The sequence below is a fragment of the Benincasa hispida genome, chromosome 12 (assembly GCF_027475165.1).
Source record: "Benincasa hispida cultivar pf3 chromosome 12, pf3_genome.v1.1, whole genome shotgun sequence".
Taxonomy (NCBI): Eukaryota; Viridiplantae; Streptophyta; class Magnoliopsida; order Cucurbitales; family Cucurbitaceae; genus Benincasa; species Benincasa hispida.
Window position 1 is genome coordinate 28,193,048 of NC_143489.1, and position 72,089 is coordinate 28,265,136.

At 31.8% G+C, this 72,089-nt stretch overlaps 3 protein-coding genes and 1 non-coding gene across 13 annotated transcripts; 2 read left to right on the top strand and 2 right to left on the bottom strand.

Annotated features, from left to right (window-relative positions):
* The first annotated feature begins 29,177 nt into the window (after positions 1–29,177).
* Positions 29,178–36,902, top strand: LOC120092998 (L-serine--phosphatidylethanolamine / L-serine--phosphatidylcholine phosphatidyltransferase). Of its 10 annotated transcripts, none has more exons than XM_039051287.2 (13): positions 29,178–29,719; positions 31,960–32,154; positions 33,181–33,246; positions 33,325–33,384; positions 33,844–33,934; positions 34,313–34,367; positions 34,470–34,549; positions 34,656–34,772; positions 34,893–34,977; positions 35,326–35,417; positions 35,849–36,102; positions 36,184–36,272; positions 36,395–36,902. In XM_039051287.2, exons 2-13 carry the CDS (start codon positions 31,985–31,987, stop codon positions 36,520–36,522), a joined length of 1,287 nt encoding a protein of 428 aa, XP_038907215.1. In that variant the 5' UTR covers positions 29,178–29,719; positions 31,960–31,984; the 3' UTR covers positions 36,523–36,902. The 10 variants fall into 10 exon arrangements, with proteins under 10 accessions (XP_038907215.1, XP_038907214.1, XP_090164722.1 ...); XM_039051286.2 differs by having other exon boundaries at positions 29,354–31,533; XM_090308596.1 differs by having other exon boundaries at positions 29,401–29,719; positions 31,960–32,174.
* Positions 36,903–37,071: 169 nt separating this feature from the next.
* Positions 37,072–39,713, bottom strand: LOC120093000 (palmitoyl-acyl carrier protein thioesterase, chloroplastic-like). Its single transcript, XM_039051291.2, has 6 exons — positions 38,992–39,713; positions 38,760–38,893; positions 38,223–38,336; positions 37,968–38,136; positions 37,812–37,880; positions 37,072–37,733 (listed from the first exon to the last, which is right to left on the bottom strand). The coding sequence occupies exons 1-6, from the start codon at positions 39,358–39,360 to the stop codon at positions 37,389–37,391; spliced, it is 1,200 nt and encodes a 399-aa protein (XP_038907219.1). The 5' UTR covers positions 39,361–39,713; the 3' UTR covers positions 37,072–37,388.
* Positions 39,714–42,461: 2,748 nt separating this feature from the next.
* On the bottom strand, positions 42,462–45,122 carry LOC120067830 (putative histone chaperone ASF1A). The gene is made up of 3 exons (XM_039019422.2): positions 44,737–45,122; positions 43,647–43,762; positions 42,462–43,090 (listed from the first exon to the last, which is right to left on the bottom strand). Exons 1-3 carry the CDS (start codon positions 44,843–44,845, stop codon positions 42,677–42,679), a joined length of 639 nt encoding a protein of 212 aa, XP_038875350.1. The 5' UTR covers positions 44,846–45,122; the 3' UTR covers positions 42,462–42,676.
* A 24,255-nt stretch (positions 45,123–69,377) lies between these two features.
* Positions 69,378–69,484, top strand: LOC120068728 (small nucleolar RNA R71). The gene has a single exon (XR_005479352.1). It is a non-coding gene; the product is annotated as a small nucleolar RNA R71 (small nucleolar RNA).
* Positions 69,485–72,089: the final 2,605 nt, after the last annotated feature.

Below are 72,089 nucleotides of genomic sequence, written 5' to 3' on the forward strand. Positions count from 1 at the left end.
GTACCTCAAAGTAGTGGGAGGAAAGTGTGCTTCCTGGCCATTATTGAGAATAATATGCAATCCCATATAGTTTATTTAAAAGCCTATTGTATACTGACATGTTTACAATGATTCTCTCGGCTAAAGTGTTTGAGAATCACCTAGTAGAACTAGGAATACCAGATAAATAACCTAGGACAAATGGGAGAAATATCGGGTATGGGATACCGAATGGTAAACCATGGGTATAAGATGCCTTAGTTTATTGTATTTCTCTATAAAACTTAGAAACTCAGTCTTATATATCAAATATATAAGTTACCACTGGAGTTTTAGTCCAAGTGGGAGTTTGTTTGGTTTTATGTCCTAAAACTCGTGGTTTGTAAATAATGGAACTTATTCTGAAAAATTCAATAAGGTGTTGTTGAATAGATGTTTTGTTTATGAGAAATCCAATAAACCTAAAAGTCCCTTGACTATTGGATGAGTACTTGAACTTTATGTGGAGACATAAAGGTGGATCAGGTTCGAGTAAATAGTCAAAATGATCTATAGTACATGAATAAGGTTGGGTAACACTATTGGATGTGGCTTGCTTTGTAGTTGTTACAAAGAGTTGTAAAGTGCTACAAACGAAGTGATCCTAATTTGTTCATGTTGGGACATAAGAAGTGGGGGTGTCCTTATGCAAAAGGGTTTGTACAAGATCAGACCACGAAATCAGTCACTCTTACTTTATAACGTCTTTACTATTTAAGACTAACTATTTCAAAGCGATGACCTAAGTAACTTGACCTTAATCCTGAGCTAACTATGAACTCCTATTTATTTGGAATTATCCTTAGATTTGCATAGATAAGGGTTGGCTCAACAGCGTCGACTCAATAACCTTCCATTTCAGGGGTAAAACCGAATAGATAGCTGGGGACATAGGGTACAAGATGGAATTCACTCTTACCCGCTTTTAGGAATAGTAGAAATGTTGTTCCCTTAAGTGATGATTCTGGATCTTGAACAAGGGGCCCTGCCCTCTCACGGGCCCAAGAGGGACTCGGTTTTGTTGATTGGATCATAAAACAATTGTTCATTAGGGGATCAGTGAGAACTTAAGGAACAAGAGGTGATTTCGGGGGTAAAACAGAGATTCGACCCAGCCACTATTATGAACAACCTATGAAGGGTTGACTTACTAATCATGGTTATATCGAGTGGACATAATATATCTAGAGTGAGGGGATTTCAACTATGGATTTTAGTGGAGTGATCCATTAGTTAATGAATGGGGGTTAGATCGGTCTAATGAGTTTAGCCGATTAATCTTGGATCGTTGGAGTTCATGATCTATAGGTCCACGAGGTCCCCTTACTAGCTCGAAAATGGATTAGCTCTAGAGTAGTGTGATAAGTTAATTTGAAACGTTCAAATTAGAATTAAACGAAATTGGAGAATTTATATTTAAATATGATTTAAATATATGAAAATGAAATTGTGTAAAATTAATTTAATATTGGGTATTAAATTAATTAGAATTATTTAAATTGTTTAAATAATTATTTATTAATTTTAATAGAAAATTAATTTATGAAATTAATTTGTAAAATTAATGAATTTTGATTTTAGAAATCAAATATGATTTAAAAATCAATCTTGAATTTTGGAAATAGAAAATACACAAAAGAAAAATTTGGGTTTTTCCAATTCCATCTTCAAGTAGCTCACTAACAACCCACCATCTTCAAGCTTCATTTACTCCAAGCATGAGCTGCATCTCATGCAGCTTTTCTCTTTGCATGATAGTCTGCAATATATTGAAGAGATTGGAGTGAATATGAGGCAATGCAATCGATAGAATTTAAACTGAAAATTCGTGTGAAGAAAGTGTTCTTCATTGGGTTGCTGCTGTGAGCATTCTCCAAGTTCCTTTTGATTCTAGCTTATTTTGAGTCCCACAACTCAATCTAGAGTACTAAGAGAATAGTAGGGAAGATCTTCTGGTGGTTTGCACAAAGACTTTGAGGAATTAGCTACTGGAAATCGAGTTTTCAAAGGTTCTTCAAAGGTATGTCTTTAGACCCATTAAATTCTACTTGAGCATGCTTTCAATTCTGCCAAAATTAATCAATTAGAATGCTTATCGATCCTCGTCACTTCCACTGCGTGCTGCTACCATCCAGTAGTTACAAAGAGAGATCAAAACATTTTGTGGTCCGGTCTTCTACAAACTCTTTGTACAAAATACCTCTACTTACATGTATCCACATGAACGATTTGGATCAAATCGTTTGTAACACTTACAACTCTTACACTTACAAAGTAGGTCTTATTCGCAATGTCACTAGGATAAGGCACCAAACTTTATCCATATATTGCAGACTTTTTAGGTTATTACTTGAACATGATCCACTTATATGTCCACCACATATTGTTCAAGCTACATAAAATAACCTTGGATCTTAGTTTATTGGATTGAGTTAATGTGTTCTAAATGTGGAATAAAATACTACTTATTTACAAATTATAAATTACAAGATCCACGAGATTTAGGACACTAAATCCAACAATATGTTGCTTCAGAAGCAACTTCTTGGTCAAAGATTTCATCTGTAGAGACTTTCCAACTTCAACCAAATACCAACGACAGTTTCTTGATTTGCAACCTTTATGATGACATCATCCGCCAAACGTAGCATGATAGTCGAATGAGTTTTCTCCTCCAGAGTCTTCCATTGTTCGTCATTCATGGGTGCCTTCTACGACTTATCAGTCAGTGGCATCCATAGCCTCTACTGCTTCAAAGATCACATCTTGATATGCATAGACCGAAACTATTCCTCTTGGTGAATTTGATGATTTTCATGTTTACGGTAGACATCTTTGTTTGTAGAATGGATGTGAAATTTCAAGCCCTAACGATTAGATTCTAATAGCAATTTGTTATAGAATCGACAAACAAAGAAATAGAAAATGTAAAATAGGAGAGAATGACACAGAGACTTACTTGGTTCACTAATAGTGTGTTAACTATGCCCACGAGCAGAGGGAGAACAAATTATTATTAGAGAGAATAATACGAATTACAGCAAAAGCGTTGACCAACTCTGGCCGCCACCTCGGTGATCGTCATAGACTAACCTGAAGCCACCACCTCGGTAACCGTTGTCGGCCCACCTCCTACTGCCACTGGCCAACTTCGACCACCATCGACCAACCTCAGACAGCCCCCTTCCCTCCACATTTGCAAAATTTTGACCACCAACTCTGTCAGCCAACCTCAGACTACCACCTCCGGCGATCACCCCAACATACCTTGAAAAACATTAATAGAAACACTCTTAGTATAGAACAAACTATAAAAATTTGTATATAAAAACACTTTTAAGAAAGAATTGCAATACATGTGCGGTTTTTTTTTTAATTTTAATGAGTTTTTATAAAAAAAATATTTAAATAAAAATAAGTTTTCGAAAGATATTTTTTTCTAAGTCATCCCATTAGACTACAATTGTATAGTTATATTTATTTAGGCTATATGTGTAGAAAATCCTAATTTAATTTAATAACATTTTTTTTGTTGGTCAATTTAACTAGCTCGAACACTTAAAATCATTTTCTAAACGTAGATGTTTAAAATTTTTAAAACAACTTAACGATCAAATAAAAGCTAAAACTCAAAATTTATGATTTTTTATTCCTCAATATAATTTGATAAAAATATAATTTTTATATATATATATATATATATATATATATATAATATATAATTTATATTTATTATAGTTTTTAATAATTGAATTTAATATTAAAATACTAATTTATTTCAATTTTAAGTTAGCTTATTATGGTAGAAAAAATGGATCATTTTTAAATTAGTTAAAGTGACAAAAATCTGAAATTTTATTTCAAAATCTAGTAAAATTAAAATATCAAATTATGAAAACAATAGATTAAATAAAATTATAATTTTAGTCAAAATCTTTTTAAAGAGTATTATTATCAACTTTTAAGTTTATTTTAAACTTAACTACATTAAAATAATAAGATGAAAAATTTTAACTAATCTAAAATCTAACTAATGACTAAGTACAAGAAAATATTTCACAAACTAAATATTTATAAATTTTTACTTCATTCTCTGACTATTAAAACACAGGTTTCTTAAACCCAACTTCTAAAACCTACACTCTAAACACAAATTTTTTTTAACCCAAACTACTTAAAATTCTCAGGCTTGAAATTCTAACCTACGTGTCAAACGTCTAGACTTTCTGAATCCCAACGAAATAACAACAACAATAATATCTCTCCTATTATTATTATTATTATTATTATTATTATTATTATTATTATAAAATCCTCAAAATTGGATGGTAGTGTCAGGGTCATTTTGTTTGTATAAGTTTGACAGATGGGCAAGCTTTTTGACAGCCCAATTAGAATTAAATATTTGATTGCACTGTTCTTGTTGGTTTATATATATAATTTTTAAAACTTCTTCAATTTCATGTTTGTTAGAATTAAAATTTAGTCCATATGTTACTGCCAGTTTATTGTTGATTTTTCATCCAATTTTTATTATCTATTAGTATTTGTAAATATAAATTTCGAAAACAATTCACATATTATATTTTCTTTAAAAAATTATTTTTGTTATTTAACAAATTTCGATAAAAATTAATTTCAATTGATTACATTTAAAATTTATTAAAATTATATAGACTCAAATGAATATTTAAAAGTGTAAGGATTAAAATTAAAAAAATTTCAAATGACAATGACCAAAATGGTATTCTAAACTATAATATATATTTCTAGCTACATCGAAATATACTTTTAACATGTCTATAAATTAAATACTTGAACGTGATAACTTCAAATGTTTTATTCAAATATTGATTGTTTGTATATATGAAAATAGTTTTGATAAGTTTTTTTAGAACATCTATTTTCATAAAATTGATCCCAAAATTTTTTGAAAAATTGCATTGGGTAGCAAAATATATGTGTGTATTTGCAATCTTGACTTTAATCTTTTAACTTTGTATCTATAGCTACATTCACACAACCATGACTTTAAATTCTCTTTTATGTTCTAAAAAACAACGAGAAATCCACTTGCTTTCATCATGATAAAGGAAAATTATATTTTATAGCATTTTAAGCATATTCTCAAAATTTTTGGCATTTTTTTTTTTCATATTTGCTAATATATCAAAAGTATTATTAAATTTTATTTCATTATTTTGAATAGATTTTCCGTTTTGTTCTATATATATGTGTAATTTCCACTAGCGAATTCTATCCTATTTCTCTATTACATCTCTTTTTTCATAGTTTTTCAATATTTTTTCCTTTAATTTCCTAACATATCGATTTTTTAATACATTCAAATGGTAGAGTACACCAGTCATCTATCAGACATAACTCAACAAGCATATTATATTTTTAACGTATACACTCATTAGTATATCAGATATCATAGCAAATACTTGAAGTAAAACTTGAGTGTATTAACGATGTATGTAACATGAATCAATATTTCAAATGCATCATCAATATATCTTAACAACAATCAATATACAATCAGTAACTTATTCTCAAGTAAAGCATGTATATTCCATTTTATAAGCATGATATTTCAAGTGTCAGTATATGAGATATAAGACAAATGGTGACCAGATGTGCGGTAGTGATGGAGGTAAGTGGCGGAGAGATGGACCGATGGTCGGTGACAAATAGTGTGAAGTTGGTGAAAGAGAGATGTTGGGGGAAAGAAAGATAGAGAGAGAGAAAAAAACGGCGATTGACAACCGACGACGTGCGGTGGTCGACGAAGGTAAGCAGTAGAGAGGTGGAGCGTTGGTCGGCGATAGATGGTGTGGAACAGTGCTAGTTGTTTGAAGAGAGAAGTTCAAGTTTTTTTTTTCTTTTTTTTTTAAAAAAAAAATTATAAGTGTATCATTTTAACTTAAGTGTATCAAGGGATATCAAGTGTATATCGATAATGTATATAAGGTATCAAATATATCAGGTGTATTAGATAAAGTGTTTATGCATCAAGTACTTCAAGTGTATTTAGTGCATCAGATGTATCAAATGTATAAGTGTATATCAAGTGTATCCATATATTTTTTACATTTTCTATTTTAAATCGTGGGATTGGACTTGTTTTTTTGTTTTTTTAATTTTTGAAAAACTAAAGATATGGACTACGGGTCTAATATTAAAAACTTATTTTGCCCCAAATTTTCAAATTCAATTTAAGCATACAACATGTTGGTTCATCTCCTTACCCTTTACTTTCTACATTTTTTTTGTTTGGTTTACTGTAAAAATAAAAAGAAAAATAACATCTTGGAAACAAAGTCAAATTTGACAGAATTTCTTCTCACTAAGAAAGGCAAAAAACAATCTCTTTAAATTTCCATTTTTGCCCATACTGTATAAATAGTTGAGAATAGTGTCTTCTTTTCAATTTATTGAAAAAGTTGGGCATTGTTTGACCAACTTTTTTTTAGTTGTAAATTGTTTACACTATTGAATCAATCTCTATCTTTTTCATCTTTTTGAGTTTGTTTTTCTCATTATTTTGAATGATCAATGATTGTCACTTTTATGTGTCTTGCATTTATGTGATTACGTTTATTTTGAGTCATAAGTACAGAAAAAAGGGGGAAAATTACGATTTCAGAAAATAAAAAGAAAAATTTACACGTTACTATTTGAAGACTTTGCGTACAATTAAAACCAATTTATTTGGACTAAACCGAACATAATTCAATTGACATCCAAGTGTGTTAGTAAAGGTGTTGACAATCAACATGCATAAATAATTAGGATCTTAAGCACTCTAACTATATTAATTTTAGATCTAAAGCATGCAAATTCAAAAACATATAAACAGGAATACAACCTTTGTAGAATCTCTTCTAAGTTTCAAATCCAATTAGAATCTCTTCTCCAATGGCTTGTAGACTATCATAAGATCTTCCTTATTATGACCTTAGATTGAATGATGGAATCCAAAATGAGAAAAAAACTTGATAGAAATTTCATATTGAAGTATATGATTTTTTCCAGAATTTTGAGAGAGTTTTTTTTTCCCATAAAAACTCTTCAAATAAGCAAGTTGCCTACAAAATTTCAACTGATTAATCCTCTATCTTTATAAAAGAACAACATTCATTCTCAATGCACATGAAATTGACACCCAAACCTCAATTATTAAGTGAGTTTTGAGATGTTAGATGATGGATAAGGTGGGAAAAACCCACGTAAACCAAAAATCCATTTTTAATTGATTTTCTCAAAATAAATTTAATTTTAAATTATTGAAATCATAATTTCAAATTAAAATATCAATTCAATAATTAATATAAAATTAATTCTAATAATTAATCTTAAATTAATTTTAAATAATTTAATTAGTTAACTTAATTTAATATCAAATATTAAATTAATGCAACACCTATTCCAAAAAACATGAATCCTTATTCATGTGATATTTAAATCATATTTAAATATTTTTACTTCTCCAATTCGTTTAATTCGATAATTAAACGTCTAATTATATCATATATAATTAATAATTTCCTCAATCCAAATTTGAACGTTTCAAATTCTCTCATCAGGACCTAATGGACCTACAGATCATAAGCTCCAACGATCCGAAATTAATTGGTTATACTCTTTTAACTGAAATAACCAACATTCATTAACTATCGGGTCACTCAACTAAAGTCCAGTAGTTGCATTTTCTTCACTGTAGATATATTTTTGTCCACTTGATTTAACCATGATCAGTAAGTTGATCATTCACAGGTTGTTCATATTTACAACTGGGTCATAATTATCATTTTGCCCCTATAATACATCTTGCTTCTTAAACCTCCACTGATTCACTGATGAACAATTAGTTTATGGTCCTACCAATAATCTGAGTTCCTCTCAGTCATAAAGAGGGCGGGACTCCTTGTTCAAGACTAGGAGTCAGTACTTAAGGGAATAACTTATCTATTATCTCTAAAGTGGGTAGGAGTGAATTCCATCTTGCAAGATTTTGTCTCCAACTATCTACCCCATCTTATCCCTAAAATGAGAAGCTTATGGAGCGGCAATGTTAAGCTACTCTTACCCATGCAGATTAAAGGATAATCTCAAATAAACAAGAGTTCATAATTAGCATAGGGTTGAGATCGAGTTACCTTAGATCATCAGATTGAAATAATCAGTTTTAACAATAAACGACGTTATAAAGAAAAGTGACTATGTCGTGGTCCGGTCTTATACAAGCATCTTTTGCTTAGGATGCCTTCACTCGCATGTCTCCACATGAACGATTTCGGGATCACATCGTTTGTATCAAATACAAAGCATATCACATCCATAGTATTCCCAGGATAAGGTACCCAACCATATCCTTATACTTATAATCCGTTTTAGCTATATACTTAAACTTGATTCTCTTTTATGTCTCTACATAAAGTTCAAGCATTCATGTTATAACCAGGGGTTCATTAGTATATTGGATTTAGGTTATCACAAGTGCAATTTTACATGTTTAATAACAACTTTATTGAATAAAACTCAATAACAATTTTATTACAAATAAAATAAGTTTAAATATTACAAACTGTGAGTTTTAGAACATACAATCCAACAGTTAGAAACTACGAGGCCCATGGTTCGAATTTTCCACCCCTAATTGTACAAATAATAATGATAGTAGTAATTTATTTAAAATGATAAATCTTGCATACATACTTTAACCCTTATGCAAATATTGTCCACGTGATATTATATAGATAGATAGTTTTAAAAAAAAAATCGCATATTAAATGTGTAATCTAAAAAGTGCAAGCATAGCTTGTATTGTCTCGTATTAAAAAATTACAATAACTCATATGAAATTAAACATTCTATTTTATGTTTTTCAGATTCATTTGTGTTTAATGGATAATATGAATTATATCTTTTAGATTATGTGATCCAAACATTTTATATTATGGAAACATCACTTTTATGTTTTCAATATATCTAGAATTTGAAATTTAAATTTAGAATATATAATTATATTTTTAAAAAATAAAAACATTTAAAAATATAGTATTTCATGTCATAAACTCAATTATTTTTAATTAAAATGTGTATTAGGTAATGTAATATGAATTATGTGATCTTATAAAATAATAATTGTACAAAATTTTTAAGATAAGATATGATCATTATTTAATAGTTTATATTCAACTGAATATTTAGTGGATAAGTACACTTAATTTTATGGTTTATAAATATATTATTAAACACATTTAAAATAATTATTTAAATTATAATTTAATTTCCCAATCTATTGCCCAAATACATATATTAAAACATAAAATTAAACTCGATTTTCATTTTTCTTTATTTTTAAATTTATGTTTTCAAATTTTCTAAGTCTCTTACTTATTAATATCTGAAATTTTAATGGATCAAATTATTAATTTAGAATTCTAATGGATTCCAAGGTATGCAAAATTGAAGAATAACAGTGATGCATTTTTTTCATAGTTTTCAACCAACCTTATATATAACACAAACCATTGTACTAAAAAGAGAGAGAGAGAAAAAAAAAACCATACCATTATAAAAGCAAATTGTTATGAAACTAGTAAAGAAAGTTTGACCCAACGATAATTGACATGACATTTTTATAAAGGTCGAAAATTTGATTTCTCATCATCCTTGCAATTGTTGCAAAAAAAAAAATGATCCGTTATAAAAATTAAATAATAATAATAATAATAATTTTGTAGCCACTACCAAAAAAAAATGATATAATGGAAAAGATATTATAGGTAAAGGAGATTTTGAATTATTTCAATATTTAGAAGTAATATTTCTCTTTTGAATTAATATTCAAAATTAGTGACCATTTTTTTTTTCTTATTTATTGAACCAAAATAGACAATCCCACATTGGATAATCAACATCAACCAACAGAAACTCCATTTCCACAGTGTTTGAAGTACCCTCTCATCTACTTTGTTACGTTGATATTTCCCTTTCAATGAACAAAACCTCTTAACCCTCCAAAATTATTGGCTACTAAGAGACAAGTGAAATTAATCTCAAAACCCCAAATTTGATGTGACAAAGATCTCACAAACGCATTGTTCAAGACAAATATTACACCTTAAACAAACATTGTCCCATAATGTATGTTTTTCGATGTCTTTAAGAATAATAGACGTGTTCAACATTTTCATTATATTTATTATACCCTAAAAACTATTTCAACTCGATCAAATTCTCCTTTTTCTCCAAAGGTAGTTATTAACTTTGTGTAATTGTTGAAAAGTTGTACCATATGTGTGTTCTATTTAGCAAGGTACCATGTATGTGGGGAAAAAAAAAGTTAATTTTGTAGCAACTTTCATGACAAATAAACAGCAAAAAGAATCTCAAATCTTATAAGTAAATGATTACTTAAGTCCCGTTTGATAACCATTTTGTTTTTTAAAATTAAGTCTATGAACACTACTTTTACTTCCAAATTTCTTCCTTTGTTATCTACTTTTCACCAACGGTTTAAAAAACCATACCAAATTTTGAGAACGAAAAAAATAACTTTCAAAATGTTGTTTTTGTTTTGGAATTTGGCTGAATTCAACCATTGTATTGAAGTAAAACGCAAATCATTGTAAAAAATGTGAATAAAATAGACTTAATTTTCAAAAACAAAAACAAAAAATCAAATGGTTTCTAAATGGAATAATAATAATTTATTTCTTCTTTTCTTCTTCCAATTCTAACTTTAGAATTTGTTTCAATTCAATTGAATCGTTATTTTTTTTTTCCCTAATGTTTAGAGTTATACAATCATAAAACAAATTAATTGTGCTTGTTCTCACATGAGCTCTAATTTTGAAGCTCCATTAATAAACAAATAGATCTTAATTTTCTTTTTAACAAAACCCTTACAAAAAAAAGTTTAAGTTAAACCGAGTATAACTCAATTGACATATAATATATATTGGCGATCAAGAGATCTGTGATTTAAATCTGTCCCCGAACTCTCATTGTATACTTAAAAATAAAAATAAAAAAAAAAAAAAAAAAAAAAAAAAAAAAAAAAAAGAAAGTTAGATAACGGTCTGAAACTGATGGACAAAATTTTTTGCATAATTTGTGTATATAAAACTACAAACGTACACATTTAAGTTCAAATGTAAATAAGGAGATAGTACCTTTCATTTATTCTTTCTTGTACAATTTATTAATAATGCAATTCTTTAAACCATTTAATAGAAGAAACTAAATAAAAGAATATTTTTTAGGTCAACAATTATTTTGAGATTGAACGATGGATCTTTTAAATAGCATTCATTGAAATGTGTTTGGATGGTCTACAAATTTACCATAAATAATTTGGAGCATATTATATAGTATGCTTGTTGGTGAAATTTAATACAATGAATTGGGATTTACTAGGGACTGCTTTTGGTGGTCCACACATTAATTATTTCCCTTTCTTTTCTTTTCTTTTCTTTTTTTTTTTTACTTAATATCTTACCTTCTTTTTCTTTTTTTTTTTTTCTTTTTTGGACTCTTTCTATTTTCTCTTTTTTTTTCTTCCGAATCTTAGATCTTGTGTTGACTTGCTTCCCTCAGCCATCCATGGCATTTTCTAAAAGTGGGATTATAGTGAATAAAAAATAGAAATAGGATCTTTTTCCTTTGGAGAGACATTTTATTTTAAAAAAATAAAAATAGAAATGTTATATTATTCATAAAATCTTTACTTTTATATTTAAAAATGTCCCTAAATTAACGTTTAACATATTCCGTTGATCTACTAGATATAAAATTGATGTTTTTATTATTAATACGGTAAACTCTCAATTATATGAAATAGATTTTTAAGATTTTTTTAATAAGTCAATGACTTATCAAAGTAATTTTGAAATTTTCAAAACTTAAATTTAGTTATCTATTTAATAATCTAGAAGATTTAGAAATTATTAGGCATAAATTTTAAAATTAGGCACAAATTTGAAATTAAAGTTTAAAGGTTAAAACTTGTAATTTAATCATGATAATATTTTATTTGAATGGGAACACAAAAATGACAGATGTCTACAAATATTTTCTTTTAGGTTTTAGTCTTTTTATGGTCCAACAACTTCACATTTTTTAGTTTATTTTGGACTTTACATTTTTCAATGTTGTGTGTATATATAAAGATTAATGACATTCATAATATATTCTTGATAGTTGACATTGCTTATGGTGAAATAACTCAACACACAACATATGTAATTAAATTTTTTTTTTGGTCTAATGATAATTTTATTAATACTAGATATGATATAAACGCTTGATATGTGATATATTCATAGTATTAAATTTTCATAGATATTTTCACTTTTCTATAGGTTTGATATCGACATAAATGGGTGAATCGATATTTATATTATATCACAGAAAAATCCACGAAATACAAAAAATAAGCATCAAAATACCGCTAATATAATTATAATATAAATAATAAACATATTTACTTATTTGAAAATACTAAAAGCTTTATTTACTAATTTAAATTTTTTATTTTTATAATTTTTTCAGAAATATCCATCGAAATCAATATTTTATCGACATTTCCATCAAAATTTTCATAAAATTAAGATCTTGATATTTTCGTCAACGTCAATATTTTAAGTCATGATTTTATCTAATTTCAAATACTTGTTTAAACGAGCATTCATAGAACGATATTTGAATGAATATTTTCTGTATATTGATTTTAGATTTAGATAGAGAATTTATTCAAAAGAATAATTAATCAATTTCCTAATCTATAGTATTAATTTATATATGCAGTATGCATAAATTAAGACTTAAATATGGCAACAGAATAACATAAATGATATTTGGTAATTAAGTTAATACAAAAATTAGAATTTAGAGGTTAAAATATAATGCTTGGAGATTTAATTATCAAAATAGAATATGCAGTTCAAAAGCTAAGAAACAAATTGTCGATATCTTTCCATATTCTAAAATATTTATGCAGAGTGATATTTTTCTTAATGAATCATTAGAGAAAAAGGAAAATTAAAAATAGTTTGTGGAATGCAATAAAATAAACTTTTTGAGATCAGCTAGCTTTTGATGACGTCATTTATTTATATAAAACTTTAGACTCAAGCATTTGGTTTTGGGGAAACTACAATTGGATTTGTGAAAAAAAAACGTGTGACAAACGAAACCTTCATCTTGGAATTATAAAGTTGTGGATTTAGCCTTTCAATGTTGCTTCCATAGATAGATTAATAGGGAAATATATACACTAAAATCGTTTTTTCCCCCTTAAAAAATAGTTTTTTAGGATAAACTATGCTTTCAATTTGATATGCATTTTTTCTTCAAAAAATGTTGGGGAGAATATTGTTTTTAGTCTCTAAGTTTTTTTATTTCAAAAGTCTCATTTAGTAATTATTTAGGCTTCGTTTAGTAATTATTTTGCTTTTTATTTTTATTTTTAAAAATTAAGCCTATATCATCCACATTTTTTTACCACGATTTGCATGTTTCTTTAAGGGCATGTTTGGGAGTGATTTTAAAATGGTCAAAATCACTTTTGTCATTTTTAAAATCACTCGAAAATATACTTTTAATCACTCAAAATTAATTTAGTTTTCAATTTTACACTTCTAAATGCAATTTTCATATCATCAAAATTAGTTTTGGAAGATTAAAAACATGTTTCACGGTGATTTTGAAAATGACAAAAGTGATTTTAGCCATTTTAAAATCATTCCTAAACATGCCTTAAGTATAATGGTTGAATTCTTAGCCAAATTTAAAAATCGAAAACAACTTTTTGAAAGCTATTTTGTTTAGTTCCCAAAATTTGGTTTGTTAAACCATTGATGAAAAGTAGATAACAAATGAAGAATTTTGAAGGTAAAAATAGTGTCCATAGGCTTAATTTTAAAAAACAAAATGGTTACCAAACGAGCCTTTAGATTTAGATTTTTGTTTTTGAAAATTAAGCCTATAAACACTATTTCTACCTACAAGTTTCTTCCTTTGTAATCTACTTGTTTTGAAAATTAAGCCTATAAACACTATTTCTACTTACAAGTTTCTTTCTTTGTAATTATCTACTTTTTTCTAATAGTTTAAAAACTAAACCAATATTTGAAAACTAAAAAAGTAGCTTTCAAAAACTTATTTTTGTTTTTGGATTTTGACTAAAAATTTAACTATTATACTTAAGAAAGATGCACGTCATTGTAAGAAATTAGAGAAAATAGGCTTAATTTAAAAAAACTGAAAACAAACGAAATGGTTACTTAATAGTGCCAAAATGTTACACATTTAATCCTTAAATTTTAAAATATTACAATTTTATTATTGAGATTTGAGTTTTATTTCAATTCGGTCCCTATGTTTCAAGATTTTACATTTTTAATTTCATTTTTCATTAAATACTCACTTTCGATCAATCAAGTCAATGCCTCTAAATTAATTTAAAATAATTATGAAATAAATTTTAAGTTTAATTTTAAACGTGATAAAAAATAGTGAAACTTAATTAATCATAATAATATTAATTATTTTTAACTTATTAACATACATTAAAACTAAAGACAAAAAAAAAGTGTATTTAATAATAATAATAATAAAAAAAAAAAAGAGGTTAAAAGTATAAATCTTAAAATCTAAGGACGAAATTGAAACAAAACTCAAATGTCAATGTTGAAATTGTAACATTTTGAAGCTTGGGACTAAATTGAAATCGAACTCAAAATCTAAGGACTAAATATGTAACATAACTTAAGGACCAAATAAAAACTATACCCAAAATTTAAGGATCAAAAAGTTTTTTTTTTCTAAAAATGTATAAAATTGTAGATTTAATATTGGTGCAATTGCTCAACCTACCATGTTGCATCACTTTTTATTAGTCAACTAGTGGTCAAATTAATATAGAATTATGTAAAAGCATTTTTTAAACCTTCAAAGATATTTGTATAGAATTACAACCTCAAAATTTGTCAGTTTATTACAAATATTATAATAAAATAGATGTTCATGCATAAATGTCTTAAAAAAAACCATGTGTCTTCGTGCATATCATCCATGTATCTTTATACATATTGGTCATGTGTCTTGAGATTATTCATGCTTAGTGTCCATGTAATACCACATTCAATTTATCAAATGGCCTATAAATAGTAACATTTGGTGGAATTTAAAAGGTATGCACACTGGTGAGAAAATTCAGTTCATATTTTCATTTTAATTTCCATATTTTCCTATCTACATAATTTTGTCATTTTTTTTATTTATTATTATATTATATTTTTTCGATTTTTGTGTTCCCGTTGTGCCTCGTTTGACTCCTCAATTTTAAACACATTATCAGCACGAGCTTCTGTTGTTTCCCCCACTTAAGGTAAGTCAATTTTTCCCTCTTTATTGTAATTAATAAAAAAATTGCATTTTTGGTATATATTAAATTTATAATATAAATACAATTTTTTGCAATAGTTACCATGACAAATCTTATAAAATTAGAATTCGCAATCATTGACATTAATGGTAACAATTATTTATCATGGGTGTTTAATGCCGAAATACATCTGGATGCTGCCTATGAACCTGAGAGAAACAATAAAAGAAGGAAATACAAAGACCAGTCAAGAAATAAAAAAGCATGATTTTCCTTAGTCATCATCTCCACGGGGGATTGAAAAAGAAATATCTAGCAATAAAAGATCCCCGTATCTTGTGAAAGAATTTGAAGGAAAGATATGATCATCAAAAAATTGTTATTCTTTCTAAAGCTCGTTATGAATGGATGCGTTTGAAGCTTCAGGATTTAAAATCAGTAAGTGATTACAACTCCACATTATTTAAAGTTGGTTCAAAATTGTTGTTATACGGAGAAAGAGTTATTGATGCAGATATGTTAGAGAAGACATTTTCTACATTTCATGTCTCGAATATACTCCTACAGCAGTAATATCGAGAGAAAAGTTTTAAACAGTATTATAAACTAATTTCATGTCTTCTCGTGGCTGAGCAAAATAATGAGTTATTGATAAAGAACCACGAATCTTGACCAATTGGAACAACATCATTCCATGAAGTGAATGCTATGAATTTTAATAATTGTAGTCGAGGTCGTATCCATGGTCAAGGAATAAATAATATTATTTTCATGGTGCTCGTTCTAATCATCCAAATTTCAAAAGAACCACGTGAAATGATGATCATAAAGAAAAAACTCCACAAGATAAGAATTCATGAAATATTGAACATAAATGCTTCCAATACGGAATGACTGGGCATTTGTCATGTTTCTGTTAAATGTCAAAATACTTAGTTGATCTCTATCAATCTTCACGGAAGAAGAAAGAGAAAAACGTGGAAGCAAATTTTGCCTATCAAGATAATGACATATTTAACTCATCCAATATGACAAATCTAGATGTGACGGACTTTTATTAATCTCCTAAAGACAAAATCGACACATTTAATGGACTGACGAGTGCTTCTTTTGATTTTGAAAATACCCAGGATTAATATTGTTTGTTTTTATTTATCTATCCTTTCATTTTTTTTTTAAATTTAAATTTTTATATTTCCATTTTTTGTTTATCTTATTGTAATTATCTTCTTCAAATGAAGAATCATGGATATTTTTCATGAAAAATTTATAGACTTGATCTATATTTAGCAGACTGTGCAACTACACATACAATTATTACAAGCAAATAATATTTTTTCAAATTGGCAATGTTAGAAGCAAATGTCAATACAATATCAAGTTCTGAAAATTTAACTGAATGTTTTGGAAAAGAAAATATTATTTTTCCTAGAGGAACAAAATTTAATAATTGACAATACATTGTTCTCTAGTCAATCAAAGAGAATTCCACTTAGTTTTAAAGATATACGTTGCAATCGTTATCATATTGAAACTAATAGAATGAATGAGATAGAGTATCTTTACATCATATCTACTGTCTCAAATAAAAAACATATACCAAAAAAGTTGCTTGCTTTATCTTTTAGATTTTATTATACTCATATACGAGTAATTGAGACATATACAACAATGAACCTGAAGTACATGAATCCAAACATATTTACAATTTGACATGACAGAATAGGTCATCCAGGGTCTATAATGATGAGAAGAATTATTGATAATTCACATGGACATCCATTGAAGAGCCAGAAGATTGTTCAATCTAATGAATTATCATGTGATGCTTGCTCTCAGTGCAAATTAATGATTAGGCCACCACTAGTTAAAGTGGGGATTAAATCACTTGTAGTTTTAGAACGAATTCACGATGATATATGTGAACTTATTAACCTACCAAGTGGACCATTTAAATATTTTATGGTATCAATAGACGTATCCAGTAGATGGTCGCACATGTGCATATTATCAAGTCGAAGTCTTGCTCAAATAATTAAGTTAAGAGCAAAATTTCCTGATTATACAATTAAGAACATTCTTCTTGATAATGCTAGTGAATTTACATCCAAAGCTTTTGATAATTAGTGTATGTCAATGGGATAAGTGTTGAACATCATGTAGTTCATGTTCATACATAAATGGTTTAGCATAATCATTTAGAAAACGTTTGCAATTAATTGCTAGACCAATGTTTATAAGCACACTTAATTATTAATTACTCAAATAATTAAGTTAAGAGCACAATTTTTTTATTATACAATTAAGACCATTCTTCTTGATCATGCTGGTGAATTTACATCAAAAGCTTTTGATAATTAGTATATGTCAATTGGGATAACTGTTGAACCTCATGTAGTTCATGTTCATACACAAAATGGTTTAGCGTAATCATTTTTAAAACGTTTTCAATTAATTGCTAGACCAATGCTTATGAGCACATTTAATTATTAATTACTCAAATAATTAAGTTAAGAGCACAAATTTTTTATTATACAATTAAGATCATTCTTCTTGATAATGTTGGTGCATTTACATCCAAAGCTTTTGATAATCAATGTATGTCAATTGGGATTAGTGTTGAACATCATGTAGTTCATGTTCATACACAAAATGGTTTAGTAGAATCATTTATGAAATGTTTGCAATTAATTGCTAAACCAATACTTATGAAAGCTAAGCTTCCTACATCTGTATGGGGTCATGCTATGTTTCATGTTGCGTCACTTATACGTACTAGGCCAGTAGCTTATCATAAGCACTTGTCATTACAATTAGCTTATGGCCATGAGCCAAATATTTTCCGTCTGAGAATTTTTTCATGTACGGTATTTGTTCTGATTGTTCCAGCATAATGTACTAAGATAGGTCCTCAAAGAAGGTTAGGAATATATGTTGGATATGATTCCCCATCAATCATTAAAGATCTTGACCCTTGACGAGTGATGTACTTACTACATGATTTGCTGATTGTCATTTTAATGAGACAAATTATCTAACATTAAGGGGAGAAATTAAGAAGTTGGAAAAAGAAATTACATGGAATGCATCGTTATGATCTCATTTAGATCTCCGGTACAAATCAATGTGAACTTGAAGTTTATAAAATAATTCATTTGTAAAATATAGCAAATCAATTACAAGATGCATTTATGATGCTAAGAAAGTAACTAAATCACATATACCAGCTACAAATATTTCATCGAAAATTGACATCCCAACACAGCAAGTTGTCATTAATGAGTCTGGGACATGCTAGAAGCGTGATAGACCAATGAGTTCCAAAGATAATTCGAAAAAAAAATATCAATATTAAAAAAGACATTGTTAATGATGTAAATACCCATGAAGAAATCCTTCACTTAATTAATGAGGAAAGTGAAATACTTAAAGATAATAATGAGATTTCAATAAACTATATCATGACAAGAAAAAGATGAAACCGAACTAATGTAGTTATTGACAACATTTTTTCATATAATGTTGCTCTTGATATTATATTTGAAAATAAAGATTCTGAACCAAAATCGGTTGAAGAATGTTGACGTAAAAAAGATTGGCTTCAGTGTAAGGAAACAATCAAGGCAGAATTAAACTCACTTTTAAAACGTCGGGTTCTTAGACCAATAGTCTGAATACTCGAAGGTGTCAAGCCTGTGGGATACAAATAGGTATTTGTGAGAAAAAGAAATGAAAATAATGAGATCATAAGATATAAAGCAAGAATGGTTGCACAAGATTTTTTCACAAAGACCTGACATTGATTATGAAGAGACATATTCTCTGATGGTGGATGCAACTGCACTAAGATATTTAATTGGTCTGACTATGTAAGAAAGTCTGGATATGCATCTTATGAATACAGTCATAACATATTTATATGGATCTCTTGATAATAATATTTATATGAGAACTCCTGAAGGCTTTAAAATACTTGAAACATATAAATCAAGTTCCTAGGAATTGTATTTAATAAAGTTACAGAGATCACTATATGGATTGAAACAATCAGGATGGATGTGGTACAATCACCTGAGTTGATATTTGTTGAAAAAATGATATCAAAATAATCTGACATGTCCGCGTGTTTTTATAAAGAAATCACCAGTAAAGATTTGCTATTATAACTGTGTATGTTGATGATTTAAATATAATTGAAACTCCTGAAAAGTTTTCAAAAATAATATAATATCTTAAGAAAAAAATTGAAATGAAAGATCTCGAAAAAACTTTGCCTTGACTTGCAAATTGAGCATTTAGTAAATAGGATATTTGTTCATCAGTCAACTTATACAGTAAAAATTTTGAAAAGGTTTTATATGGATAAAGCACATCCATTAAACATTCTAATGGAAGTCTTTTCACTAGATGCGAAGAAAGATATATTTTGACCTCGAGATGATAATGAAAAACTACTTAGTTTTGAAGTATTATATCTTAGTGTAATTGGTGCACTTATGTATCTTGCTAACTATACAAGACCAGGTATTGCATTTTCAGTAAATTTATTAGCTAGATATAGTTCTTCTCCAACAAAAAGACATTGGAATGGAATTAAGCATATACTCCGTTATCTCCAAGGAACAATTGATATGACTTTATTTTATTCAAATAAAACATTGGTTATGCATATTCTAGATATTTATCTAATCCATAAAAAGCTAAATCTCAAACAGGTTATCTTTTCACATGTGGAGGAACTGCTATATCATAGCGATCGGTGAAACAAATCATAACGGCTACTTCTTTAAATCATGTTTAAATTCTTGTCATTCATGAGGCAAGTCGAGAATATGTATGGCTAAGATCAATAACGCAGTACATTCGTGGAACATGTGGTTTGTCTTCTAGTCAAAATCTTCCAACGATATTATACTAAGACAACACGGCATGCATAGTCCAAATCAAATGAGGACATATTAAAGGTGATAGAACAAAACATATTTCACCAAATCTTTTCTACATTCATGATCTTGAAAAAAACGACGACATCACTGTATAACCCCGCTTATTTACAAAATCATTACCAATTACGACCTTTGAAAAATTGGTGCACAACATTGGAATACGACGACTCAAAAATCTCAAGTGATGTTTCTATAAGGGGAGCAAACATATTGTATTCTTTTAAGAGTTTAAATTATATAAAATAGGTATTCTTTTCCCTTGACTAAGATTCTTTTTTCATTGGGTTTTTTTCTTAGTAAGGGTTTAGTGAGACATACTTCATATATGTAATGAGCATAACATTATAAATATTATAGTAAAATAGATGTCCATACATAAGTGTCCTAAAAGACCATGTGCCTTCGTGCATATCATCCAAATGTCTTTGTACATGGCCATGTGTCTTGAGACTATTCATGCTTAGTAGGGGTGTTCAAATAACCTGATAACCCGAATAATCCGGACTACCCAACCTAAAATATAAGGACTGGGTTGGGTTAGTTTTGTTCTTGGGTTGGATTGGGTTAAGTTAAACTTTTTCTATTTTTGTTGGGTTGAGTTGGGTCGTGGGTTGGCTAAAAAAAATTGGGTTGACCCAACCCAAACCGAATTGTATATATATTAATAAAATATATTAATATATTTCTTTTTGTTTAAGGTTTAATTACTTTGTATGGATTAATTTATGAGTTTTTAATATTTTTCTTGATATTTGTCTTTGTTTAAAGTCTGCAATAAATATCATAGATACTTGGTATTTAGCATTTGAATTTTATGAGATTTTAATTATTAGTCATGCGTTGTAAATAAATTTACATATTTTTAACTAAAAAGAAAAAATAAGTTATAACCCGACAACGATAACCCAACCCAACCTAGCCCGAAATTTAATGATTGGGTTGGGTTAGAGATTTTATTTAGGTCCTTTAGGTTGTCAATCCGACCAATCCAAATTTTCAAGTTGGTCCAGGACGCATCCTCAACCCAACCCATATACGTTCTTAATGCTTAGTATCACATTCTACTTAACAAATGACCTATAAATAGTAACATTTGGTGAAAATTAAAAGGTATGCACATTTTTATTTGAAAATCCACTTCATATTTCCATTTTAATTTCCACATTTTTATATTTACATCATTATCATTTTTATTTTATTTATTATTATATTATATTTTTTCGATTTTTGTATTTCTATTGTGTCTCACTTCTCAAGTTTACAGAACGGTTGAAATTTTTTTATAAGTTTATGTTATTTCTTAGAACCAAAGGTTTTTTTCGTTATTTTTTAGAACCAAACGTTTTTTTCACTTACTTAACAAGTGGAAAATATTCCTTTATTAATTTTGTCTTTCTTAACCTTTTTATTTTATTTTATTTTTTTCAAAAAAATCTGTTGTCATCGCCATTTTGCGATATCTTTATCAATAATTTTGTATAATTGAAACCTCAACATTTCATCATCCATCAAGATTCCAAACGTTATATGTTTCTTCAAACACTTAGTCATATACTCATCTTAATTAGGTAAAAGAATGAAAAAAATAGCTAACTTCATGTCAATAATTCATCATAATTATTTTTTTTCTTTTGTAAATAATAACTAGATTTTTAACCATATTTTTCTTGCTAAAGTGAGTATAATTTAAATGACATATGAATGTATTAATGATCGAGAAGTTTGTAATTCAAATTTCTTAATTCTTTTCCGTGTTATTGAATGTTGTGAATTTTTATTTTTTTTTAAACCCCTCATAATGATATAGGTGGATGGAATTTGGCACTTGTAAGGGGAAAAAAAAGTGCATTTACCCTCATATCTATCCAATATATATTCTGTAAGCTTTTCCTTTTAATTAGTCAAGAAAACTCAACTAATGGGTTCTATATCAAAATCTTATCCTCTCCAAATCAAATTCCTCAACAAAGATTGTCCTGTTAGGCTCATGCTGCAAACTTATCAATTGAGTCAAAGTTTTGGCCCTTTCTTTCTTTCATTCTTTCTTTTCTTATAGTTGAAGATATATTTTTGGTTATATACTCTTTATTTTATTTTATTTTATTTTATTCAATATACTTTTAAATATATAATTGTTCAATTTTAGTTATATATTTAAATATCGTAAGTTTTTATATTTTCGATAAGTCTTAAGTTCTGTCCACATCAAAATTAATTTTATTGAAATTGATTAAATATTAATATAATAATTTTATTGAAAGATCTAGAAAAACAATATAATTTTGCCACAAATGGGTTTGTCTATATGTGTGTGTAATATATATATATATATACATACTGATCACTATTATCATTATTATCCTCAATTTCAATTAATTAATGAAGTAATCATGATTATCCATCCAAGAAATGAAATGAAATGAAATGAAAGAGCTTTTTAGGTGTACTACTACCTAAAGGTTTATAATTTGATCATCATTGTTTTTTTTGGGCCAATTTCAATCTCTCATTTTTATGTGATGGGATAAAAATGAGATGGGATGGGATTGATGAAACTTTCAACCACATTTATTCTCCTTTTTTCCCTTAATATTAATTATGTCACACTTATTTTATTCCCTTTCTTACGATATGTAAAAATGTGAAAATAAATTGAAGGAAAACAAGAATAAGAAAAAGGTAAATTACTGAGGGTATGTGAATATTCTTAATCTTTTAAGGGGACGATTGAGAGAATTGGGATGAGAATAAGGGTGAAAATAGGTAAAGGATACACATTCACTTGTTTGGTACAAGTTTTGAAATTTTAGGTATAAAAATAAACTATTCACATACATTCCTTATACTCATGGATGATATCCATTCAAAAGGGTGAGTTTTCACTCTATCTTCCTTTTTAATACTTGAATTTATTCTTTTATTTTATATTATTAAAATTAATTAATATATGAATATAAAAGCTATAATTTATAAAATTATATTAAATTTTAAATTATAATATTTAAATTCAACTACTTCATATTCATAAATTAATTAATCAATTGTATAATAAACCGTAAAGAACAAAGATATTAATACTATTAATTTGTTAATAAATTATATATGTAGTTATTAATTACCATTTTGATTAATATTTTTTTAGATTATTTTTTAATAATTATAATTAGTTTATAATTGATTAATTACAATTCATTATTTTTTTAATAAAAAAATGTTATATTTAGTTTTTAAACTGATTTCAATTGCATCAAACTATGTAATCAAGTAACTTTAATTATAAATTGCTCATTTATAAATATTTGTAATTAATAACTTAATTAATATTATTATTTGATAATTAAAATATTTAATTTTGCTCAAAACCTTGAATTGAATTTATTGTTTATCAATTAATCTTTCAAAATTTTATAGAGATGTTCTTGATTAATTTTATAAATAAAATACAAAGTTAATTCGTTATCATAAAATTTTGATGACAATCTCATGTATCAATCTTATTCCCATTTTTTTATTCTCAAGTTTACTTAATTCCTAACATCTTTAAAATCATAAATCAAACTACCCTAATAAAAAAAAATCATCTTGGTATAGTTTTCATTTGAATTTGATTTCAATGAATATTGGTCTTCTTTTAACTATTTCAGTAGCTTTTAGGTATGAAGAAAAGCAACAAAAGCGATATTATATGGGCTATTGAAAACTTTATTCCGTCTTTTTTAATATAGACAAATCAAACAAATATCTGTCACTGAGGATTTTCTTACATTTACAAAAGAGAAATTATTTTAAATAGTAAAATTATTGAAAATATTTATAAGATATAGTAAAATTTTAGAACTATCAATGATAGACGCTGATAGACACCGATATACTTCTATCATTGTCTATCAATGTCACCGATAGACATTGATACAGTGTCTATCATTCGCAGTCCTAAAATTTTATTATATTTTATAAATATTTTTTTTGTTCATTTTTCTATATTTGAAAATAACCCTTTACAAAAATCCGTCTATAGTTAGTTGTTAAAGTAATTAACGAGATGCATTGATCTAATATTATATTCTAATTAACTATACATAGTTTTACTGTCACTACCAACTTTAATCTATTAGTCAATTTTTTTTTTTTTACCAGATACACGAAATCACTAGCTCTCACAAACTTTCAAGTCCATTTGTGAGATTATTATGCAACTTTTCATTATAGTGACAAGCTCGATTCTTGATATAAATAATGATTAGGGTATAGTTTATGAATAGTATTTTGATTGCTATGGACCATTAATTTGTCATAATATACATGATATATATCAAATTAATTAAGGAAAGACTTCTGATTAATAAAATTTTTGTTCATAAACAATGTCTTTTATGATTGTTATATCTGTTCCCAATAGACATTGTGGTTTGTGACATAATTTCAATCTATCTTCTCAGTTTGGAAATTGTTCGACAAATGCAATGGTTTGAGTTTTTTTTTTTTTTTTTAAAAAAAAAAAAAAAAAAAAAAAAAAAAATTGGCAATATTTACCTACCATATTATTATTTATTGAATTTTTCTATAACCACTCATAATAAAGTTTGTCAATTCTCTCTTGGCTTTATTACATTTCCATACTTTTTTTAGTAATAATATATAACAAACGTTTTTTTAAAAAAAAAATTGAGGATAGTTCAACCGACATAAAATGTAAATTAAATATCATTAACCAAAAGGACTAAAGTGAGCTAGTTTTAATTCAGCAATTGTGCAAGTAAGAAATTTGAAACCTTGAATAAGATAATTGTGTATGTCTTATCTACTTAATTATACTTTGATTCAGCTAAAAAAATCTAGTAAGAGTTTTGAATAAGTAAATCTTTGTATTTTGGGTTTACTTCATTTTAGTCTTTGTAGTCTCAATGGACCAAATTTAATTTTTATATTTTTAATAAATTTTAAGTTTAGTCTCTTAAAGATTTTTTTATATAAAAGTTTGTTAAATAATATTACTAATAATTTTGCAATAAATTAAAAGAAACTTGTGAATTTAATTTTCAAAATTTATAAAGGGAATACAAGTATAAATTAAGACATTTGTAAAAAAATCAACAACAACTAGATAATTTAAGATGGATTGAAAATATAGAAACTAAAATTAGACATTTAGAATATTAAAAAAAAAAAAATTAAAATAATATTTACACCAACCTAATATTTACTTGTTTCTAAATAAAATAAAATAAATAGGGAATAATACTAAGAATAGAATAAATGAGAACAAAATGACCCATATGAGAGTTCTTTTTATTCTAAATTTTTTTTTAAGCTAGGGACTTAAATGGTTGCATTTTTAAAAGGTAAAAGATTCCCATATTTTTTAATAAAAAATAAAAATAAAAATAAAAATGACTCAATTGATTGAATTATTCTATTTGAACTTATTATATAGACAGTAATAAAAAAAAATAATTTTTTTAATTAAAGAAAAAAGAAAGTAGTGGCTATTGGATCTTCTCTTTTTGCTAATATAATTAATGTATAGGTAGAGATAGAGAGGAGATTGATGGTTGATGAATTTTCACATATTTGCATAGTATTCCAAATGGATCACACATAAAAAGCTATGAACATGAAGGTCCCCCCATTTGTGTGAAACAGAAATACACAAAGGAACAATGAAATGACCCTTTGTGCTTAAGGTCACATCTTGTTCAACCCAAATTATTCCATCTTCCCATCCTTTACCATTTACCCTTTGCTATAATCCCCTCATTCTTTCCTCTATTTGCATCTTTGTCCTTCCTCTTTTTCCCCAAAGACCCAAATACCCCCTCCAAACAAATTATGTTCTTGGTTCCCTCGTTGTCTCGTGTGTTCTTACATTCTTGTCGATTCATCACTATATGTCCAAAGGCTTCCATTTTGGCATCCATTAGTAAATCCGTTAATCTTTGTGGGTCTTTTTGGTTTAAAAACATCTAAACAAGTATTAATTATCAGCAACTACATAGTTTCATGTTAGTCAATAATGTCCATACCACACGTTAATTTTTAGATATACTGAATACCACTTGTTAACCGTAATCATCATTCAAATTGGTATAGCAAATTAAGATCGAATTTTTTTTAATTTTAGGGACGATTAGCACTTGACAGTGTTAATTGGTCCATACACTTTTAGCTCCTTTTATTCAATCCCATAATTAGAATTTTTTATAGGAAAATGAAAGATATTAAACTTCTTTACATATATCATCTTTTATGGAAATTAGGGTTGTTCAAAAAATCCAATCAACCTCACACACATACATACATACAATAATTTTATTTATATACTATTTTTATTTAATTTTATGAGTATTTTGGATGGTTTATTCTTCAACACTTCCTAAAAATAAGTTTTTAGCACCATGGAAAAAATTCATAAAATTAATTGAAATTAATTTTAATTCAATATGTGAAAATATTTAAATAGATTTTTTTTTTTATCTTTTTATATTTTACTTATTTTTAGAACAAAAAATTAAATCAATGATTCGAGTAACCCATGCCACCTCAACCCAAATGTTTGGATTGGGTTGAGCTGGATTCATTGTCTAATAAGGGTTATTTGACTTGAGAAACTTACTAACACAAATAATTTGATTGAGTCTAAAAGGTCCTTTGACCCAACTCTATCCAATCCATGAACACCTTTAATCGAAATGGAGGTACAGAGTTGTCTCATTCTTTTCTTATTTATGTCTCTTTTGCTCTTACCAAGTTGTTGGTTCAATTTTTTTTCAATTTAATTATTTATCAATTTAAACATAGCTTCACAATGGAGGCATATTTGCAGCTCATCTTTGGGAAGACATTCTGAACTTATCTTTATGGTGTTCCAAAAATGTTCTCTTTTGTAATGATGATATTGCTAGTATATCTCTTAATCGGAGGGTTTTCCTTTAGTTTACTCTGATTGAACTTTAATGAGTTTATCTCAAACTCTCTCTATATTTTCGATTGTTGATCAATGATATTTTTTCGTTCTAGAGTGTGATAAAAGGTGTTATAGATGTGTCAACCTAATTGAGATATCTCAGTATATTTGTTGATCGTTCGTCTTGTGAATATTTAAAAAAATCAATTTAAACATATTTTAGTGAATAATATATGTTTTAAATTGTAGAACTAAATAAGTTATTACCTTTTATGTAAAAAAAGGGTTTTTTATCTTGACAAATGCATCCAAGGGTATAATGGTAATTGAACAAACAACAAAAGTTCATAAAGGAGTGGAGAAACATGCAAAGGAAATATGCGACAATTAAGAAGGGGATCCTTGGAGGATGCTTTCGAATATTTATAATTAATTAATTTGGAATAAAATAATAATAAACAAATATAAAAATATCAGTAGTTGTTTGGAAATAATATTAAACAATTATTTCTCGTCTTTTTTAAAATATTTTTATTTGTTTGTTTATACCAAAAATAGTTTTGGACAAAATATATATATTTTCAAACTAAAAATAGTTTTGGACAAAATATATATTTTTTCAAACTAAAAACTTTGTATTTGAAAAAGACTTTCTCAAATATTCTTAAAAATTACAAAAGAAGGGAAAATAAAGCATCGGAAAGTGTTTTCAAAATAACCTTTTATTTTGTAGAACATTTTTTTAAAAAGAAAAATACTTATAGTCAATTTCTCTATATCATTTCTTAGTATTTTTAGAATTAAAAAAGTAATAAAAAGTATGTGGAAAAAAAAAACATGATAGAATTAATTTTTCTTGTTTTTAAATGTGCTTTTATGAATCACAGTTTTTATATATAAAATTCTTAATATGGAATGTTTTTTAAGAAAAAAATCAAGGTATAGAGGAAGATTTGAGATCAAAGTATATATAAAATACATTTTTTTTTCTTTTACCAGATGTAAATTTAAAAATAAAATTATTTATTCGTCGTTTGCAAGATCTTTACTAACACTATTTTTCTATTTAGTTGTAGGTTACAAAATAGTGTTACTCTTACAAAATTCAATAAATCAATGAATTATTTAGTTCTTTTTTGTTGTGTTTTGTTTGTACCTTTAACTTCATACTGTGATATCCATTTCTTTTTAATACTATTCCATACATTTATTTTGAAGTAAATTAACCATTTTTGTACTAAATCAGTAATTCTATGTCCAAAGTTTAAAAAAAAAATGTTAAATTAAAAAATTAGTTAATTTAATTTTTAAAAAGATTAGAATTTAATTCCCATCGTTCAATAAAACCTCATAAATAGTCTCTATTTATGAAGATATTATTAGGGCTAAATTCTAACTTTTTCAAAACCTCCCAAATTTTAATTTGACCAAAAAGATAACTTTGGACATTGTTTTAAAAGTACTCCCATATTTTTTCATTCAAAAGTTCAATGAAACCCTTGATTGTTATAAACTTTTTAAAATTATTACTAAAGTAAAAATATATTAGACAAAAATGATGTCGACGGACCTGAAATAAAAATTGAGACCCAAATAATAATATATGTCACTGTCACACCGTCCCAAATTTCATCTAAATGAATTTCTATTACAAATGTAAGAATAATTGTACATCAACTTTTGGAACAATAAGATTTCTTTTTTAAAAAAGTACAAATTTATGGACACTGTTTTGTAATTTAGAAAAAAGAACCATTAATTTTAACTTTATAGAAAAAAAAAAGTTTACCAAAAAAGAAAAAAAGATTGTTCCAAAAACACATCTTGTTAACAAGTGGCCTTGCCCCTCCCTATATTAAACCATTACCAAAATATATATATATATATATATATATATAATAATAATAATAAATAAATAAATAACTTTTTTTAAAAAATTTACCAGCACCTGCCTTTCTGCAGCAGTTGCAGACTCTCTCTCTCTTTTTTTTTTCTCTCTCTGATCTTAAGGAAAAGAAGTTAGACTTTTCCTTTCTCTCTCTACTCTATCTCTCAGATTAAAGAAAAAAGAAAGAACAAACCCACAAAGCTTTTTTTTTTTTAATTTTTTTAATAGTTTTTGTTCTTTCTCTCTCTACTGTTACAAAGGTTAATTGCTTTTCCCAATTCGCTGTTCTTGCTTTCCTGCCAAAGCAAATCAGATGATTATATGGATTTGATTTGTATCAAACAAATTTAATCATAACGTAATTGAATTTGGGTTTTTGTTTAATCTTAAACCTTTCTCCATCATCTTCTTCTTTCTCTCTTTCTCCACTGCTTTCTATAAACTCCCCATTATTAGAACTTCCACTTTCTATCTTTCTGATCTGACGGCTACAATCCTTCTGTCCTCCAATCGTACGGCTAGGGCACCTCTTTGTCAGCCCTTCTTCACCCCCTTCTCTCTACGTAAGTTACATCGTCTCTATAGAACACCCAAAACAGATATACATAACTTTTTGTCTAATACCCAAATACGCTTTTTCCTTCTTCACTTTTTTCTTTCCCCCCTTTTGATTTGGGTTTCCATTTGCTTATCATTTTTGTACAATTCATTCATTCATCCGTTGCTTTTGCTGTCTGATGAAATCTTTCTCGTTTCGTTTAGTTTTTCTTAGAAGAACCCTTTTCATGTTTTTTTGTTTTCTTCTTTTTATGCGAGATTTCTGGGCGATTCTGGATATGGGTTCATTTTTATATCATTTTCAATAATGGGTACTTTATATTTTCCAAGACATGCAACGGTTCAATTAAGGGAAGGGGTAGTGTTATTTCATGGTGGGGTCCTTCCCCTTTTTGCTTTCTCTCCAACAGTCCCTATAAGATTAAATTTTTAGTTCTTTTATTGTATTTATTCTTTTTAATTACTCATTGACTTCCCCACCTGCTTAATTGCACTTCACATCCCCTGCAGGTTTCTAATTTATATTTATATATATTGTCTATTTTCACTGTTTTTTTTTTCGTTTTAGATTTGTTCTATGTATATTTCTTTTTTGTTCTCTTAACTCATTAGTAAGCAATATGTTCTTGGTCTGGATCACTTTTTTCTTTTAATAATTGAATTATGCCATCTCCTAGGGTGTGGTGCTCTTGGATCTTTTTTTTTTTTTTTTTTTATTGGGAAGATTTTGCAAAAGCTTGAATCATATTATTTGTAGATATTGAATGAGTTTCAGGTTTAAGGATTTGTGTTAGATCCATTTGTATATGTTTGATTTAATCTATTGGGTTATGATATATTAGGCTGTGGAATGGAAGGATTGATTCAAGGACGGCCAACATTGGGGGTTGTAGTTTTAAGTTTTGTTGGTGATCTTGTGTTTAAAATTTTAGGCCACTTCTATTAGACCTCTACTCAAATCACATAAGAAGGCCATGAATCATAGCTTTGGCATAGGTTTAATGCATAATTATTAGCAAACAGTCTGTAAAGTTTGGAGCATCGTGTGGGATCAGATTTGTGTAAAAGTGGTTTGCCCTTTGGATAAACTAATTTGACTTGAGATTTGAGAATCTCTTTTGGACTTTGAAGGACAGGCACCCAATTGATGGGTGAAATATGTAAGTTATAGTGATTGGACTTCAATGGAAGTTCATTGTTAGACTATTGTGATTGGTGATGAATATGTCACAATCAGCCGAAGGGAAATCTGTAGGGACCATTCATTGGGATGGGAATAGAGGATTAGATTTCACATGCTTCTATGGAATGTTTTTCTTAATCATATCACCTAATGCCTCTTTCTGCTCACCTTTTTTGACTGGAGCACAATCTTCTCATTAATTTCTTAGTGTTAATATCTCTAGATTCTATAATGATTTAGAGTATCGTATTTTCATATTGCTGAGAAGGTGTTTAATCATGTGAACTTCCTCCGAGGAATATATATGTGCATTTTTAGATTTTTTTTCTCCCTTGGTTCATCTATCATATTTGTCAACCATTGTTGGCTTAATGAGTTTCAATGTTTATCATGATTTGCTGATTGATTTTCTGCAAGGTGCCATTTCTCAGCCTTTAAATCTCTATAACGTTACTTTTGGCTTCTTTACTTGTTAAAGGGCTAAAAGAATGGACTTGATTTCTGGAATTATGTTTGTTTCAACACAAAAATAAACAAAGTAATGAAGTATGACGAGGAGGCTACCTTGAAAATGATGAGAACATATTTAGGATGAAAATATCAGAATTTTTACTTGGAGGGTAAATGTGTAGAAAGGTAAAATTTGAGTCAAATTTAGTTTTTCCTAATAATCTAGAACGCATGTCATTTCTCTTATTTTGGAAGAATATGATTTGGAGTTGAGTGTTTCACTGAATACTTTTTGATGGTCCAACCAACTTTTGATTTTTCTACTAATATATTTATGTTTGAGGTGGACATGCATATATCACCAAAATGTATGCTCTAGACGTATTTCCTTGCCAATTTATAGGGATATAATATTCTGTGTTCTGTCCATAGTTCTGCCTGGTGTTTGTAAACGTGCTCTTGTTCTGTCAAATTTCTAATGCCCTTTTGCCCCTTTCATGCTCTAAGCTGTTAATCACACTGTACGAGGAGGCAGCCTAGGAATTCTTTTACTTGTAACTCTGTAGTATGTTTAAGAAAAATGGTTACACCCTTTGTATTTGTGATTTGCAGTTAGCAAGCTGTATCGTTTCAAGAAATGGCCATGGAGCCCGATGGACCCAAACAAGCAAGGAAAAGAAATTATTTGATTCAAGAAAATGGTGATTGTAATTCATTAAGCATGGGTGAAGATCTTGATCCCTGGACTGCATGGGCGTACAAGCCTCGTACTATATCATTATTACTTATTGGTGCATGCTTCCTTATGTGAGTGTCTTGTGTAATAGGTAGTTTCTTATCATTAAATTCTTTTGTCCAAATTTTTGCTGCATTTGAAGTGGTTTATTTTGAACTTTTTTGTTGGCTTCCTATCTCCAATGTGATTAGGATTCCTTTTTCCCTGGTGAATTTGTGTTTCCTTCTAGATCTAATTTATGTTGGTCAGTTTGATAGAGCGAACCATATGTTTTGTACACTGTTATTTTTATGAAATGATACCTCTTAATGTTTAAGTACTGCTCAGGCCTCAGGTCATTGCGAATAAGTGAGGAGTTGGAAAATTCTGCTGTTTCAATACTGAAATTTCGCACATAGTTGAATTTTGGTTTTAGGTGCACGTGCAGTGTATTGCATGAGTTATGTTCCCTTTCTCAAGATAGTTAGTTATGTTAATTTTCTGTTCGTTCGGGGTAGCAGTGGAGGTCTTTCTGTTTTTCTCTTCTAATAACAAAGCTCCCTTCTGTATGTTTAGTTGTCCCATGGAATGGAAGCTTTTCCTTCATTTCTATTTGTAATTGGTAGCATGGAGCAAGAGATATTTGGACACCCATAATTTTCCATTATTTGTCCTGTCGGATATACATACAACATTCTGCATCAATTTGGCCTTTATTTTACTTTCTATAAATGCCGGCTAATTGAATTTCTTTTCTGACTTGGTTTGTCTCACGGTTGTCACATATTTCCATTATTTGTCTTCTCTAAATTAAAATGAGAATATTATCTTAAAAATTTGTAGTTCTAGAATGACATATGAACATCTAAATGAAGACTCAGAATGGATCATGAGAGATTAAGAGAGTCTAAACATCTGGTGTCACTTTATGCTTCAAAAATTGTTATGGCGTCCGTGATGTTATATTCTTCAGCCATAATTCAACCCTGTTGTCTTTTAAACTAAATAAAAATGTTTCTAGCATTTTATGAAGGAAACTTGAACTCACTTATTTTTAGTATTTCTTAGACTTCTGTTTTATTTACCTTGTTGCTTGTATGCTTGTCTTAATTAACCAGCTGGGCCAGTGGAGCCCTTGATCCTCAAAACGCAGCACATGAGGATAGTGCTACATCTGTTAAAAGGTTTGTCTCATTGAGAATTATGTTATCACTGTTTTGTTTCTGTCAGGAGCTCATCTTACCGAGTGTTATTCCATGTAGGGGTGTATGGGCTATGATTTCAGTATTTCTTGCCTATTGTTTGCTGCAAGCCCCATCAACGTAAGTGGTCCTTTGTCGAGCAATTGAACATAATATATTGACACATCCTCATCATTTGTGTTGTACACAAAGAAAATTCAATGGTAAAGAGTGGAGATTAATACTTGTTAGAAAGTTGGAACATTGTGACTCTAGATTTGCTTTATTCCTATTATGCATGGCAAGACCTGCCCTTCATCTACATAATGTAAAGAGATGATCGTTGTTTCTGGACTAGAAGATCATTAATCTAAAACTTATTATGTATAGCCTGTCTTTTCATTGTTGTTGATATCTCCATTTTTTATTTGTGCATCTTGGACTCACTTGTTTAAAACTGTTAGTTCTAGTTGGGTTACAAATGGAAGTTTTTTTTTTTCAGATCACTTTGGTATGGTTCGTGAATTAGAGAAGTTCTGATAAAGTGTTTTCAAGAAACTGTTGTTTTACGCCCCTCACACCTGAGGTTGTGTCTTGCAGGATTTTGATTAGGCCTCATCCAGCAATTTGGCGTTTGGTACATGGAATGGCTGTCATTTATTTGATAGCGCTTACTTTTTTGCTTTTTCAGGTCATGTCCTCCCTGAACTGGTGCTTTTCCTTTATTTTTTCTCTGCTTTGATATTTACTGTTTAATTGTTCTCGGTGCTAGCTGTATTCCTTAGTTTTCCTTGTATAGATTTGTGGGTTGAAAGTCAATTAAGTGTAGTTGTTTTTTCAAAGTATTGTACAGGACCTTAGTTGAAATTTTCAGTTGTTGTTCATAAAATTTTCTTTTTATGACTTATATGTTCTTTAAATTGAAAATTGTCAGGTGGAGAGAGGTCCCAAATTTAGATTGCAATTGGTTGATTGACAGTTTTGTTTTGTATTTTGGTTGTTTAAAGGGCTTTTCAATGTACGCTTAGAAATTATCATTTGTTAACATCACAATATAATTGTCTTCCAGAGTCGTGATGATGCTAGACAGTTTATGAAGTTTCTCCATCCTGACCTTGGTGTTGGTATGCTCTTCATCTTTGTTAAACTGTTATCCATGTAAATGTATAAGCATGGTTTCGGTATCCATCAGAAGTTTTAATTTATCATCCTGCCATTTCTTGCAGAGCTTCCAGAAAGATCTTATGGTGCTGATTGTCGCCTTTATTTACCTGAAAATTCCAGAAGCAGGTTTAAGAATGTTTATGTACGAAATCTTTTACCTATATACTCAAAATGTACTGCTGCAATATTGTTCTTTTGTATCTACGACGTTGGGGGGATTCATCATACTTGCTTATCCTTACTTCCAGGAGACGCTTTTCGATGAATTTGTTCCGGCTCATATAATTGGATGGTGGGGCAAGGCTATAATGATCCGTAACCAAGCTCTACTATGGGTGTTGTCAATTGGGTTTGAAATGATGGAGGTTTGGTTTTCCATTACCTATGAATTTTATACAGTGATCTCAATTGAAGCTCGGCCTTTTAAGTGCCTGCCTTTGTCCAATTCATTGATATAATTATAACTTAATTCTCTTGATTTTCAGCTGACCTTTCGCCACATGTTACCAAACTTCAATGAATGCTGGTGGGACAGTATCGTTCTTGATATTTTGATATGTAACTGGTTTGGTGAGATTTCTCTCTCCCTCCCACATGCCAATTTTTTGTTTACTACTCTTAGGCATTGTATAAATTAATTGTTCAATTTATATGCTCAAATTCTTTTCCTTTCCTACTTCCCAAATAGCCATGTCTGATTAGAGTAGAAATTAATGATTATCCTTCTTGGTCTGTTATCTAGTCCCTTGGATCCAACTTTCAGAGTCTGTTGATAGTTTGAAATAGATAGATTACCGGTTATGGAATCTTCTTACTTGGACAAGGATGGTTCAAGTGTTCTACATAGTTTCTTTGCAACTAATGGTACCTTTTAAAAATAAACATGGTTTCTGATTTCATGTATGACTAAATTTGCAGGCATCTGGGCAGGAATGCGTACTGTTCGATACTTTGACGGTAAAACATACAAGTGGGTTGGTCTAAGTCGTCAACCTAATATTATTGGGAAAGTACGTTTTAATTAAACCTCCATCTTTTGTGTGATAACATTAACCCCCATCAGTATGATAGATTTCTTCATCAGTTTCTGATTGATTTCTTTATACAAGAGTTATTAGTTATCGTAATTCCATCCTTCCTCTTCGAGTTCCTTCTCCATTTCTCAAAATGAAAGAAAGAAAAAAAAGTCAGTCTAAACCATGCTCAAAAATCTCTGCTGCCAGTATGTATAATTAGCTAAATGAAGAATCAAATTTTGTGTCACAATTTGTTATAAAGATTTTGAATCACTGGCATCACTATGTCCATCAAAGTCCATGTACATTTCTTTTTTTATTTTTTTAAACATTATGCTAGTTTAGGAGGAGAACAGGTCATATGTCTTGCTTGGTCCAGGACGATTATTTGCTTTTGTTATAAGTGTGCTATTTCTCCGTTTCAGGTCAAACGAACACTGGGACAATTCACACCAGCGCAGTGGGACAAAGATGAGTGGCACCCGTTGCTTGGTCCATGGCGTTTCATTCAAGTTATAAGTCTTTGCATCATCTTCTTGACAGTAGAGCTCAATACATTCTTTTTGAAGTTTTGTCTTTGGGTACCCCCTAGGAATCCTGTGATCATATATAGGCTAATTTTGTGGTGGCTAATTGCGATCCCAACCATTCGCGAGTATAATTCCTACCTTCAAGATCGGTACTCTCTCCATCTCTGCCCCCCTGAATTCCTATTCCTCCAAACAAATCCATCTGTCTTGACTAATGATATATATTTCAGAAAGCCCGTGAAGAAAGTTGGCGCATTTTGTTGGCTCTCGCTTGCAATTTGCATCATTGAACTTCTTATTTGTATAAAGTTTGGACATGGTACATATTTTGAGATTTTTGGCACACATAACGGTTTAGTTTCAAGCTTGTTGACGTGCTATTAGGAATGAGAATATAGATTTAGCACTAACTGGTTGCCATTGACCTGTTCTTCATTACAGGTTTATATCCCAAACCAATGCCCCTTTGGCTAGTAATATTCTGGATCTCTGTTGGGGGTGCAGTCATATTATTCCTTATTATTTGGTCGTGGCAATCGCATCAACGTTTAGCAAGAAAGAAGCAATGATCTCTCAGCAGCAGTGGTAGACTATTCTTTGGTTTCTTCATGTCAAAGGGGGATTCCCATGTAAATATTTTACCCACATTGATTGTACATGAGTTTCCTCTCAGAAAATGGACTAATTTCCCAGATGAGTAATCTTTTTCTTTTTGGGAATTACGTTTCTTGAGTGGAAATTTTTTTTTTTTCTTTTTCTAAATTTTAGGATGCAAGGTTAGAGTTGGTTTTTTATGCTTTTTTTTTTTTTCTTTTTTTCTTTTTTTCCATTTTGGATGTGGATGAGTTGGGGGGTTTGTTTCTTGGGTTTCCATTTTACTTTTATGTTGATTTAATTTTAATGTTTGAGATTGATATTTAATCTTGATATATTATTGTGATTTTTTTTCTTTGTTGGTTTCCTTCAAACAGATTTCTCTATTGACATTTGTAGTTTACAGAACTTGGAACTTTGAAGCACAAACTTCCAATGCACTTGAATGCTGAATTCAGAATCATCTGGAGTCAGTACCATTGGAATTTCTTAAAACGTTAAACCATAAAAATTAAAAATCAGAATGCATCTTCAACTATGTCCATGATGTATCAGCTTCTTTTTTCCAAATGATATCAATATATTACAATTTACATTGTTTCTTTAGTATGGTTTCATATATTTCTTGACCTCTTTAAAGGGATACTCTGTCATTACTTCTGCATCTGCAGAAGCAGCTCCATCTGGTGAACTCCCTTACGAAGCAGAACAACAAGACTATTAAAAATCATGAACAAAATAATAAATTTCACATAAAACAGCCTTTGCTTATTGTTTTCAGGAATGTTGCATTGTGGATGTTGTCCTTCATCAAGAGGCATGAAACTGCTATGAATGAGATTTACTGTGTGGAAAATGGTATAGTGGTAAGCTTTTTCTTCCATGTGGTTCTTCCCCTCACTATCTCTTCATTCTTAGCTTCCCCTTCAATTTGTAGAAGATGTGTATACCTCAGTGTTCCTTTGTCAAAAGATCCCAAGAGCCCACCACCTTTTAGAATCTCAGATGCCAATGAAAACCCGTTTAGTAGACTTTCACCATCTTCTATCATGTCCACGTCTCTGAGGATTCCATCTTCCTCTGCCTCACATAGTGATTGAACTACATCAGAGCTTCCGCATTCCCTTCTATACTCTAATACGATACTAGAAAGTTGATGAGACTCCAAAACATGGTCGGGTATTGTCTGTAATAGGCAAATGATTAAATGTACTTCTCCCCCCACCAAAATCTATTGATAGATGATTATTTTGTGGTACAGTACCTCTAGCATCCATCTTAGATATTTGACATTGTTGACATGGTGGTTCATGTCCAGATCACTTCTCTTTGGCTGGGTAAATAGCAACTATCAGCATTTTTTTTTTCTTTCTAAATGTTGGTGGAAACGGAATCGTAGTTGAGTTAAAAGGATTTTTACCTTTAAGTCAGAGTTCATGTACTTAGCTTTGTCGTCTAATTTGGAAATTTTCTCGGGGGCATCTTCTTTAATTGCATGTTTTTCTATAAACCATGGTGAAATCTCTGCCCTTACCTCTTCTGGCATTTTGGAGAGTCGTCTTGTTTGCTGGTTCATCATCACCCATGTGCTGTTTTATGTTTCACCATTTTAGTATACCAGGAGAGATGACAGCAACTGGGTAGAAATGTCATCTAGATAGTAAGTTCTTATTACCTTGTTCCTCGAGCATAAACATGACCCGTGGCTTGACTTCTAATTAGCCAGTCTCTTCTCATTCCATTTTTACCCGATGCCCCAACCCATGTATCGATTTCAACAATCTCCCCCCTGCAGAATGATCCACCATATGCATAATGCATGAGTAACATTTCAAGTACAAGTAGATAACAAGTTTGTTATTTGAAACCGATATCTCCATGCCCAAAGTAGGAAGACGAGCATCACAAGGACTCAAGAACTAAACTGATGAATTAATTATTTTTCTAACCACTGGGAAGCTGTACTCAAGTATATATCAATCTAACCTATAGAATAGATAATACAATTTTCTGTATTAGTAGCCATGTTTTCTATTTTGGGACAAGACGTCAGGCAGGCCAGAAACTCATTGTTCAAGAAAAAAACCAGAAAGCTGACTGTTAAAATGAATTCACAACTATATAGATGAATTCGCAATTGTGATGAGATAAAAAACATTATAAACTTGAGGTTGTGTAGGATTACTCTTTTGATGATTATCAGAGAACATACCATATCGGATAGTGGTCTACTTCGACGAGCATTCGCGAAACGACCCAGATAAGATTGTTCCTCATCATCCCATGGGTGGCCCCAAAACCATTGCTGAGAAGCCCAGACATCCAAACATGATTAAGTGCTGTTTCCTACATGAATCACAAATGGTACCAACCAATTAGATCGAGTCCCCAATACAAAAACTTCTCTCAGGCATTTCGTCGAACATAATTTGGGCATCCCTGACCTGCAGAAGATTCATGACACTCTCCAGAGTCGCAGTCTTATCAGGACCAACTTCATACGATCTGATTACAACAGTTTGTCTATACCCAACACCCCCTTCAATGATCAATCCTTGCCGATGAGGATCAACCAGCTGCTTCTTCGTGGGAATTTTCTGACGAACATCTTCCTTAACAAAACATCCATTTTCCGCCACAGATGGGATGAGAGCCCTTGAAGCTCTAACCGATTGGCTCAGCAAATCAGGTTCAGAAATAGAACCAATAATAGCCCCATTCAGTTTAACATACCTCTGCTTGTTAGAATCATTCCCTTCTTTGGCAGTGGAGCATCTAACAATATAAGGAACAGGGCAAGAGAAGGAGGCCATCGGTCGAGCTTCTGAAACAGAGGAACAGCCATCACGATCTTATAGTTGCAAATGGCGGATTTGCCTAAGGAAGAAGATAACAATTTCTTTTTCTCTCAGTTGAGAGATGAACATAACAAAGAAATGGGTGTGTCCATCGGAAAATGGGAAGGTTTTGACATTTTTCTTTGAAGTAGCTATGGAATCTTAGTTTTGATCGACAATGTAGTGTTGAAGGACAAATAGGTAGTTTGGAATTTGGACGCTTTTGGCTTTGTTGAATAGAAAGAGAAGATTGTTTATTTTGATTACGGTAGATAGGGTGGAGAGAGTGAGAGAGTCTGGGAAATGGGAGAACTCTCTCTTACTAATTTTATTTGGATTTTAAGATTTTAATATAAAATAATGTTGGTGCGAGTGTGAACATAAGACCTAGGTGGATCAACCCATTTGGCTCTTTTTTTAAAAAAATACACTTTGATTCGAACTATAAACATCTTGGTCGCTATTATATACCAAAAGAAATAATAATTGAGTTTAGGTTCAATAATGAAGAAAAATAAGATATTGAATTTAGACCTGTTCAATTTAGATTTGAATTAAGAAGAAGAAAATGGTGAGACAATCAAGGCCCCGATATTAACATCAAAGCTAGAGGGGAGGAGGAAGAATAAGAGGGAGAAGATGTAGTCATGACATCGACTCAAGGTTCGAAATATCGATAATGAAAATATCGAGGTCCCGAGTTTGTGAAAATATCTATATCGATGAAAATTATTATAATTAATTAATGAAACTTTGATCGTGGCTGAATTAGGCCATAATTGACCATTTTTAATCATCATTTATAGGATTTAAGACAACATTTAGATGTAAATTATAAACTATTTGTGTAAATGTTAATGCCAGAGTAAGTTTTAAAAATTGGAAAAATTATTACAAAATAATATCTAAAGAAAGTAGAAAATTCTATAAGTAGATAGAGCTTGAGAGAAAATGAGAGAAATATTAGATAACCTAGGTTATGTTTACCAAACCATAACGAAAATTGGTGTGATCGAAATGAGATTTCATCCATGGATGAGCCGTAATAGACTTGAATCGCAAACACAATTGGATTGTTTTTTATCGTCTTTTATCTAGAATTATGAATTTATCACATTTTACTGTTACCGTAACAATATCTATAATGGTAATAGTAAAGGTAACAATAAACGTGGCAAATTGATAATTTTCATAGTATTACTGTAATAATATTTATAATGGTAACGATAACGATAATGGTAAAGATGGTGGGTTCCATGTAATTTTCAATTACAATCATATTGAACACCTTTTATATTCAATCAGATTGCATGATTGGATTACAAATTTCAAAGTGGACCACACATCTCGTTACAATTCCGGAAAGCAAGTAAATAACAACAAAAGTAATCAACTGAAACCTACTTTTTACATTACCATTGACAGATTACTTTTCAATCGGTGAAAATCAATTCAAGTTTAAATTGAAATGATGTGAAAATTCAATGAAAAATATTTGAAGGAAGTTGAAAATAAATATATGCTATTTTTCACAATTTTAATTTCTTGAAATGAAAGCTCTAGATTGAAAGAAACAAAACTCACATCAATCTGATTTTGAGGTGAATTGATGTAAAAATTCAATGAAAAGAAAAGTCTGAATGAAGTTAAAAATAAATATGCGGTCTCTTGAAAATAAAAAATTTTATTGGTAAAAATGAAAAAAAAAAAAAAAAAAAAAAAAAAAAAAAAAACATAACTAATTGTTAAAGAAAATCGAAATTTCAATGGATATAAAATTTCAAAAAATGGAGAGAAACCAAAATTTCTCGGATATCGAAATTTCGAGCTAGATTTCGATAAAATAGAGATTAATAAAAGTATATCAGTATCTATCAATATAGAAACCGATAGAAAACTATTATTAATAGAAGTTAATAGATAAAAATCTATCAATGTCTCAGTATTCTTTTTGCTGATTTTAGAAATAGTTTGATATTTTTTCAAAATAATAATGATAAATAAATCGACCCTTGTATACTCGAACCTTCCTTCAAATATCTAGATTTTGCTTTATTTTATTGTTTAATTGTTCTAAATAACATTATTCTTGTGAGAAGTTATTGTTGTTTAGAACATGATCGTATGGCTTATTAGTCTAATTCTGTCCAGTCTAGCTATGTGCACAAAACTTTGATAACCCTGATTTCAAGATTTTAACCTGATCCTCGAAATTCAAGAATTAAAAAGTGATCTTTGAAACTATTGTATATTGATATTAGAGTATAATAAGAATGAGAGATTCGAACACAGACTTCTTAATCGTTAATAAAAAAATTATAGATCTTAATAATTATGAGATATGTTGTTAGAATTCCCCTAATTCTATTATACTAAAAAAATTGTAAAAAGGCTAAATTTTAAAATATTTAATGTGGTTGTTACATTTTTTAACGAAAAATTTTCATATATAGAAAAATGTCAAATTATTTATAGAAATAGCAAAAAGAAATTGTTCTATCAATGTCTATCAGTTAGTATCTATAATAGATTTCTATCAATTTCTATTACAGATAGACTTCTATCAACCTCTATAAACCTCTATCAAAGAAGATTAAAATTTTGCTATTTTGTGTAAATAGTTTCCTTTATTTTTCTATTTTTTAAAATTCTTTTTTTAGAGGGTTGAATCTATAAGGCAACATGTGGTCACATATTCCACAATGTAATTTCAATTTACAGCCACAACACTTTAACTAATTTTGCAGTCTTCACCATCTTTAGGTTCAATCAAATTTTATAATGCATGTTTGAGAGTAATTTTAAAATTATTAAAATTATTTTTGTCATATTTAAAACCATTCCGAATCATACATTTCATCACTCAAATTAATTAAATATTTAAATTTTCCACTCGTAAAATATTAAATTTGATATTAAAAGAATAAATGCACTTTTCAAATTATTTAAAAATAACAAAAATGATTTTTCCCAATATTGTACTACCGGATCTTCTCTTTTTTCCTGATCTTCTCTAGATCGACAGAACAACCCACTAGCAAGAATTAAATAGAAGCCTTCGAAAAAAAGAAGCCAAATTCAAACTAAAAAAACACAATGAATTGATTTGGGACTATCAGAGTTTCGATTAAATAACAGAAAAGACGTAATCATCTTTCCCAAATTCATTTAGCACAGTCCCAAACTGGTCACTAATTAACATATCTACGTCACTGCTTTAGCTTACAAACCAAGAGGAAAGAGTTGCAAAAGATGGGTCACCTCAAGGCTGAAACCTTAGTTTGGCTAGCTTTCATGCCGTAACTGAGGGCTGAGGTCCAGAATCGATGGCTTCCTGATCTAAAGATGGCTCATCTGCTGGTGATGGTGATGGTGGCGGTTGTAATTCTTCTTCTTCATTGTTGAGGGCTTCACCTGAGTGGTGTGGTGAAGACGGTTGTTGCTCAGCACCATGTTCAGAGTTCTCTGGATGAAAATTGATGGGAAATTTTGTGACTCTCGGCTTGTCAGCTAGAATGTTTCTTTGAATCCTATCGATCAGAACTTTTGGGGGAGGTTCTTCACGAAGCTGTTCATCATCATAATCGTTGTTCACATAATATCCTACTCTTACAAATTCTTGTCCCATGTATGAACATGTTAATAACAGTACTGTGACCCCGGTGATGTCTTCCTCCCGGATTTTTGAGGGGTCTGGAGGGTCTGCCTGCAAAATATTCGACCACAAGAATATTACATAACGTAGGTTTCATCTCAAAACCAATTGATGATGAGAAGAGTTATCCATCTATCATGTAAAGAGTGAGATCCCTTGATTTTTCCAATGTGAGATCATTAACAAAGAAATGTACCAATAGAGAACACTCGATTCCAGTTTGGGTAATAATTAGAGTCTAAGGTAATGAAATTTCTTCAGGTATTCAGACGAATCAGTGTTTGACAAGGACAATATCTCTTCTTCATACATGGTAGAATTGTTGCTAAAGGTAAGCTATCACTAAACTCCGTTTGATAACTATTTGGTTTTTAGTTTTTAGTACTTTTTTACACTTTCTTTACAACAGTTTTCATTTGAGCCTAAATTTCTAACTTAAGTAGATAGGAGTATGGACTCCAATATTAACTTGGATTCAAAATCAATTCTTTTTAGACCATGGTAGATTATCACCGAATTCAAAACAGAGTTCATAGGATAATATTTCAGTCAAATTGATATGTAATTTTGACTCTACATGGAAGGTAAAAGACTCGGCATATATTACCTGAAGAACAAAACGATAATTGCCAACATTAACGGGTCCAACGAGTACACTCTCCAGAAGTTGGTCATAGGTTTCATCCTCGGCAGATCCGACATAGGTGAGTTTCCATTCCAGATCTGTAGAATAATGATAGAGATAACGTGTCAATAAATTTATTTCATAACTTAGTACTCTTATTGTCAAAGCTAAAACAGAATATATCGTCTTTTGGCCTAATAGCTTGAGAAATTTACAAAGTACGCCAAATAATTATAAATACTAACAGGATGACGATGTAGAAGTTCCTATTAAACTGCCCATAAATCCAAAAGCTCAAGCAATAGACCACGTATAAATAAGCAAATAATTTTAGCTAACAGGTTATTGATGAGTGACTAGTAATGTTAACCCATAAAAAAGTCCAGACTGTGATTAACAAAATTTAAGAAATTGACCTTGGAATGATAGACGATTGATGTCGTTCCCAATCAACCCCCACCCACAAAAAAGAATAACAAAAAGAATCCAAATAAGAACTTTTGAAATAAGCGTCAAGTGTTAAAAAGGCGCAGATTCTTTTAGGCAAAGTAAGCTATACATACACACACACAAACAAACAAACAGACTTTCAAGATCTCAAAACAGTTCATTAGAAAGATCAAAGTTCTCATACAAAGTAGCGAGGCCCAAGAATCAAAATCAAGATTTAAGCTATAATATAAGCGTGGGGTTACAAGATTTGAACTGAATTTTAAACCCGTATTGTATACAGACTATCAGGGGGAACAAAGTTTTCTTCCATAAAATGAAATTGAAGTAACGACTGCATGTAAATGATTAAGGTTAACCATACATAAATATTCAGTTTACAAGCCAAATCACACATGTAAATTCTAGGGTTCTCTTAAATTGGCAACTGCCCATCTTCATTTCAACTCAATCATAAGAAAATCGGAAGCAACCCGTCGAATGATTTTCCATATCCTATGTAAATCTGGTGAATCGAATTAAAATTCAAGCCAAAATCAACTGTTTAAACCATCATTCAGAAACTAATACACAGATTACCGATGACGCGATACGATCTAACAAAATAAAACAGCATAATTACCGTCTTTAAGCGGAGTCAAGCACTCGTATGAGATCTCGAACTGAAATGGATTCAGAAACGCGGCAGGGTTATCCAAGACCGTAACGTTTGTGATGTTGACGGCACTCATCGCTAGAAACCGGAACGGAGCTCTGTAATTGCTTCAACAAATTGATTGATCTTAGCCCTAATTAGAAGATCACTCATCGACGAGCCGACAAAACCTGACCGGAAAACGATCCCCGATTACAAGCACTGAAGAGGTTTAATACAGATCCAAAATGAAAAGACGAAGAACAGAGTTCTTCGATTATATATCGCCGCCGCTAAAATTTTTGGAGGGAAATGAAGGGCCCAATTTGGCGGGAGATTTAGAAATTTATTTTATTTATTATATTTTTTTATTCATTCATGTAAAGATTGAAAAGGTAGTAGATATTAATTATTGTTGAACAAAAATTTAATGATTAGACTTTTCTTTCACTTTGAAAATTAAGCTTGTAAATGTTATTTTCATTTATAAATTTGTTTGTTATTTTGTTCACTTTTTATCAATATTTTAAAAAAATTAAGTTTCGAAAACTAAAACAAAAGTAAATTCTTAAAAAAAAAAACTTTTATATTTTGACTAAGAATTCAAATGTTTTACAAAGAAACATGAAAAATATCGTTACAAATTAAAGGAAACAAGCATATGTTTCAAAAATGGAAAACTAAAAATGAAGGTCCCATCGGGTAATTATTAGGTTTTTCATCTTTCTAAAGTAAGAGAGTTGAATTATTAGCTAAATTCCAAAAACAAAAACATCTTGATTATGAAATGGAGCCTATAGCTTTCATGTAAAACGGTAGAAATATATGGTTTTATAAATCGAAAATAGATTGAGAAAAATAAGAGTAGAAAAAAAAAATCAGCTTATACTACTTTATATTAACATTCAATCTCATCATCTCATTTTACGCTTTAACCTTGATAATTGTTATAATATGACATTGTGTTCAACTAGTTTTAATTAGTTTGATTATCCAAAAAAAAAAGTTTTAATAGTTTGAAAAAAAATTATCTAGTTAAAGAGGGAAAAAAAAGTACATTCTTATCTCAACTTTCATAGACTTAATAATTTAAGTTTTTCTTTCTTTCTTTATATATTTTTTTTTTAAGAAAGTATTACAAGAAATGATGGCCGAAATAGCCTATCAAAAATCAATATCCAAGTCAAAGATAATAATATCCAACAATCAAAAGAGAAAAATAGAAGCCCAAAAGACATAGGACTTCTCAAAGGAAGAGGAGCGAACTTGATTAGTAAAAACAACACTATTAAGAAAAATGTGCAAAAAGGTTGCTCGACCTTGAGTAATGACTGAACGAGATTGCTCCCCATTCTCTGACAGGCCTTCTAACTCCACCAACCACATTTAAAAACTTCGTAAGATTAGTTGACTCATTATTTAGCAGGGAACACAATTTCAAGAGTGTTCAACTTTACAATCAAAGAAGGACGTGAGGGGTCAAGCACTCTTATAAACTTATAATCCCTTCAAATGTTTCATTGGTCTTCAATAGCCTAATCTGGTCCAGATTCAAGCAAGAGAAGGATCTTGCACATATTGGAGATCTAAGAGAGTCACACACAATCCACCCAAGACCATAATTTTAAAGAGTGGGATTCCAATAGGTGTCTAAACTCCACTTTAAGGAGCATTGAGGGGGAGGGCTCCAACGAACATGACTCATTGTGCTCTTCAATCTTAGACACAAAGAATCTGAGGTAGAATATTTCTTAGAAACTTCAACATTCCTGGAAACCAATTTTAGGAGTTGAGTGGTGAACTTCCATCTGTTAGAAAGAATAGAGATAGCTCTTATAAGCTCATCCTCGTAGAAATGGTCACTAAGCCAAGCCCATCACTCTAAGGGACTCTATAAATCCTCGAAAATGGAATAATGTAAGTCCTCGATCTCTTTACCCATTCACTTAAGCTTAGGGTTTCATTAAAAAAACGCTTAAGCCAAGAAGTTAAAGTGGGACACATGCCGAATTTTGGAAGGCAAGAATTTGGGTAAGTGTTCAAACTACGCTTTAAAGAAAGTTGAGGTACTCAGGAATTTTCTAAATATGAGGGCTATGCATTAAGCTTAGGAGAAACTTTAAGATCAAAGCATGTGTTGGACTAGAAGAGAAGAATGGTGAAATTTTGGTTAAGTATTAGGGAGAGAAGGTTGAAAGCATGATCCATTGAAGAAATGGAAATCTGACTAAGTATTAGTACGAAAGGAGTAGGATTCAACATTGGTAGCATAATCGAACAAGTCTAATTCATCATCTTAAGGTTGAAAGCATAATTGAAGTGTGTTGGGCTCAAACCTTGTAGACAAGAGAAAAAATTGTCTAGGGAGATCATGCAGAGGTAACTATTGGGTTGTATATCCTAAAACTTGTGGTACGTAAACATTAAACATATTATATTTGACAATAAAGTTGTTATTAAGATTATTCAGTAAAAATGTAATATGTGAATTGCACCTTTTTAATCCTAAATCATAAACTAAGAACCTCTGGCTATAGCATTAATACTTGAACTTTATGTGGAGACATAAAAGTGGATCAAGTTCGAGTAATAGCCAAAACGATCTATAGTATAGGGATAAGATTGGATACCTTAACCTGGGGACACCATCGGATGTGGCCTACTTTGTATTTGATACAGACGATGTGATCCTGAATCGTTCATGTGGAGACATTCAAGTGGGGGCGTCCTATTAATGAGTTTGCATAATACCAGACCACAAAATAGTCACTTTTACTTTATAACGTTGTTTATCGATAAGATTGACTATTTCAATTCGATAACTTAAGTAACTCGATCTTAATCCTGAGCTAACTACGAATTTCTATTTATTCAGAATTATCCTTTAAACTGCATAGGTGAGAGTCACTCAATATCGTCGACTTAGTAAGTCTTCCATTTTAGGGGTAAGATCGGATAAATAGCTGGAGACATAATCTTGCAAGATGGAATTCACTCCTACCCGATACTGGAGATAGGAAATAGATTGTTCTTGTAAGTGTTGACTGCAGGTCTTGAACAAGGGGTCTCACCTTCTCATTGGCCCGGGAAGGACTCAGTTTGATAGCTGAACCACAAACCAATTGTTCATTAGAGGATCAGTGGGATTTAAGGAGCAAGATGTAATTATATGGGTAAAACAATAATTTTTACCCAATTGTAATTATGAACAACCTATGAAGAATCGACTTACTAATCATGGTTAAATTAAGTGAACAGAAATATATCTACAGTGAGAAGAGTGCAGCTACTAGGCTTTAGTGGAGTATCCTGGTAGTTAACAAATGTTGGTTAATTAGGTTAAAAAGTTTAGCCGATTAATCTCGGATCGTTGGAGCTCGTGATCTGTAGGTCCATTATGTCCCCCTACTAGCTCATATCGAACTAAACTATAGGACAATGTGATGAGAGAATTTGAAATGTTCAAGTTCAGTTCAGGGAATAAACGTTAGATTATATGCGGTATAATTAACGTAATTATATAGTTTCATTGTTGAATTAAACAAATTAGAGAGTTGGATAATATTTAAATGTGATTTAAATATTATACATGAATAGGAATTCATGTTCGGAATTGGTGTTCATTATTAATTTAATATTTGATATAATCTTATTAATTAAATTGCTTAATTAATTTTATTTAAGATTAATTATTATAATTAATTTTATTTAAAATTTATTTTATAGAAATTTTATTTAAAATTAATTAATTGAATTAATTTTAATTAAAACTAAAATTCATTTTGGTTGGTTTTTGGAAAATCAATTTTTTAAATGAAAATGGGTTAATGGGAAAATCCCATTTTTTTATTTTCTTTGAACACTTAAATCCCACTAAATTAGTAGCTTGTTTGGTGTCATCTTCTCATGCCATTTAATTTGCATGAAAACCTTCTTTAAATAGAAGATTTTTTAATTGGAAAAAGTTCATACAAATTGGAAATTTGAGAAAACTTTGTTTTTTGAAACTTACACACCAAAAACTCATCCAATCTAAAAAATCCCTTCAAATTCTCACACAATTGGATCCCACAATCCGTTCTAAGGTTGGAGAATAGTGAAAAATACTCTAGCGGTATCCACGATGAGTTCATGATTAGAAATTGGCAAGAAGTTGCTTCAATTTTGAGATCTACAAAGGTGTTATCTCAAACTTTACATTTCTCCTATGAACATACATGCTTGGTTCTCAAAATTAATATAGTTAGAGTGCTTAAGATTCTAATTGTTTCCACATGCGCGTTGTTAACTTTTTCAATTGGTATCAGAGTAATTTTAAGCAATCAATTTGTATTAATTTTGACCGTGGGTGTTAATTTGTGTGATGAATGTTGTGGTGGTTGAAGTGGATATATTAAAATTTTAGCATCATAATTTCCCTTTAATTTAGTTGCAGTTGTTGTAATTGGCCCATGTTTATGGGTTTTAATGTTTGAAGAAGGGTCTGTAAATTTACTAGAGTCAATAGAGTTGAAATTAGGTTGTAATTTGAAGTTTTTGGAGCAAAGCATAGTAGATTGTGCAGCTGGGAGCTGCTTCTGTCAAGTGACTCTGTGACGCTCTTCATTAGAAGTTCCAGAATCGTTGCAATGTCGTGACACTGATCTTCAACATTTCTAGAAACGCGCATGCGAAGACAGGCAGTTCAACTGGACCCGTTTGGTCTGGTTTGATCCGATTTGACCCAATTCCAACTGGTTCAGCTGTTTTTGGTCCAGTTTAACCTAGTTTCAAGACTTGGAAGTTCGATTCAAGGGATTTTTAGTTGGTTCGGATCGGTTCGAAGTGTTAGGGAGCGGTTTGGAGATGAAACTGAGTTATTAATGTAATAATTTAGCTGTTTGCTTGCTTATGATGTTAAAACTGGTCCACTTTAGTGTGTATTTAATAATTATGCATTATAAATGTATGTTTTAATTAAATTAATTCTTGTTTGTACATAAAGTATGCCATGTAGATTTAAAATCCCACTATAGGAACGAAGGAACACTTGTACAAGGGTACCTATGAGCGGAAGCAGATCTTTCCAATTCATTGTGACAAAATTTCCACATATACATTCAGACATATAAATATGCATTGATAACACTAAATTACTGGCATGCTTTAAAAGATTAAAAAAAAAAAGACTGAGAGAACATACCAGTTGAAGACTTTTCTTCACGTGAACTATCGCTCCCTCCACGAACGAACTCCTCTCGCTAGTCCAGCAAGTAAGTGTCCAACAACACCCCGATTATGCTACAGCAACAGCTTCGCACGAACAACAACAAATGGGGACGACATCACCACTCAAAGCCCTCAGTATTCTCTGAGTGAGAATCCAAAGGGTGGACTATGATGGAATTGGTAGAGGGGAGGAGGAAAGGCTATCATGTACTACGATCAAGCTAGTGGGAGAAAGAAAAGACTATTGTATAGTCAGGTGCTTGATCGTTTAGTGTGGGGTACACGATCGTGTAGTAAAAGCTAAGCGATCGTCTATGGAAAGGTAAGCGATCGTTTAGTAACGCTCAGGCGTCAAGCGATTGTCTATAAAAAGGTGAGCGATCATTTAGGAAAGCGCAGGCAATCGTGTGCGATCGTTTAGTGAACGATTAACGCTATTGTATAGGCTCTCAACGTTAAGCGATAGAATGCTAATACACCGTGAGCAATTATGCGTCTCTCTCGCAAAATGAAAACAATTTTCATTTTATTCTTCAGTTGCTAAAACTGAATTGAACTTCCCACTAACGCACGAATTCAGAGAAAACGCAGGCCAATTATCTTATAACTGTCCAATTAATAAAATGATAAATATAATCATATTATATTCATAACCTATAGTTTGATATCATATATCAACTATAGTGTTTTATCCTCTACTTGATATAAATCATATTTATATCCAATTTCCTCCAAAATAATGTATCTCATATATTTAGTCAATCATATCATATATAATTAACCAGTCCAATTATATCATATATAATCGAACTCCTTTTTGTCAATTTGAACATTTCAAACTGACCCAAAAACTTATTCTTAAATTGTATCCAAGCTACCAAAGGAACCTTATGAACCTATGGCTCGAAGCTCTAACGGTACTTGAATAGCTGACTAAACTCTTTAGCCACGAGATCGACCATCCATTAACTTCCAGACATTCCACTAAAGACTGACAGTTGAATTCTTCTTACCACAGATATATTTTTGTGTCCATCGGATATAACCAATCATGAGTACGATAACTCTTCACAGATGCTCGTAAGTACAACTGGGCCAATTTATCGTTTTGCCCTTATATCTCACTCCTGAAGTACCACTGATCCCTCTAATGAACAATACAACATAGTCCAACTATGTGTGAACACCTCTCAGGCCATGAAAATGTGTGTGGTATCACATTGTTCAAGTCCTGTAATCAGCCCTTAAGGGAGCTATCTATCTACCTACCCCTGCTTCGGGGAAGGAGTGAATTCCATCTTGTGTAGCCGAGTTTCCAGCTCCCAAATCAGACGAATCCCCAAAGTGATAAGTTTGAGTCGGTGACCTGGCCACTCGCACCCATGCAAATCAAAGTATCGCCCTCAATGGCAAGAGTTCCCAACTCACTCAGGATTGAGGTCATGTTACCTATGGTCATCCTAGTGAAATGAAGTCTCTGTCATGAATGGTGTTATATAACGAGACTTTAACACTTCGTGGTCAGGTCTTATATAAAATCTTTGTATAGGACGCCCCCGCTCGTATGTCCCCTACACGAATGATCAGGATCAGACCATCTGTGACAAGTCACAACGCTTGTAACTAATCCACAAAGCGGGCCGCATCCGTAACGTTACCAGGATAAGGTTTCCCTCCTATATCCATATACTACAGACCATTTTGGTTATCACTTAAGACATGATCCACTTGTATGTCACCACACACATGCTTAATTTACATAAAGACAACCAGAGATTTCAGTTTATTGGTTTGTGGTAAAGCAAATAAAACATCAAACTAGGCAAAATCAAAAAGTAAAGTAAATATCATACATTATACATCACAAGCGTTCGTACAAACTGTTTATAAACTACAAAACACGAGACTTTAGGGCATCAACCTCAACAAGGAAAGCATGTTGCATGCATTGAAAGTATGTTATAAGTGTTATAATATATAGTATGCATGTGTAGGTTTTCATGAGATTTAATATAAGTTGTTATATTAAATTATGAGATGTATGATAGATGTTATGTTTATGTCTAAGTTATAAGTATTATAAAATGAATTAGACATTTAAAATCTAATAATAATAATAATAATAAATGCATGCTCGCTTAGGGTTAACAAATGACAAGTTATTTTAATAGTTAAAATAAGTCGTTATCTTGTAAAACTTCAGTTACAAACTCACCCGACAAGATCCTATCTAAGGCTGGAGGTACTTAAGTTGACGGTATAATGAGTATATGGATGCCCTAATTTATTGTATTTATTTACCATAATCCCGCCTTTTGGATTCTGATATCATGTACAACACACTGACTAAAGTTTTAGTTCAAGTGGAAGTTTGTTGGATTTTATGCCCTAAAACTCATAGATGATAAGTGTTATTAACTGACCTTCATCAATAAGGAGTTATAGATATTAATTCAATAAATGTTTATTGTGTTGTTTACTATTTTGTCTTAATAACTCTAAACCTAGTAAATTAACATCCACGACTGCCTTATGAGTCTTGAACTATATGTGGAGGCATACAGTGATCAATGTTCAAGATAAAGCCTAAAGGGTCTATAGTATAGGGGATAAGCCTGGGTACTTTATCCTGGTAACATTATGAATACGACCCACTTTGTATTTGATAAAAACGCAATGATCTAATGCGTTCATGTAAGTGACATGCGAGTGAGGGTATCCTATGCAATGAGTTTGCATAAGATCAGACCGTGAAATAGTAACCACTAGATGTAACACTATTAACTAGTTAGGTTCCTATTTCAATTGGATGATCTAGGCAACTTAGTCTTAATCCTGAGTATATTATGAACTCCTGTTCACGAGGGATTATCCTTTGATTTGTATGGGTGAGAGTGGTCAGTTCGCTGACTCAATATGTCAATCATTTTGGGGACAAGACCGAGTAGGGAGCTGGAAACATAATAATACAAGATGAAATACACTCTTTCCTATTTTCAAGGTAAGCAGACGAGTGTTCCCTTAAGTGGTGTCTTGAGGACTTGAACAAAGGGTGCTACTCTTTCATTGGCCCGATAGGGGTTCTGTTTATTGATTGGACCATAAACAGGTTGTTCATTAGAGGAGCACTGGTACTTAAGGAGTCAGAGGTAACCCAAGGGTAAAACGATAATTTGACACAGTTAGAGTTACGAACACTCGTAAAGGACTAACTTGTTGTTATTGGTCTATATCCGTGGATACAGAAATATATCTGTAGTGAGAAGAGTGTAGTTGTAGGTCTTTAGTGGAGTGTACCAATAGTTAACGAATATTTATTAACTTGGTTAATGAGTTTAGCCAATTAATCTAATATCATTGTAGCTTCTGATCTATAGGTCCACCAGATCCTCTCGTTAGCTCACTAAAGAATATTAAAGAAGAATGATTTGAATTGTTCAAATCAATTTGAGGAAAATGTATATTAATATGATTAATATGTAATTGATTATGGATGTGATCTATAATCCAAATCAAGTTGGAAAGAAACATTTAAATGACACTCAAACAATTAATTCAAGTGAATTAAATTCATAAAGAATTAATTAATAAATAGAGAGATATTGCACATAGACATACAATATTTATGATAATTAAATATATATCTTAAATTAGATTTAATGTATAAATAATTATTTACTTAATGTGTTAATTGATTAAATAAGGGTTATTTAATTAATTGTGCACAAGGAAAAATTGGAACAAGTCTTGGAAAAAGAGGGTTGACCCTTATCTATATAAAGAATTCCTTATAGCCCTTTTAGGGCAAGAAAGTAATTGAAAGCATTTATTGTGCAATTTTACCCTAGCCACAAAAGAAATCATCACTACTCCCCCAAAGGTTTTTCTGTTGGGTTTTTATGTCCTAAAAACTCGCCGTTTGTAAAATAATAAATATTTTCTATTATCAATATGCTTGTTTTCATAAATTGTACGAAAGTCTAAATCCAATAAACTAAGACCCATGACTATTGTATGAGTACTTAAACTTTATGTGGAGACATAAAAGTGGATTAGGTTCGAGTAAATAGTCAAAATGATCTATGGTACATGATTGAGGTTGGGTACCTTATTCTAGTAACACCATTGGATGCGTCTTACTCTGTAGTTGTTACAAGGAGTTGTAAAGTGCTATATACGATGTGATCATAATTCATACATGTTACGACATGAAGAGTGGGAGCGTCCTATGCAATGAGTTTGCATAAGATCAGGACCAAGAAATAAATCACTCTTACTTTATAACGTTGTTTACTGTTTAAGACTGAATATTTTACCTAGATGACCTTGGTAACTCAATCTTAATCCTAAGCCAACTATGAACTCCTGTTTATTCGGGATTGCCCTTAGATTTGCATAGCTTAGGGTTGGCTCAACAGCGCCAGCTCAATAAGACTCCCATTTCAGGGGTAATACCATATAGATAGCTGGGGATATAGGGTACAAGACGGAATTCACGCCTACCCGATTTAGGGACAGAAGAAAGGTTGTTCTATCAAGTATTGAATTTGGGTTTTAAATAAGGGGCCCCACCCTCTCACTGGGCTGAGGGAGTTTGGTTTAGTGATTGGATCACAAACCAGTTGTTCATTAGAGGATCAATAGGGACTTGAGGAATAAGACATAATCTCGGGGGTAAAACAGATATTTGACCCAGCCGTTATTATGAATAACCTGTGAAAGGTCGACTTGTTGATTATGGTTAAATCACGTGGACAATATATATCTACCGTGAGGGGAGTTCAACTATGAGCTATAGTGAAATGTCCCATTAGTTAACAAATGGGGATTAGATCGAACTAATGAGTTTAGTCGATTAATCTCGAATCGTTGGAGCCCATGATCTGTAGGTCCGCTAGGTCCCCCTACTAGTGCGTAAATGGATAATCTTTAGGTAGCTTGAGAAATTAATTTGAAACGTTCAAATTAAATGGAACAAGGGAATATATATTTAAATGTGATTTAAATATATGAAGATGATTATTGTGCAAAAAAAATAATTTAAGATGATGTTAAATTAATTAATATTTCAAATTAATTTAAGAAAAAAAAATTCAATTAAAATGGTTTTAAAATCATTTTTTGTTTTAAAAGAAAAATGAAAATTCGTTTTGCATGTTGCACAAAATGGAAAATGAGTTTTTTCCATTACCTTCATCTTCATGCTTACACAAAGGCCATTATCCTCTCTTCATTGATTCTCCAAGCATGAGCTGCAAGCCATGCACTCCACTTCTTTGCATGTTCATCTACAATATATAAAGAAGTTTGGAGTCATTTGAAAAGGATTAATGCATAATTTTTTAGAGAAAAATTTCTATGAGAAGAGACTATCTTCTTTGATCGACTGCTGTGAGTTCTTCTTGGCTCTTCACTTCTTCAAACTGTTCTTAAGTCCCACAACTCTGCCTAAAGCTCCAAGTGAATAGTAGGGAAGGCTTTGAGGTGGTTCATGGTGATATCAAGTGAAGATTGTTGTTGTACACTCGTTTTCTTGGAGAGTTCTTCAAAGGTATGATCTTAAAACCCACTTTTTAGAAAAACATGCTTTAGTTTCTGCCAAAATTAGTAAATTTAAATGCTTTTGGATCCTTGATACTTCCGCTGCATGTTATTTAATTCTTTCATTTTCCTCCTCACCCTCTTCCAACAGTTGGATACTATTTTTCCTTCTATTGGAATCCTTGAGAATAATAAGGTTACTCTCGTGGTCGTGTTCAAGATTGTTCGAAGAAACGTTTGTGTTCAAGATTGTTGGAGGAGTTGTTCATTGGAACATTGAGAAGATCGTTCTAGGAGCTTGGAAATCTATAAAGGTGAGAATGGTTTTATCCTTTCCCTAAAGTATGCTATTTTACATGTTTATTATACATATATTCTGTTTTAGTACACTGAATTTGTTTAAATAAAAATCAATTTGTGGGGTGCAAGTCATTCACACGCTTTCGCTCGAGATTCAATCCCTTCAATTGGTATCAGAATTTAACTTTTTGCATATTCTTTCTTCGTACTTTTGAAACAAAAATTAGTTTAGAGGTGAGTTATTAAATCTGTATTTTGAATAAAGGTTTGCAAGATTTGATGTTTTTTATTTTGGCACACAAATTACTTTTAATTTGATTAAAATTTAAGAGCCCGTTGTATTTTTTTAGCAATTTAATTCTTGCTTCGAGTCTGTAAGTCTTCGATCAAAAGAGCAACTATTGCTGAAGAAATCGAAAGAAATAAAGGTGTTCGGGGCAAGTTCGGAGACGAAAATGAGCAAAACAGAAGCATTCTATCCTTTAGCGTCGCGATGCTGCTATTACAGCATTGCAATGCTAAAAGGCGAGGCAACGAGACGCAACGTATCGGATTCATAGTTTGATGGAGCTGTGACGGCATGCGCATGAGGAATGATGTAGTTGAAGTTTAGTTTTAACCTATTTTGTGTTTTTTTTGTTGTATTTTTAATTAATATTAATTAATTAATTTTGCATTAGGATGCCAAAAATCAGTCCAATTTTTTCTTGTTAAATTAATTTAATTATGCATTGGATGTGTGTTTAGATTAATATTTGAATTCATATTACGTATTGTATGTCATATAAATTCAAAAATACCCACCTTAGGATAAACATATACATACATCATAATTAAATATAAGGGTTATATTTTATAGATGCATGATTAAATTAGCATGCTCATGCATCATGATATAAGTGTTATGTTATAATGATGTATGATTACATTAAGTCTATCCATGCATCATGCTATATATTAAAAATGAATATGGAATTATGTATGCTTGATTTTCATGTATGATTTATATAAGTGTCATATTTATCAAATGAAAATGGAATTTGCATTGAGCATGACATTACTTAAATAAATATAATTATTGAATCGATGTCATTAGATGCAAATTTATAGGTTTTAATAAAGCATTAAATTATAAGTGTTATAGTTTTAATGAGATAATTTAAAATCTATAGTCAAGAATTTCATGCAAACATAGATCCAAATTAATTTTAAATGGTTTAAAACTGATCAATTTAGACTTATGTTGGAGTTATTTCTAATGGGATTAGAAATAGGTCAATCTTTTTAATTTGTTTTAATAGAACTAAAATGAATTTAATCAAAATATTAAATTTATAAAATAATTGTCCATAAGGGACATTTGTCTAAGGAACGTTCTATCTAGGTGGGGTATTTAAACTGACGAAAATGGAACACCTCCACTTGGGAACTGACCTAAAAGGTGAATTGTGCAAATATTTTATAAGTATGAAATAAATGATTGATTTTATTAAAAAGTTAAATAAATGAAATCAAGTATTGATAAATCATTCAATATAAATGTTATATTGAGCAAATTAAAAAGACTTAGATAAATTCATTAGCTGGTTTATTAAACCAAGTATAATAAAATCCTAAAAATATTAGAACACTTTAGTGTGAGGAAATTGGTATATGTGATATATCAAGCTTCGACTCTCACATCTCTAAGAGTTTACGCCGTGAGATCCATACTTGGCTTCGTGTCGCCCTGGGCGCAGCCTCCCTTCGGAAAGTGTTTGCATGTGTTAATAACAAGGTGAATAGGAAAAGTATTCATAGTAAGTGGGAAAGGGACATATGTCAATATATCCTACGGTATCCTCCATTAAGTTACATCGTGAGATTCCTATGGTTTGCCTGTGTGTTGTCCTAGAGCGACCATCCCTTCGAAGGGCCTGATCATAGGAGTCAGAACAGTGCAAACTCTAACAATAGATAAGGTTTCTTAGGTTAATCTTCAATAATTGTCTTTCCTCACAGTAGCCTATTAAAGCGTACCTCTGAGATCTGAATATGAGAGGGTCACACTTACAAGATGAATTAAGCTAGTTAATGAATCCTTGACCGAAACAGCAATAGCTAAAACTATAAGAATAAGAGTTATTCTGGTATTAGTGATTGGCTGAGATTGTTTGAATTTAGAGGAGGAGTATCTGATCACCCTTCGGTGGCTATTACTCTAAACCTCTGAAGTATCGCTAATTTATTGGATAATTATATAATGGGTTAAGACAAATATAACTAATACAGTCAACTAATATTTGTTTTAGCATGTCTTCCACAGTCATTTCCTTGCTTAAAAATGAAAAAAAAAAATTAATCAGTGAAAACTATGGGACGTGGAAATCTAACCTGAATACGATTCTGATTATTGATGATCTGCAGTTTTTCTTGATGGAGGAATGTCCTCCAGTCCCCACTCGCAATGCATCCCAAGCGTTGAAGGATGCTTATAACCATTGGACGAAGGTCAATGACAAGGCCCGAGTCTACATCTTGGCAAGTCCGTTTGACGTTCTTACCAAGAAGTATGAGGTCATGATGTCTACACGTCAGATTATGGAGTTCCTCTAGGAGATGTTTGGACAATCGTCCATTCAGATTCGACATGAGGCCCTCAAGTACATTTACAATGCACGCATTAAGGAAGGCCAATCAGTAAGAGAACATGTTCTCGACCTGATAGTCTAGTTTAATGTTGCCGAAACGAACAGAGTAGTCATTGACGAGAAGAGTCAGGTGTCCTTTATTTTAGAATCTCTTCCGAAGAGTTTTCTTCAATTCTGCAGTAATGCAGTTATGAACAAAATACAGTACACCATGACTACCCTTCTTAATGAGTTATAGACTTATGAGTCCCTTATGAAAGGTAAGGGTCCAGTAGAAGGAGAGGAAAATGTTACCCATTCTAGAAAGTTCCACAAGTATTCATCTTCAGGAACTAAGTCTGTTCCTCCATCCTTTGGTTCTAAGAAGATCCAGAAAAAGAAAGGAGAGAAGGGGAAAGCTCTCGCTGCTGGGAAGGGCAAGGGTAAGGCTAAGGCTGACAAGGGAAAATACTTCTACTGCATTGTGGATGGTCACTGGAAACACTATTTCCTTAAGTACCTTGCTGAGAAGAAGAAATAGAAGGAAGGTAAATATGATTTACTAGTTCTAGAAACTTGTTTAGTGGAAAATGACCATGATGCCTGGATACTTGATTCAGGAGACATTTATCACATTTGTTCTTCTTTACAAGGAATTAGTTCCTTCTAAAAGCTCGAGAAGGATGAAATGACGCTCAAGGTTGGAACGGGAGATGTCATTTCAGCTCGTGCAGCGGGAGCTGCTAAGTTGTTTTTTAGAAGTAGATTTCTGTTTTTAGAAAATTTATACATTGTTCTCAAAATGAGGAGGAACCTTGTTTCTATTTTCTGTTTAATTGAACAATCGTACTCTATTTCTTTTTCTTCTAATGAAGCGTTCATTATGAAAAATGGTGTGACTCTATGTTTAGCTAAACTAGAAGATAACTTATATGTGTTAAGACCAATTGAATCAAAAGCACTTTTAAATCATTAGATGTTTAAAACTTCAATACTCAAACAAAAAGACGAAGAATTTCTCCAAGTAACAATGATATGTATCTTTGGCATTTGAGATTAGGTTACATAAATCTTGATAGGATTGGGAGATTGGTAAAGAATGAACTTCTAAGCAAGTTAGAAGATGATTCACTACCTCCGTGTGAATCCTGTCTTGAAGAAAAAATGACGAAAAGACCTTTAAGTGGAAAAGGTTATAGAGCCAAAGAGCCCTTAGAGCTCATACATTTGGATATTTATGATCAAATGAATGTAAAGGCTAGAGGAAGGTAAAAATACTTCATTTCTTTCATAGATGATTATTTGAGGTATGGTTACTTATATCTAATGGAACATAAAATTGAAACCTTTGAAAAGCTCAAAGAGTATAAGGCTAAAGTTGAAAACTTATTAGGTAAAACAATTAAAACACTTCGATCTGATCGGGGCGGAGAATACATGGATTTAGAATTTCAAGACTATATTATAGACTATGAAATTCAATCCCAACTTTTAGCACCTGTATACCTCAACAAAATGGTGTATCAGAGAGGAGAAATAAAACTTTATTAGATATAGTTCGTTTTATGATGAGCTATACTCAATTGCCTAACTCGTTTTAGAGGTATGCAGTAGAAACTGCATTTGACATCTTGAATAGTGTTCCCTCGAAGAATGTTTTCGAAACACCTTTTGAGTTATGGAGGGGGTGTAAACCGAGTTTACGTTACTTCAGAATCTGGGGTTGTCCTGCACATGTGTTAGTGACAAATCCTAAGACGTCAGAACCTCATTCAATATTATGCCAATTTGTCGGTTACCCTAAGGAAACGAGAAGTGGCCTGTTCTATGACCCTCAAGAAAACAAGATGTTTGTATTGACAAATGCTACATTTTTAAAGGAAGACCACACGAGAGATCATAAGCTACATAGCAAAATAGTATTAAGTGAAGCTACTGATGAATCAACAAAGGTTGTTGGTGCACCTGGTCCTTCATCAAGAGTTAATGAAGAAGGCAGCACTTCAGGTCAGTCTTCTCCTTCTCAATAATTGAGAGTGCCTCCACGCAGTGGAAGGGGTTTTGATATAACTTGACCATTACTTGGTTTTAACTAAAACTCAAGTTGTATACCAGATGATGGTGTTAATGATACATTATTACATTTATGATGCATGAATATGCTTACTCAAAACATGCATTTAAATATATAACAATTATATTTAAAGCATGGGCATGCTTATATTAATCATGTAACCATATAACATTTATATGATGTATGATCATGTTTATCCTAAGGTGGGATTTTAAAACTACATGCCATACATTATGCCACATATATAACACACAGTTAAATAATGTATCATATGCATATAAAACTATATAAAAGCTATGATAGACCAAATGTTGGCACCCTAATTTTAACAAAATTAAAATTACATAAGAAAGTTGTCATCCTTGCATTGGAAGAGATTTTTGTGATTCCCTATCTGTCAGGTACCTTCCATGATGCAAAATCGAGACGGATAAGGGATTTCCACTGAACTCCACGCATGGCAGACAAAATGCTCGATGCATGGTGCCTTGCTCGTCGCATGGGTTTCGAGTACCGCATGTGTTGGACAATGAAGCTCAATGCATGGGCATCGTCCCTCCGCATGTGACTATGAGCATTGCATCCACCACATCTAAGTCCCTTCACCGCATGGGTTTGCGTTCAGCCTTGTAAGTGTCGACGCATGGTATACGTGGACGCGTTTACCTTCAAGCTCCTCTGCTTTGCAAGGCCATCACCCTATCGCATGGAATGCGTCCTACCATAATCCATCATCGCATGCCATCTCACTGCAAGCCATCATCGCATGCCAGGATACCAGGCCGCGCGAGACAGAAGTAAATCCTCTGTGTTTTATCTAAAAAAAAATGGACCCCAGACAACTTCGTTTCTAACCTGAACGACCCAAAAATGCAGACACGATGGCAAAAATAAAATGCCTAAACAATAGGCCCTTACATTGACCAAATCAACACAAAATTTTACAATCTATGGTGCCAATAAATAAAATTATCTATCAAGAAATACCTATACATTTTCAAGCAAAATACAAAAGAATAACCCACCTCATGAACTGATTTTTGTTTCAAAAAAACAAAAAATCAAAATGCAAGAAAAAATTGACTTTGATACCAATTGAAGGAATTACGTGGGAAATGCCTTACATTTAGACATTCGATTTTTATGGAAACAAAAATAGTAAAATGAAACATGCATCTGTAGGATAAACATTCAACAAAATAATAAGCATGCTATAAAAGAGGAATAAGAGAAGAAATCAAAACTCACCTTTGTTGATTCTTCTAGCTTTCCTCTTCCACCGTTATCAACGACTTCGAACTTCTCCAATGAAGAAAGACATCACCAACAAAGTTACCTTGCTATTCTCTATGGTTCTAAAGAACTTGGATGAGTGGTCTTTAAGAACTTTTAAGGAGGAAAATGGTAGAGAATTTTTAGAGAGAAGGTGGAGGCTAGGTTTTTCTTTTGTGTAATCAAACCCCTTTTCTTTTTCCCTTAATTGGCTATAAGGATATATTTATATAGAAAAGAGTTGACCCTTTCTCCAAGTATTTCCCTTTATACCCTTTGTGCTAATTAATTAAATAACTCTTATTTGATTAATTGACACATTAATTAAATGACCATATATTAAATCCTATTTAATATATATTTAATTAATTATCATAAAGATCATATATTTATACTATGGAGTTAATTAACCATTAATTAATCAATTAACTTATATTTAATATGGAGTTAATTAACCATTAATTAATCAATCCGATTACATTTAATATGGAGTTAATTAACATATAAATATCACATATTTATATGTATACATCTTTTTATGAATCTAATTCATATAAATCTAATATTTGAATCTTATTCAAATATATCTCTCTTACATAATTTGGATTATAGATCATATCTATAATTAACCATTATACATTAATCTTATTAATATAAAGTTCTCTCATTTGATTTGAACAATTTAAATCATTCCTTATTACTATCCTTTAGTGGGCTAACAAGGGGACCTTATGGACCTACAGATTAGAAGCTCCAATGATATGAGATTAATTAATTAAACTTCTTTAATTCAATTAATCAATATTCATTAACTACTGATCACTCCACTAAAGATTGATAGCTGAACTTTTCGCACTGTAGATATATTTTTTTGTCCATGGATATAACTAATCAACAAAGCGATGACTCTTCATAAATGCTCATAACTACAGATGGGTCAAAATACTGTTTTACCCTTGCAATTACATCTAATTCCTTAAGTACCACTAAATCCTTTAATGAACAAACAGTTTATAGTCCAACTATAAATTAACACCACTCGAGCCAGTGAGAGGTGGAGGCCTCATTATTCAATACCCCAAACTAGCTATTAAGGGAGTAATTTATCTACTTTACCGAGGAATGGGAAGGAGTGAATTCCATCTTGTGTAGTTGTGTTCACAGGTCCCTAATAAAAAAAATCTCTAAAATGGTAGGCTTATTAATTCGGCTACCATGGCCACTCTCACCCATACAGATCAAAGGACTGTCGTCATAACAAGAGTTTACAACTCACTTAGGATTAAGGTCAAATCTCCTATGATCATCCTAGTGAAATATTAGTTTATTCAAGTAATGGTGTTATAAAGATAAACTAATTATTTTGTGGTCCAGTCTATGTATAAACTCTTTTATATAGGATACCCCCACTCACATGTCTTTACATGAATAATATGGTTCATATTGTTTGTAATAGTTATATCTCATGTAACAATTACAAAGTAGGTCGTATTTGCAGTGTTAAGAAGATAAAACACCCAACCTTCATCCATTTATTGTAGATTTTTTAGGTTATTTCTTGAACATGAACCACCTGTATGTCAACCACACACTATTTAAGTGACATCATATAACCTTGGATCTTAGTTTATTAAATTGAATTAATGTTGTGTAAATTTCAAATAAAATACCTATGATTTTATTAGATAAATAATTTGTGTTAACAAAACTACAAACCACAAAATACACTAAGACATCAACCCCAACAATCTCCCACTTGTCCAAAGCTAATGGAATGTATCAAAATACAATAAAGACGAGTGGGAAAGTAAAGTATCAATATACAATATAAAGTAAAGTATCAATATAAAATACAATAAACTAAGGCCTATAATATACCCAATAAAATCTCCCACTTACCCTAGCATAGACGACTCATATCTCGTAGACCCAGACCCTCTAGTTGACTCTAAAAAACTTTAGCTATTAGAGCCTTTGTAAATGGATCAGTAATATTGTGCTCCGAGGCAATCTTTGTGATGATCACATCTCCCCGTTGCACAATCTCTCTAATAAGATGATACTTGCGCTCTATATGCTTTCCACGTTTATGGCTATGAGGCTCCTTGGAGTTTGTCACAACACCACTGTTATCATATTAAAGTGTGATCGACAAGGACATATTTGGAACAACTTCCAAATTTGTGAGAAATTTTCTGAGCTAAACGACTTCTTTAGTAGCTTCACAGGCAGCTACATACTCAGCCTCCATGGTGGAATCTGTAATACAACCTTGCTTAATGTTGCGCCATACTATAACTCCTCCATTCAGAGTGAACACTGATCTTGATGTGAATTTCCTCGAATCCTTATCAGTCTGAAAATCAGAGTCAGTGTATTATGTAAAGATCAAATCCTCAGCATCATACACAAGTATGTAGTTTCTCGTTCGCCTAAGATACTTGAGAATAACTTTAACTGTTGTCTAGCGATCAAATCCTAGATTGGATTGATATCTATTGACTACTCCCACTGCATGACAGATGTCCGGTATAGTACATAACATGGCATACATAAGGCTACCCACTACAGATGCATAGGGAATCTGTCTCATCTTCTCAACCTCTTAAGACACTGTTCCTTAGACAAGATATTTCCATGTCTGAAAGGTAACAAACCCTTGTTGGAATTTTGCATCGAATATTTGACAAGCACTTTGTCAATATAAGATGCTCGAGACAAGGCTAGTGATTTGTTCTTTTGATCTCTTATAATTGGCTACCTAGAACACATTGTGTTTCACCCAAATTTTTCACTTGGAATTAAGCAGCTAGCCATTATTTAATGGTTGTCAGGTAACCTACATATTTCCCAATGAGTAGGATATCATCCACATACAACACAAGAAAGCTACTGAACTGTTAATGATCTTTTTATAAACACAAGACTCATCAACATTTTGATCAAAGCTTTAAGATTTGACTTCAACATCAAACCTTTTATTCCAAGATCAAGATGCTTATTTCAACCCAAAAATGGATCGATTAAGCTTGCAAACTGATGCATTATTTTATGTGATGAAATTATGGAATGAGATGCGGTGATGGAAATGCATTGAGCAACGAGTTTTCTCAGTGTAATCCAAGTATAAACCCCACTGAGTTTCCTGGTAAGTCCAGGGTCGAACTCAGGGACTTGGGAAAACAATATGCGGAGGTAATTTCTCAGAAGACTTTGCGGTAACCAAGAAATTAAATAGTTTTTTTGGGTTTTTGTTTACGGTAATAAAATAAATAAATGCGACGGATTTGAGAAAGGTTGATTATGTGGAGGAACGGGTTGAGAAGGTCTTTAGCTAGCGTTTCCTGGGAATGCGTCAGACTATGCAATCATGCTACACTTATGCAACAGCAAATCATTTTTCAATGCAAATGCGGTGCTCCAAGTCTAGGATGCATGTGTTGAGTGCAACGATGTCCATAGAGCTTATTCCTAAGTCTCTACTCTTTTTCTATGCGATGATGCAAAATGCATACAAGGATAAGATGACTGCACACAATCATATCCTATCTCTAGGATGCATGCGATGCGTTAATAGCAAACAGTGCTTATTCCTAAGCTCATATCTCTTGACTATGCATTATAATCTGACTCTTCCGAGCCTAGATTCTAACATGACGTTTCCAAGCCTAGATCTTATCCTTAGACTACCCTCCCGAGTCTCTCTAATGGATGAATGAAGAATACATAATACAAGATAATCGTATAGAGTGAATATCCCCAGTTAAGCTAGCTAAGTACTTCTCAACCCATTCGACAGATTTAGCTACTCATGCGTGAAGAACAAAGAGTGAACATATATAAAGAAGTAAATTCCATTTCTATAAATAAGTTTGAGAACAAAATGACAATGAAAGTTAAGGATAGAGAGCCCGATGGCAATCCCTTGCTTCCCAAGGCCTTTACACTGTCAAGTCTATTCTGTTCAAAAGATATTCCTACTTCCGCAGGAGCTGACCCTCTCTCTGATCTTGAAGCTTCCAACACTCTCCCAAGTTCACCGGAAAGATCTATCGGCACAATCTCGCTTCTCTCGCTTCCGCCTTAAAATAAAAGAAAATCTAAGAACAAGGCTAAACTATTTAAGGGAAAATTCTCTAACTTTTCAAACTTGCTGAACTAGCTGAACCCTTTTTCTGAAGGTTGCCTTCGGTATTTATAAAGCTTCGGGGTGAAAGACAGCTTCTCTCTTATGATTGCACAGATGAGATGACTTTAATTCTCTAACTGATGCGCCGAATATTTGTCACCGAAAAGCTGAGTGTACTTGTTATCGTTAGCGGCTCGTCAACTTAATTCAGATTCGACCGTCATCAGCTTTCTGTCCCATCGTGATTAATTATGCTTTTCACCCAGATGCGCCTACCAAGTTGTGCCGGCTCTATGCGTCAATCCTTCTTGATCAGATGTTTGCGAGCACAAATCATCACAAAGCCTTGTGGTAACGCTTGAGACACTAATCTCATTCGATCTGCTCTTCATGCACTCGTCCGTTGATTTCTTGTGATCGCGCTTTCCGCCTTACGTCAACGCATATTCTGCATAAAAATACAAAAGTTAACTATTTCTATACGATGGATGCATGCGATCGCAATGTTATAAACTTAATGCTTTTTGGACGCCATCTAACATATTTTATCAACGCAACCCTTCATTGTTTAATAACTTAGCACTATAATAACGTGAATGTCTGCCCGTTATACACCCCCAAATTTAAACAATGCTTGTCCTCAAGCATAAGCTAAAGATTTCCTTTAGAAAATCGACCGCAATCTCTTTTCCTAGATTCCTCAAGGGTACTCCATTCAAATCCTATACACCAAAATTTCCTTAATTCTTATTCAAGTCTCTTCTTAAAATATTTCTAAGACCTAGGGACCGCAAGCTTAACCTTCAAAAAGACTTTACTAGATTCTAGAACATCGCACGATTTATTCAAAAAAAAAAATTTCACTGGGGTGTCAAATGATTTTTATCCTTGCATATTTTTTTACATTATTATTTTTTTTCTCCCTGACATTGCGCTGATCCAAGTGCCTCGCTTTCGTTTTGGCTTGCCTCCACGTGTGTAATGCGGACATCCAACTACGAGCAAGGTGCTCTTTCTTAGACTAAACTCATACCTACTTGGCAGTGGAGTTACAGTCATTTATTTATGCGTTGATCCTGGTGACTTACTTTCGTTTTGGCTTTCCCCCACGTGTGTCATGCGGACATCCAACTATGGGTATGTGCCCTTCACAACTTAACTCTTATCAACATGAATTTTCCCATTGCGTTGACAGTGGAGTTGTTATTCTCAAAATTTTCCTCTTCATTTTTTTAGAAAGCTAAAAAAAATAGCAAGGTCGAAAATAATACCTCACCCCCAAATTTAAAATGCGACAATGTCCTTATTGCCAAAAGATTGAAAGAAGTCATGTGATGTTCTTAGGAAGTTTGGTAAAGGGTCAATTTGAAAGAAAGCTAGCAGACCACTAACTTTTAGAAATATTTCATGAGGTGACTTTTCTAAGATTAAGTGGACTCTAGTGTATATGAAAAAATAGAAGATGCGTTTCATAATTGAAATCATAATTGGCAAAAAGAAAGCATGCAGTGACTTACTAAATTTATCGATGTTAAATGATTGTGATAATCAAAGAGGATGCGATAATAAAACTTTCAAAATTAAAATGTGATGCGATAGTGCAGAATTTGGAATAAAGTGAAGGAAAAATACAACCCCCAAATTTGCTCTGTCGCCTGCATGGTTTGTTGACACATCTTGCTTTGTGGCGATCTTCTTCTTTTGGATTGCGATGACGGAATAAAGTAGTTGTTTCTTTGTATGGCGCCTCCGCAATCGTGTACCTTGATCGTTTGCAAAAAAAAAAACATTGAGAGGGTTAAATGATTTTAAACAAAACAAAATCTTTTTCCACAATTATATATATATATATATATATATATATATATAAATGCAGATAGATAAACAATAACAACAAAGTGATGAAAGTTCATGAAGTATTGATGTAGAGAAAGGATATTCAAAAGAGTTGCATCCTTGATGAGGTTGAGTCATATATTAATTCAGGAATTGCTTATTCCAAGCTGGGATTTTCATGTTCATGATGGCTTTTTCTTCTTTTCTTTGTCCTCTGGGATCTCTACTGCCTTAATCCGGAGCTTTTCCTCGTTAATGTTCATCACAACCTCCCCCTTGCGCACCTCAATTTGAGCGCGACTGGTCGAAAGGAATGGTCGTCCCAATATGATGGGTGCATCTTCGTCCGCTTTATAATCCAAAATGAGGAAGTCTGCCGGCAAGATGAATTTATCAATTGAGATTACGACATTTTTCAGCTCTTCTTCAGGATGTATTCGGGATCTGTTCGTAAGTAGGAGAGTCTCTGTCGTGGACGTGAGTGTGCTAATACTCAATCGTTTGAAGATTGATAACGGCATTATGTTTATACTTGCCCCAAGATCACATAGTGCTTGGCCATTATAGACCCCTCCAATGAAGCATGGTATCGTGAAGATTCCTGGGTCGCACATTTTTTGTGGGATCATAGCATTTTGCGTTATTGCCACTGTTGTGATCTTGTCCTCGTCATTTTGCTTCTCTTTTATTCTTTGCGGTGCTGGTGGTAACTGGACTTCTTCTGTCTTATGTTCTGAAGGCTTGAAGGTGGACGCAACTTCGAGGTTCATTTCCTTGGGCTTTTCCAAATTATAAGTCAACGGGTCCTCGGTTGTCACCATATTCAAGTTCGTCGCGATGGGCTCCTCCCCTACATCCGCAGTCATTTTGTCGCTTAGCAAGGAGATCGCTAAGCATTGTTCCTTCCTGGTACCCCCAGCATTGCGAGGAAGCTCAGTTGAGCTCTTCAACGTTCCTTGCGGTCTATTTTTTAGCTCACCTACAATTTGTCCCAGCTGAATTTTGAGATTTCGAATGGACGTTGCTTGATTTTGAAGCATTGTCGTTTTTCTCAATGTACTGCTTCAACAAGCTCTCTAAGGACGAAGATTGCGGTGTTTGCAAGATGCTAGCTTGGTTATGTGTTGGACTGTTGTTTTGCGGGAAAAATCCGGGTGATTCTTCTTTTTGCACCACTGGTTGAAAGCTTTATTGTCGATTTTTCACGCAAAATTTGGGTGGTTTCTCCATCTGTGGTTATACGTATCGGAATAGGGGTTGTTTTTTATGAAGCGCACTGACTGCAGATTTTTTGGGCATTCTTCCATCGAATGAGCATCTCTACAGATGACACAACTTACGGTCGTTTGAGCAATTGCGTTGATTTTCCCTTTCTTCGCTCCCATGCTGTTAATTGCGATGCCTTGTATCAAACTTATCATCACAGTCATTTGATTTTGAAGGGATGAGATGGCCCCGTTGTTTACGTCACTGTCTTTAATTCTTAATCTCTGATCGTTTTCTCGCCAATCCTCGTGATTTTTAGAGATGTGATCCAGTATACTCTTGGCCTTCTCATATGTTTTGTCAAGCAGACCACCAACTGTTGCCGCGTTGGCAGCAGTCTGTGAAGCAGGGTTCAGTCATTGGTAAAAAAATCTCCATCTGCAGACAGTCTGGTAAGCCATTATGTGGACAGTATTTTACTAGCCTCTTGAAACTTACCCAGGCATCGCTGAGCAATTCGTCATCTTCTTGTTCAAAATTTGTTATTAATTTCCTTCTCCTGGAATTCTCAGTTGGTGGGAAATATTTCTTCATAAACTTTTCGATGACTTGTTCCCACGAGGTTATCTCTCCTGGTTCGAGAGAATATGCCCATTTTCTTACCTGATCACACAAAGAAAATGGAAACAAAGTTAGTTGAACTTCTTCGGTAGAGATATTCGGGAACACAAAAATGTTGCAGATTTCTATGAAGCTCCGAAGGTGGGCGTGCGGGTCTTCGCCACGCCTCCCTTCAAACTGCCCAGTAGCCTGGATCATCTGTATCATTACCAGCTTCATTTAAAACCTCGATCCATCTAACGCTAGTCTTATGATTCCTTGAGAGAAATCGTAAAGGTTGGGCGACGCATAGTCCCAAATGAGTCTATTGCGGGCATTTGCCAGAAGAATAGGGTTGGCCATTATATTGTTCGCGTTTCCAGCCCTTTCTTCCGGTTGTTCCGCTATTCTTGGGGTTCTCTCTTGTTGTTGGCATTGTCTCTCAGTCTTCGTCGAAATATTCTCTCAATCTCCGGGTCGTAATTCGCCAGAGATTGAGAGCTACAAAGAAATCAGAAAAATTACCGTTAACACACTGATTTGGCAAAGTCCCCGACAACAATGTTAAAAACTTGATACATTATTTTATGTGATGAAATTATGGAATGAGATGCAGTGATGAAAATGCGTTGAGCAGCAAGTTTTCTCAGTATAATCCAAGTATAAACCCCACTGAGTTTCCTGGTAAGTCCAGAGTTGAACTCAGGGACTTGGGAAAACAATATGTGGAGGTAATTTCTCAGAAGACTTTGCGGTAACCAAGAAATCAAATGGTTGTTTTGGGTTGTTGTTTGCGGTCATAAAATAAATAAATGTGGCGGATTTGATAAAAGGTTGATTATGCGGTAGATACACTGAGTATGTGGAGGAACGGGTTGAGAAGGTCTTTAGCTAGCGTTTCCTGGGAATACGTCAGACTATGCGATCATGCTACACTCATGCAACAGCAAATCATTTTCCAATGCAAATGCAGTGCTCCTAAGTCTAGGACGCATGTGTTGAGTGCAACGATGTCCATAGAGCTTATTCCTAAGTCTCTACTCTTTTCCTATGCAATGATGTAAGATGCATATAAAGGCAAGATGACTGCACACAATCATATCCTATCTCTAGGATGCATGTGATGCGTTAATATAGCAAACAATGGTTATTCCTAAGCTTCTATCTCTTGGTCAAGCGTTCTAATCTGACTCTTCCGAGCCTAGATTCTAACTTGACTTTTCCAAGCCTGGATCCTGTCCTTAGACTACCCTCCCGAGTATCTCTAATGGACGAATGGAGTAAACATAATACAAGATAATCGCATAGGGTGAATATCCCCAGTTAAGGTAGCTAAGTACTTCTCAACCCATTCGACAGATTTAGCTACTCATGCATGAAGAACAGAGAGTGAACATATATAAAGAAGTAAATTCCATTTCTATAAATAAGTTTGAGTACAAAATGACAATAGAAGTTAAGGATAGAGAGCCCGGTAGCAATCCCTTGCTTCCCAAGGCCTTTACACTGTCAACTCTATTATGTTCAAAAGATATTCCTGCTTCCGCAGAAGCTGGCCCTCTCTCTGATCTTAAAGCTTCCGGCACTCTCCCAAGTTCACCGGAACGATCTATCGGCACAATCTCGCTTCTCTCGCTTCCGCCTTAAAATAAAAGAAAATCTAAGAACAAGGCTAAACTATCTAAGAGAAAATTCTCTAACTCTCCGAATTTGCCGAACCCCTTTTCTGAAGGTTGCCTTCGGTATTTATAGAGCTTCGGGGTGAAAGGCGGCTTCTCTCTTATGATTGCACAGATGGGATGGCTTTAATTCTCTGACTGATGCGTTGAATATTTGTCACCAAAAAGCTAAGTGTACTTGTTATCATTAACGACTTGTCAACTTAATTCGGATTCGACCGTCATCAGTTTTCTGCCTCATCGTGATTAATTATGCTTTTCATCCAGATGCGCCCACCAAGTTGCGTCGGCTCTATGCGAAAATCCTTCTTGAGCAGATGTTTGCGAGCACAAATCACCGCAAAGCCTTACGGTAATGCTTCGCTCGTCTGTTGATTTCTTGTGATCGTGCTTTCCGCCTTGCGTCAACGCATATTCTGCATAAAAATTACAAAAGTTAACTGTTTCTATGCGATGGACATATGTGACTGCAATGTTATAAACTTAATGCTTTTTGGACACCATCTAACATATTTTATCAACGCAACCCTTCATTGTTTAATAATTTAGCACTGTAATAACGTGCATTTCTGCCCGTTATCACAAACCTTTTGCTCTTGACCTTGTTCAATGAATCCTTCTGGTTAGGTCATATAGATGGTCAAGATTACCATTCAAAAAGACAGTCTTGACATCCATTTATCATATCTCATAGTCATAATCTATGGCAATAGATAAAAGAATCCGAATATACTTAATCATAGCAACAGGTGAGAAAGTTTATGAAGGTTCTCATTGAAGAGAACCTTGAGTAGAAGCGGGATCGTCCCAATTTCCATTTTTAAGAGAAAGTAATTTTTACAGAAAAGAAAATACAAATTATGCATTTACATAAATTATAGCATGCT

What these genes read in the sequence shown, in the direction of transcription:
- LOC120092998 (XM_039051287.2), top strand. Translation starts at nt 31,985, where the DNA reads ATGGCCATGGAGCCCGATGGACCCAAACAAGCAAGGAAAAGAAATTAT. An exon ending in GCAGGTTTAAGAATGTTTAT is followed by an intron (nt 34,550 to 34,655) that starts GTACGAAATCTT and finishes CCTTACTTCCAG; the next exon opens with GAGACGCTTTTCGATGAATT. An exon ending in AATTCCTACCTTCAAGATCG is followed by an intron (nt 36,103 to 36,183) that starts GTACTCTCTCCA and finishes TATATATTTCAG; the next exon opens with AAAGCCCGTGAAGAAAGTTG.
- LOC120093000 (XM_039051291.2), bottom strand. Translation starts at nt 39,360, where the DNA reads ATGGCCTCCTTCTCTTGCCCTGTTCCTTATATTGTTAGATGCTCCACT. An exon ending in ACATGAACTCTGACTTAAAG is followed by an intron (nt 37,881 to 37,967) that starts GTAAAAATCCTT and finishes CTATTTACCCAG; the next exon opens with CCAAAGAGAAGTGATCTGGA. An exon ending in ATCTAAGATGGATGCTAGAG is followed by an intron (nt 37,734 to 37,811) that starts GTACTGTACCAC and finishes TGCCTATTACAG; the next exon opens with ACAATACCCGACCATGTTTT.
- LOC120067830 (XM_039019422.2), bottom strand. Translation starts at nt 44,845, where the DNA reads ATGAGTGCCGTCAACATCACAAACGTTACGGTCTTGGATAACCCTGCC. An exon ending in CTTGACTCCGCTTAAAGACG is followed by an intron (nt 43,763 to 44,736) that starts GTAATTATGCTG and finishes ATTATTCTACAG; the next exon opens with ATCTGGAATGGAAACTCACC. An exon ending in ATTATCGTTTTGTTCTTCAG is followed by an intron (nt 43,091 to 43,646) that starts GTAATATATGCC and finishes AATATTTTGCAG; the next exon opens with GCAGACCCTCCAGACCCCTC.